Here is a 67598-nt window from a genome sequence, read left to right on the forward strand (position 1 = left end):
TCCATTATACCAGGCAGTCAGCCAACCAATAGCCAACAATGTGCTTCGTCCCAATCCATTCATCCTCCTCGTCATCGATCTCCATCAATCAGAAAAACCATCAGCGACAGCAGAATCTAATCTAGTCGCTGACATCTACCTCTGGGAAGAAAAGAGGAAGGGCGACAAAATATAATAAGATAAAACTGATCTGGTCTGAGCTTTGTTCAAGACTTAACTCAGTCGGTTCGTATGACCGAAACCCTTCCCGAGTCCACACCTCTCCAACCTACTTTCTTTCTTATCCAAAAAAAAAAAACCTTCCTACTTCCTATCTTCCTGGTGAAGATGTCGCTGGCCAACCTTTTTCGTTCGACGTCCTCTCCCGCATCGTTCAGTCCCTGCCAGCAGGTCAGGGATCTCCCGATCGAAACGGATTATTACCTATCCACAGAAGACGGGAACTTGATGACATACATACATACCTCCAGAACGGCCCTCCAGCACTCGCTGTTGAATATGATATGTAGGGCAATCTACCAGGAACACAGAGAGACAGAACTACAACCATACCCAAGTCAGAAACATGGGCAATTAATTGTGCAGAATTCTCCATCATCAGCATCAACAAAAATCGACTTCAGCATGTATGGTTTCATATCACGCTGGCAAACCCCGCTGTCTCTATTAGGTGCTGGGCCAAAGCAAGCAATACTCTCAGGACTTTCTCTGCTCAAATTGATTCTAGGAAAAGCAAGCCCTAGGCTGTGGCTGGCTGCGATGGATGCAAAAGCGGCCGTATGTATATGACAGGCGTTGTCACAAAATGTATTGATTGATTGTCTTTGTTGCGGGAAAGGAGATGAGGTACATACATAATTCTACGTCTCCACGAAAGGTTATGATATCCTGAGATGATAATACCTGATATAGGGGCAAGATACCACTGACAACCAAAACCACAATGACAACCAAATTGGGAAGCATTGGCAATTAATTGGGCAGAAATTCTCCATTCAGCGATCAGATCATCAATAGATCATCAGATTATTATTAGCGGCGATTTGTGATGATGGGGTATTAAAATTAATGGTGTCCGAGTCAGACAGATTCTGGGAAGTTCCAGGAATAAAAAAATGAGAAAAAAAAAAGATCTCTATAGAACTCGTGGCTTCAATTAAAGCATGTAAGTTATCCAGCAAGACAACGAATAATAAATAAATAGGATAGGATCATATTCGAAGGATTTGGTCAGCCAGCTTATTTTCTCATTATTACTTTTGTTTTTTTAGCCTCCGTAACTAACCATCGTCTTTTTTTTTTACAATGTCTTGTCAGTTAAGGAGTTCTAGTTCCTACCTAGGTAGGTATTCCAACATGAACAATATAGAGTATTTATTTACGTATGAATGAACTCTTGATACATACAGCAGTCAATTGCAACGCACAAATTGAAAGGAGGAGTGGCGGGTTGCTCTCTCTATCAGAAGGTCATTATTTCTCTATTTATTTAGTTCCATCATCATGACACAAGGACAGTACATGATGTATGTACTTATTTAACTACATACATCTCGTCACTTGAATTTTGGCGGAGTGGCCTATTCAGTCCGCATTAACGGCGGGCTATATGTACCACTCTGCTAAAATTAAGTCAGTCAGTCACTTCCCGACATACTTCTTCTTCTCTGGGTATTATATCATGTAAACTAGCATTCCCTATATTACTATATACAAGACTAAGTATCTCATCCACCAGCCCACGGCGAACGCTCCTCCGGCAAAACCGCATCCCTCAACTCCCTCAACACCGACCCATCCAGCCCCCAATCGCCGATCCACTGACTCATACGACGCCCCTCCTTGAAATGCTCCGCCAGGTGATCCGCGCGCTGGCTCCAGGTGTGCAGCGCCAAGCCACAGAAGCCGCAGCGACTGCGGACGTCGTTGCGTTCTATCCGGCAGACGGCTTCGAGGGAGGCGGCGATGTCGGGGGGCATGCCATTGCTATTGCCGCTGTTGTTGCTGTTGTTGTTGCTGCTTCTGCAGCGATGAAACTTCTGCAGATGCTGCCAGAGATGGTCTTTACGGCGGAACGTGCGTTCGGAGAGCGGTCTGTCGGCGCAGATCTCGAAGTCGTGAGTTGCCCAGTGGGTAGGGGAGGGGGAGGGATAGCCGCAGAAGTTGCATGGGTGTTGTTTCTTCTCCTTCTGTGAACCCTCCTGGTGAGATTCCGCCTGGTGGGATTCCTCCTGAGACTCGTCTTGAGACGTCTGTCCAATCTGCAACATAACCTCCAAACTCGGCGTGCAAATCCACTCCTGCAGCGACAAGTGCACGCTCTTCTCATGGCGGCACCAGTCGTGTTTCTTCTTGAACGAGTCAAGGCAGAAGGTGCACTGGTAGCGGTGCTCTTCCACTGGGCGTCTTCTCCGTCTGCGACGTCTTTTTCCAAGAATATTACTCTGCTTCCCGCTGAGCAACGGAAACGGCCAGTTCCTGTCTCCGGATTGATAGCTCCAGGCGGAGGAGACGCTGTCTGAGGATTCTTCCGAGTATCTCGTTCCGAGACTGGAGACGGAAGACGTAAAATGGGACGAGGCAGCGTCATCCAGAACCGGGAAGAAATCATCCCCGTCATTCATATTATCGTCAAATGACCGGTTTGCAGTACCAAAACCGGCTTCGTCAAGATTCCTCGCACTGGCAATCGCATCCCTGATCACCGCTTCAGAAACCGGCTCGCTCTCCGGCGGCGATCTCTTCCACCGCTCCATCGGCGTCATCAACGCGAAGCCATCCGTAGTCGGCATCGGCGAACCCGACGGGAAGAACTGGTTCGACACGGAAGACGAATTCAGGGCGTTCTGCTGCTGCTTCTGGCGGCGGCGGGCGTTTGCGAACCAGTTCGACACCTGGCGCTTGGTGAGGCCTGCCTCCTGGGCGAGCGCCTTCTTCTCTTCGTCGGTGGGATACGGGAAGTCTTGATGTTGGTGGAACCAGTTTCGAAGAACCCTGGCTCCTTTTCGCGAGAATGGTCTGGAATTGTCGGATGGTCCGTCATTCATTGCTGCCGTCTGACTGCCTCCATGCACTGCCTCGCAAGAGTTTCTGTTCTCCTCCTGTACAGCATGTACAGGATCACTGCCCATCTCCTCCACCCTCTCCGTAACCCCATGCAGATGCCCATAAACCGGAGTGACAGTCTCAAAGTCAGACGGCTGCCGCTTCTCCCCTCTCGCGAGGCTGCACTCCCTGAAGAGCGCCGCGCAGCTGGAACACGACGTCACAGGGTTCGGATTCACGGGCGTGGTGCGGATGATGAGACACTGCAGCCGGCGCTGGCGGCAGTAGGTGCAGGGGACAGGAGGGCGATAGGCGCCATCGAGCCATTGGGGGACGTTAGCAAAATCCTGCCCACGAAGTTCTGCTTCTCTAGCAGAAGAAACAGCAGCAGGGCTGCTGGTTGCGTTTTGCAAAGCATTTCCTGTTTCAGCACGGGATAATAGCGCTGAAGAAAGCGCATTAATATCCCCAGGCTGGTCATCAGCACAGCAGATCTGGTCCAGATCGATCATATCCGACAAGGAGAAGAAATCCCCTGTAGAGGCAGATCCCTCAGCCTCAGGGTGTTGCTGTTCATTATTCCAGTTCCAGTCCAAGGCTTGGGCTTGGGCTTGGGCTTGATGATCATGGAGAGACGACGACGGCCACTCCATGCCAATGCCATAGTCATAGTCATACATCTGAGAAGAGTCCCCCGCTGACAATCCATGCATATGTATTTTTTCAAAATCTGGACCCAGACCTTGGAAGAAAAAGTCATTATTGTCATCGGCGTCGGCGTCCATGCTGACGAATTAAAGCCTGGCACTCGTACTGTACATATTACATGATATGATATGACATGTGTGAAGGCGGAGGTTAGTAACCGTCAGTCCGTCAGTGACGTTCAAATCAGCTGCTGATTCAAAAGAAAGAAGTCACATAGAAGCCCAGAAGAAATCAATAGTAGAATAAACTTATGTATTCTGTATAACTGCTGTCGTCGTCATACAACGATCAGCCATTGTATTGTGCATGTCGTATGTCGTCTTTCGTCGAGTGGGCGATCGGGCGGGGAGTCCAGAGTCATTTATCGTACCATAGAACAGAGCCAGTCACCTGACTAGCTGGAGCCCTTAAACTATACATACCTCCTATGAATCAACTCAAGTTGAATACATTAAAGAATTACCTTAGTTGCAATGGCAGTATAGTAGTGTAAATCAAAGGGAAAAAAAATCTAATCTAAAAAATTTAAAAAATAAATAAAAATAAAAAAGGTATGTTCTCTCTACCACGGTTTACTGTAGACATTCCGACTACAAAACAATATCGCGACCAATGAATGAATGTATGTCTAGTACATACTCTATTTGTTTTTTTTTTCAGTTTTTATCATGAAACTCAGCTTTCCTAGCATCTTTGATCTGATCTTGGAATAAAATAGAACTGGCTGGAGCCCTTAAACTATACCTAGGTATGTAGATGAATCAACTCAGCTGAAATAATTACCTACCTACTTACGCCAGTGTCAATACACTACGCGTGTAGATCAAAGAAAATAAAACAAAATAATATTTTTTGTTAGTTGCCACAGGTATGTATGGACGTATGTGCTACAAAGTCGTTCGTCCTCTCTACCATGGCTCAGATCTCCGAAAAAAAAAACTAGAATGGAATATCGCAATTAATGTAAGTATGTACATACAGCCGAATCTGCAAAACTGACGTTATTCGACCTCCAGTTTGTATCTATGGAGCTCAACTTTGCTAGCGCCTCTGATCAGCTCTTTGAATTAAAATAAACAGATTGCAACGAGTGAGTTGACAGTTTCTTTTCTCTGACCAGACAGGATGCTATATTTCATATTTATAAGTATGCGTCCACTCTACCGACAAAACTCCCGAATCAACTCAACCAAAACCGCCTCCGTCTGCTTGATGCTCTCCACCTCAACATATTCCTCCTTGGAATGAAGGCCGGCGCCCGCCGGACCGAAGACGATCGCGGGCACTCCCACCTCGCTCAGCAGCGCGGCATCGCACCAGAACGCCAGACTGCTTACAGGAGGGCTACGGCCGAGAATGGGCGTCGCGATGGCCGCGGTCGTCTGCACCAACGGGTGGTCGGCGGGCAATTTCTGTGTTGGGCGGGACAAGGTGATGCGCGGTTCAGCGTAACGGAAAGCGGGCTTGTCCCTGGCAATGTCCGCCAGCAGCGTCTTCATGTCGTGCAGGATCGACTCTTCCGTTTGACAAGGGATCGTGCGGAATTCCACCGTCACCGTACACTTGGCCGGGTACGACGAGGGCTCTTCTCCGCCGCGGATCAGCCCGCAGTGCAGCGAGGCTGGACCCAGGAAATCGTCCGTGGGAAGCGTGCGCTGATAGGCCTCCAAAGCACTCAGGAACCAACCGGCGTGGAGAATCGAGTCGACTCCCAGCTCAGGCTTCGAGCCATGTGCGGCAACGCCGAGGATGTCCACTTCCACCCAGACAAACCCCTTGTGAGCGACGATGAGCTCCAGCATGGTCGGTTCCGGGATCACAGCTGCGTCGGCACGCCAGCCCGCGTCAGTGATATCCTTCGTGCCCAGGGAGGCATCTTCCTCGTCTGCAACTGCTGCGAGGATCACGTCGCCACACAGGGAATCACCACTGGCCTTCGCGGCCGACATTGCGGCCATGGCAGCGGCCAGGCCGCCTTTCATGTCAAGGCTACCTCTCCCCACGACTACTTGACGGCCATCTTTCTCAGCGATCTCACCCGAAAGGGGATCTCGTTCATAACTAGCCAGGCTGACCGTGTCTGAATGGCCATTCAACATCAACGACTTGCCCCCGCCAGTGCCACGGAGAACTCCGACAATAGATGGACGACCGGGATTCGTTTCGACACGGTAGTTCTCAATCCCACGATGCTCGAGCCAAGCAGCTATATAATCCGCAATTTTGGTCTCACCAGCTCCTCCCGCGACTGAGAGCGTAGGATTGGACGAGTCGATTCTGACGAGTGTCTGCGTCAGAGCAACAGGGTCGTCGATAGACACATCAGCAGGGATCGGATATGAGCGAGGCCCTTCAGTGCTGAGCAGAACCACAACAGCGTCCTTGTTCAACGGCACTGTTGTCTGCTGTGTCGATGCCAGGTACCTCAACGCAGCAACGGTGGCACCTCCACAGGGCCCGGCCGCGACAGACTGGGAGGCCAAATATTGTACAGCATAGTGACTTTCGTAGCAAGACACCGTGACGCTGGCATCTACAAGCTTGCGTAGATCGTCCCAGGCGTTGACGGACAGTGTCCCGCAGCACATACCATCCATGATGGTAGAGGATGTTTTGACCGACACTGACTTGCCAGCATTCAAACTCTGGTACAAGCATGCAGCTGTATCCGGCTCTACTGCGACCACCGAAATCGGTCTGCCGCAAGACTTGCAATGCAGAGCCACAGCCTGTGCGAGAGATCCCACCCCGACTGGAGTCACCACGACAGTGCTCTGTAAGCCCAAATCTGCGAGTTGCGCCTCGACCTCGTTCAGCATGGTGGAATAGCCTTCCACGATCAAGGACGGTATCTTCTCGTATCCAGGAAAGGAGGTATCTTGGATTAAGAGGCCTCCCTCGGTAGCATTGGAAGCCTGGGCGGCCTCCTTCACAGCCAGATCGTAGTCTCCATCGACAACATGGACGTGAGCGCCCTCAGCACTGATCTGGCTGCGAGGATTCTCGTCCACCGACTTGGGAACAAAAACGTGCGCATCCAGAGAGAGAATCCTCGCCATGAAAGCAACTGCTCTGCCGTGGTTTCCCTCTGAGGCCGCGAATAAGGTGATATGTGCCGTTTTCGTGCTCTTCGACAGCTCTTCAAGGCTCACCGTCGACGGCAGTCCGAGGCATGATGTCACAGCTTGGAAGACAGCCCATGACGCTCCCAGGATCTTGAAGGAGGGCAGGCCAAACCGGTTGCTTTCATCTTTGATGAGGACCGCCCGGACTCCTAGTTCAGCCGCAAGACTGGGGAGCGAGATCAGCGGTGTTGGGGCGTAATTCGGAAGACTTTTGTGGAATGACTCCAAGCCTGGGACGTGGACACGCGGGCAAGTCTCGGAGGCTGCGGTCGCGTTGAAGTAGATTGGTCTTCGCGAGGACATGTTGGTCACCTAGAGAGTATATAATAAGGCGTCTGGTACTGTAGGAATTGTTGTTAACTTGAGCTATGTTCAGGTTTGACTTCAAGTATTATCAACCGCGCATTGGGATGTATGTACTGCCTTTTTTATCTTGTTCATGTCATAGTACCCACATGCAGAACGGCGAACCCTTCCAAGTCTCTCTTCTAACTAGATCATATTCTATAGATAATTCGCTCAGGTGACCACTCAGTGGGCCATTTTCAGTGGAGAAGTTAGCAGAAATAAGAGGAGTGACTGACTGGTGAGATGAGCTTCTCGGCTGGTGGTGGTGAAGCTTTGGTACAGCCGAGCGCCTTCCCAGAACATGCGCCTTCCACTGACAAGCAAAGCTTCCTACATTGCAAACATCATTTATTCTATTAGGTACAACTGATAGAAGTCTTTTTTTTTTAAGTTAATCTCTTCAAATTTAAGTCCAAAGTAATGTAATAAAAAATAGGTAGAAGGAGTATATACATGTATCTGCAGGAGTACATACATACAGGTATATGTACAGTACAGTACTGATGCAATTCGGTGATAAAACAAATCATCGACTTTCACATTTGAAGTCTCAAAATTGAAGATCCTCAATAATATTCTTAAGTAACCCTAATAAAAATTAGCATAATATACAATAAAAATAGCTATTATCAATAAAATTAAAAAATAAAAATAAAAATAATTAAGTAGATCTTCTATTATTATCATAGTTTAAATAAAAATAAAGAGATAGTAAGTACTATCTAAAAAGATCGAAATTCCAGTTATCTGGTCATAAAATACTATTTAAAAAAATTCAAATAGAACTAGATTGATCAAAAATATATTAGATTTTTATAGATATAGATTTACAAAGATAATAGTAATACAGCTGAGCGCCCTCCCAGAACATACATGCATACGCCTTCCACCGACAAGCGAAGCTCCATCGCCAATGTCGTTGATTTTCATGAAGATATATTGGCTGCTCTCAGTCTTTGCTAGGTAACAACTATTAATAGAAGTGATTTTAAAAGTTAATCTCCTCCAATCTGAGTTCAAAGTACGTAATAAAAAACAGGTGGCGTAGAAAGAGTGTGAATATATATACATCCGCGGAAATAGAGAGAGATATGTAAGTCATTTGGCGACGTTGAATGAAGCGCAAAAAAAAACAAGTGAGGCTGGAGACGGGATTTACTCTCAATCGGATGGATGATCCCCTGCCGTTCAAAAGGATAGAATAAATATTCGAAGAGGAGGGATGGATACGTACTTTTGGTACCTTAGGGTAATTGCAGAAAAAAAAAGGGGGGGGAAGGGGGGGTAGAGAGAGAGTAAGAGTAAATAAAAGAAAGAAAGAAATTACCATTCCAGAAGTTACATATATACCATAGGTATAAATAAAGTTAACAAATAAAGCTATAGAATCCAGTGAATCAATTAATTCTCTAAATATTATTTAGGAGGTTCATCTCGTCTGAACTGACGATCTATCTAACTGGAAAATATTGGAAGAAGCCAACAAAGTAGATAGCTAGGTAGATAGATATACAATAGATGGATCATTTTATATATGGGTGTTTCAGAAAAGCAGGAATATATATAAGATCGAGGCAAGATACATGCACATGTACCCATACGAATATATCATATATATCTCTCTTCATAAGGAGTAAATAATGGAAGCAAGTAGAGAGAACAAGGAAGGCACCAAAAGGTAGCAAACCAACAGACAGGTATTGTCTGAGGTTGCCTATTTTGTCCTGTCCTTGGCAGTCAGGGATATTGATGTCTTACGAGTCTCTTCAGATGCCTGGCAAAGAAATCCAACCTTGTCTTCTTGTCTGTACATACAAACCAAATGAAAGATAAAGAAGTGTATCATCCAAGATTCCGCCTCCAGGTAGCTAGCGTAATTACAACCCAAACCTGCTCACATATACGCCGTTGTAGATCGATCGATGGATTGTCATCCACATCGGCAACTTACGCAGAAGAAGCCGGTCGAGACCATCCCATCAAGAAAGAAGAGAAGAACCAGCATGAAAATGTAACCAAAATAAGACATAAATAAAGGCTAAATACACAGAAATAAAGAAAGATCACCAATCCTTTTCACCAACGAACTACTTCACTTCATGTTCATCTGAAAACGGACTCTGTGATCTTTGTATGGTAGAAGCGTCCCCGGCCGAGCTGGTCTCGAGCAGTCGCGACGAGCCCACACTAGTCCGGTGACGATGGATCGAATTGGACTTGCTGTGAGTGCTCACACGTGCCGACGACACAGCCGTGTTCGGAGCGGGAGACGGGTCGGAAGGAGAGATCTCAGTAGGTGACGGGTCTGCGAAGGGGCCTTCGCCATCAGTGGGAGTAGTTTTAATAACAATGGTTGCGGTCGACTTGCCAGCGTCACTGGTGACACCGCTTCTCCGCCGATTCCGAGATCGAGCGTCATCATCACTGTCCTCGTCGGAATCGCTCTCGAAAGTCGAGTCATTGTTGTCCAACCGACGAGCCCGCGAGTGGGACGCAGGGGATGGCGAGCGGTTACTGCTGCCGCCCCTGGTAGAGTCGCTGCCTTCTTCTTCTTCTTCCGATACGGTGGGCACCTTGGTCTTATTAGCCGGCTTCTTGACGTTCACTGCTCGAGCCACCACCGGGCGGGCGACAATGGAACTGCTGGCCTGCGCTTTGCTGAGTTGAGCTTTCGTGATGGCAGGCACCGCGGGAGCGTTCAACCGCGCCGAAGGGCCATCGTTGGAGGCGCTGGTGGAGGGGCGGACGGAGACCACGGCAGCCTTGGTACGGAGAGCTTGCTGCGCCGGAACCGGACTGACGATCGCGTTGCTGCGGTAGATGGTCGTCGCAACGCTACTGCGCGCCAGACTGGTCGCAATGCTGCGGCGATCGGTTGTCATGTCGGAGAACCGCGAGTCCCGAAGGTCACCAGGCACGAAGAAATGTTGGTCTGGGCTAGCGCCTGGGAGTGGTGGCACCGGAGGAACCAGCGTGCCCGGAGTGTCCGGGCCGGATCGATTCGTCACTCCCGGAATATAGGCGATCTGAATGACATTGGAGGCTCGGGTGAGGACGGTTGAAGCAATCGAAGCCATCGACCTCGTCGACTGGCGCCCTTGACGGAAGTCGCTCTTTTCCTGCTCCGCAATCGCTCTGGCTTCCTCGCGCCTTTTCCGGATGACGAACCACCAGAAGAGTAAGATCAAAATGGCAATAAAAGCGATACCTCCAAGAACGCCTCCGGCAATGGCGCCCGCGTTGCTCCCTGAACCCGAGCTCGGGGTCGGAGTAGGCGCGCTAACCGCCGGTAGACAGGTCGTCGTGGCGCATTGGTTGCAAGAACGGCTGCTCTCGACACAGGTTTCATCTGGGCCGCAGTTACACACCGGCGGGGTGTCGGGACAGGAGATACAACGGCGAAAAAATGAGTGTCCGGAGAACTCTTTCAGAACTTTGACAGGGAGGAAAGGGTCAGTCGAAGTCTAAATAGCAGAATATCCCATATTATCGACATACCATTCGGAGAAGTGGCCATGGCGAAGGTGAACAAATGGAATGGGGGAATCAGAATGGCAATCAACAAAATGTCGGACGTGAAAGAACAATCAAATCAATCAATCAATCAAAGGCGTTCGAGGAGCGTTGGTCGTAAGGGTCGCAATCGAAAAGTGAGTCAAGTCGAGCCGGTCAACGGCACAAAAAGCGAAAGCACACAACGAGCGTAAGAAGGAGACGGATATCGTAGGAGACGTCAAGTCTTCTCTACTCCGCGACTGAGACGGTCAAAATTCAAAAGGCCCCAATGTCATCAATTGGAACCAGGCTGAAACGAATGGATAAGGTCGAACATGAACGTCAATGAAGAATGTAAGCATAAATTCGGTCTGCGAGTTCGAGAATCAGGTGGCAGGGATCATGGTCTGGTCGCCGTCAGCACGATGCCAGGAAGAGAGAATAATCGAGATGGCAACAGGCGGTGGTGGTGATGCTTACCTGAGAGGGGAGGGTGGTGGTTGGGAGACGCAGGGGATGGTGGTCACTGCCAGCGTGCACAGATTCGCGAAAAGACCGACGAAGCGAAGTGAAAAAAGACGCCCCTCACGAGGGTTGGAACAGGAGGAAGACAGGAAGGTTTATTCCGACTAGAAACGAGCGACGGGGGTGAGAAGAGGAGACAGATTGATTATTATTGCTTGCTGATTGCCCAGGGGAGGGAAACAGAGAGGAGACGCAGACCAGAGGGCGCGCGGCTCGGGAAGGAGGGTAATGAGGGTTGTGCCTGCCTCACTAGGAACACAGCCAAGGCGCACTTTCCTTTAATTAATTAAACCCGACCAGTCAAAGCGACGCCCACAAGGATCGCTATCACCACGCACTTTCCTTGCGCATAGACCAGAGACTCGAGAGCATATCGGCAGAACTAGCAACCAAGTGAGACACAGACGAAAATCCGCCATCGATCTGTAGATCGCTGAATGCCCTTTGCTTGCAAACAAGACAGAAGATAAAAAATAACCAGTTTCAGTTGCCTTTCCAGAGTCCAGACCAGCGGATTTCGGGAGTCCGCAGGCGGCTGCAAGGCTTCTCCCGTATGATTGCCACAGGCACCTCTTTCTCCACGGCACTCTTGATGGCAATGGCATAATCAGGTTACATGGGTGCCCCTGGGCCCTGGTGGATGCCACGTCAAGAAGGGCTTCCTTGCCGTTGTGGTGCTGGTTCTGGACCCGTTCCCGCACCATCCTGCGCGCCATCATTCGTCAGGTGAGCGGCTGAGCCCCGCTGCCTCTTAGCGTCGTAGCGTCCCTTGGCGTAAGCTGCTGACTAAGAGAGAAGAGATGCCCCAGGCACCATCTCCCAAGGAATCGAATCAGGGTTCAGCCATAATTACGGAGACATTCCTTGTATTAGGTAGTATTTCACAGCCACGTGACAGTGTGCAAAACGGAAGTTGTTAAGGTTTTTATAATATACAGTGGTGATATGCAAATGGCTTTAAGCGAGTCTCAAATCCCAGAAAGAAAGGATACTGTCAGTTCGGAACAATAAGTCGTTAATAATAGTAGTCGACGCGTACATAACTGTAACTTTCGTTTATTCGTAGAACACATTTTATTTATTCGCCCATGTGGTATCTATTTACCTGCAATGACGCCATATGATGCTAGAATACAAGAGTATAGGTATATAATATAATATAGTACAACGACAAGAAAGCAAGGTACATAGGTATACTTCTACTTTGCCAGAAACGCCTGAAAAGCCTTCTGATCAATGACCACATTCCCAATCGCATTCAGCCGCTTCCGCCCCTCCTTCTGCTTTTCGAGCAGCTTCCGCCGTCGCGTGATGTCGCTGGCGTGCAGCTTGGCCAGTACGTCCTTCCGGTACGGCTTGATGGTCTCTCGCGCGACGATCCGCCGGCCCACCGCCGCCTGGATGACGATCTCGAACATCTGCCGCTCGACGTGCTCCTTGAACTTGGTCACCCACTGCCGGCCCAGGCGGTCGACCTGGCTGTAGTGAACGAGCCGCGACACCGCGTCCACGGGCTTCTTGTTCACCAGCAGCTGCAGCTTCACGATGTTGCTCGGCTTCCACCCGGAGTCTTCGTAGTCCAGACTGGCGTAGCCTTTCGTCGAGCCTTTGAGCTTGCCGAAGAAGTCTTCGACCAGCTGGCCCAGCGGCAGCTCGTACTTCAGAATCACCTGCGTCGGAGTGAAGTATTCCAGGCTGTGCTGGATGCCCCGGTTCGCTTCGCAGAGTTCGATCACCTTGCCCAGGTACTCATCCGGAAACGTAAGCGTGGCCATCACGTACGGTTCCTGGATCTCGGCCACCTTCGCGCGAATGGTTTCCTCGTCGGGGAAGTGGACCGGGTTGGTGATGATGGTCTCTTTCCCATCTTTGTAGATGATCTTGACTGGGACAGTCGGAGGAGTGATGATAATGCTCGCGCCGTGCTCCTGCCGCAGTCGATCCTCGAACACGGAGCAGTGCAACGTGCCCAGGAAGCCCAGTCGGAAACCTGCGCCTAGGGCTTCCGACGATTCCTTCTGCACGGTGACACTCCGGTCGTTCAGCAAGAGCTGGTTGATACTTTCTTCGAGGTGGTCAAAGTGGTCAGCATCGACCGGGTAGGCCGCCACGAAGACCATCGCCTTCGGATCCTCGAAACCGGGAAGGGCTTCCACCATCTTCTCACAGCCAACCTTGGTATATGTGTCGCCAATTTTGGCCTCCTGGCTTCGTTTCATGCCCGGGTTGAAGAAGATATAGCCTACTTGGCCGGCGCGGAGGACGGTCTGCGGCGTCTGTTCAGGATACATGATGCCGACTTCACCGACATAGTATTTCAGACCAGTCGCAAAGGAGACCACATGATCGCCAGCTCGAACCTCTCCGTCAAAAATCCGGACAAGAAGGATCACACCTTTGTATGTCGAATACCACGAATCGACAAGGAGCATGCGAAGGGGTTTGGTATGGTCACCGACGGGTCTAACAGGAAACAGGAAGCGATAAGCAGGTGGAAGTCAAGTCAGAAGGATACTACTCACGCTGGTATCTTCTCGATAACAGTCGGCAGCAATTTGTCGACATTCAATCCCGTTTTGGCGGACACCATCACCGCGTTGTCCGTGTCGATCTCAAACGAATTTTTCATCTGCTCGAGCGCACGCTCCGGTTCTGCAGAGGGGAGATCCACCTTGTTGATGACCGGGATGAGTTCCAACCCCTGGGCGAACGCTAAGTAGAAGTTTGCAACCGTCTGCGCCTGCACGCCCTGGCTCGCATCTACCAGGAGCAGTGCTCCTCCGCAACTCGCGTAACTCCGGGAGACTTCTGCACGGAAGTCGACGTGGCCGGGAGTGTCGACGAGATGGAGGAGATAGTCCTCTCCGTTGTGGTTGTATAGCATGGTGCACGTCTGAGCCTTGACTGTAATTCCGCGCTCGCGCTCGACGTCCAGCTTGTCGAGGACCTGCTTGTTCTCGCCGGGCTGGATGACGCCGGTGAGTTCGAGCAGCCGGTCGGAGAGCGTGCTCTTGCCATGGTCGACGTGGGCGACGATGCAGAAATTGCGAAAACGCTCGATCGGAATGGCCGCAATTCGTTTCTCAAGATCCGACACCGCTTTGGGAGTTTGGGCGTGCCGCGCGACAGAGGTGGTAAACGATCGAATCCTCTCAGACGAAGAGAACGCGGGTTCAAGCAGCCCCGAGGTCGGGCGCCTCGTCGATGTGCTCAGCCATCGGAGCACTCGCAGACATCCTCGCATCGGGATATCGGCATTGAAAGCAGTCAATGCACCAGAGGCGTGGTGATGTTTGGCGAGCTGTGTCCGTAGGCTTTGCGGGCTACTAAAAAATTTGGAGCAACAGGGCCGCGGCGGAGAACGGAGACTTTAATTGCTGGGGCGACTATCGCTGTAAACAATCCCGCAAGTTGCAACCACGTCAAAGCTGCCATTCAACCCAATTTGCCTCAGTACAGAGATATTTTCCTCAGAACGAACTCATCAAAATGCCTACAGAAAAAGACAAGTCGAAAGTTCACAAATTATCCCTGAAAGGTAAACAACACCAGCGATCTGGATGAGATTGGCGGGTTTGCGGAGACTGACGGAAGAGCAGGGTCGGCCAAACTGGTGGCAGAATTCGTAAGGACAGGAACTCATGACTGTGAGACTATATACTGATGGAGAGCAGTTTGAATATTCGATCAATTCCATCCTGTACGTTAGAAGCAATGGTTTTGGAGTGGGCCGTGCTAATTGCCGTACAGCTTCCAGCGCGGTGTTTACCCTGCGGAGGATTTCACAGCGTGAGTGTTGCAAGCTCGCCAGACCAGAAAAGGACCTTACTGACGATGACTGCTAGTGTGAAGAAATATGGCCTCAACATGCTCGGTTCGCTCAGCGCCTCCCGTCGATTGTTCGAGTTTCACTGACGAATCCCAGTCACGGCCGACGACCAAGTCAAAGCCTACATTAAGAAGATCATGTCGCAGCTGAACAAGTGGATGGTTGGAGGAAAGATATCGAAGCTTGTCGTGGTCATTACAAGCAAGGAGACGGGAGAGGTCGTGGAGAGATGGCAATTCGATGTGAGATTGTCTACTCTGGACAACGGATGCAGGCTCATGCTAATCCGTCGACGCAAATCTAGGTCCATATCTTCGGAAAGTCGGCTCAGAACCGACCTTTACGGAAATCCGCGGATAAAGAGAATGCCGGTCCTGGGTATGTTAAAAAGCGAATTGGGACATGGTTTAGCATAGCTGACGGACGACAATCCCAGGGACGTGGTTCCCGCTGCGCCAACGCAGGAGAAGACAGAGAAGGAGATCCAGGAAGAAATCCAGGCGATTTTCCGGCAGATCACGGCGTCCGTGACCTTCCTCCCAGTCCTCGACGGGGACTGCACCTTCAACGTCCTCGTCTATGCAGACGCCGACTCGGAGGTCCCCGTCGAATGGGGCGACAGCGACCCGAAGGAGATCAAGAACGGCGAAAAGGTGCAGTTGAGGAGCTTCAGCACGAACAATCATCGGGTGGACACGCTCGTCAGCTACCGACTTGCTGATTGATTGACGATGACGGCGATGGATGGAAGTATTCTCGCTTTCAAGAATCAAGAGCTTGGCGTTATGGGATGGGACTTGGCTGGAATGGTTAACCTGGCTGTGTTGGTAGTAATGTTCTAGGTCTAGGTCTAGGTCCATTTCGGGTATCTTTATGCAATATATGGATTGAAGGAAGTATATGAACAGGTATCATCCGTATGAACAAGATATCATCAACAGTCCAAACAGGACCTATAAAGTTGAAGAAACGACCACTATCCAACAATTAATCAATCATATTTATTCATTGATTCCACGGTAATTGATCCCTCTCCGGAAACCATCCATTATCATTCCTCCACCCATCCCAACAAACCAGCCTCTCAACCACAGGCTCCAGCCCAACACCCACAAACGCCTTCTTCTCAAGATCTTCCCTCCAACCTCGTCTGCGCCTCTTAGCCGACAATTCAGGCCCAACGCCATAGAGGTCTTTCCTCCAGAGACCAATCCCACTCTTTTCCTCACCTGCGATCAGCGACGCGGACGGGGTGACTTCCTCGGAGGGGTTGATCCCAATCACATTGACAGAAGATGTGGGAAAACCGATGGCAGGGAAATGACACTCCAGGAACCGGCGGCGCTTGAACTCGTGCGTCACGACCGTGATGCGCCGAGGGTAGACGCCTGTCTTTAGACGGAATTGAAGCAGGGAGAAGAGTACGTTCTGGTAGGAGTCTGTGGCGAGGATTTCGGCGAGGGTAAGATTGGTGAGTTTATCTAACATTTTCTTCCTCTCATCTTGAGATTGAGATTGAGATTGCGTCGACGAAGACAGAGAAGAGAGGAAGAATCCATTTTCTTGAGCGAGGTTCTGCGTGTTCGGTTCTTAGTATACATCTGTCTATGGGGAAAAAAATGTATATTCCATGTATGGATATACGATACTTACAAGGTAAGACTCCCCTTCACTCAGGTCCGTCCTGTCCTTTTTCGTTGGGCCTCTGATGTAGTCAATCAATCAGTATCAATCCGTATCAATCAGTTATCAATCAGTCAGACAGTCAGTTATCCAATCCAGACAAGACAGACAGAACAGAAAACAACAACCAGATCAAAAGTCATCCCCGATAACGATATATCAGACAAACAAATACTAAATAAATAACCAAAATAACAAGGGAACAATATAAGACGAAAAAAAAAACTCACCCAGAGAAAACCAACAATGCATTACCACCATCATCATCATCAGCACCATTTGATGAAGACGAAGACAACGTTGCCAGCAACTCCCTAATCCCAGCCTTCACATGCTCCACAAAAGTCGGTGTTTCACCTTTCTGGAAGGGTTCGATGAGCCTGAAAACATAAAAAAAATGATACATTTCATTAGTTCAGTCAACTTGTATATATAATGTCGATTATAGTCTTCTCTCGCTCTTATATATACATACTAGGTAAATGTATGTATGATGACGGCAATGGATGTGATTTAAACGTACGTACCATTCATTTTCATCAAGGCCATGGGTAGGTCCACCAAGGTAGATAGCATGGCAGCAGACGATGATCAGGTGGTCGAACTTCGACCTTGATCTGGTGGACATCGTCGCTAACTTCCAAGGTTACTACCTAGGTAGGTAGGTAGGTAGGTAGGTGCTACAGCTAGCCAGCTAGCTGCTTGGTTGGTTGGTTGGTTGGTTGGCTGAGCCTGACCGGAACCTTGGATAGATGAAATCTTCCTTTTCAATTATATACCGGTAGTAATCCCCGAGATCGAACGCTCATGTGATCCGATCGGGGAACTAGCCGCTGCCGCTTTACTGCCGTCTGGCTCTCCTCTTGGCTATCCTGTGGCTCTCCTCTGCTACCTCTTACTTCCTTAGTGCTCCTTCCTGCTCTTACCTTATTATCTCTTACTGCTCTTTAATTCTGGCTAATTGCCGCCTACTTATAATTACTCCTCTCTATTTTTCCCTACCTCCTATAGTAGTTGGCCTCTCTCCTCTTATATAGTGTAACTAACATCCTGGCCCTTATAATAATGAGCCTATTTTAGGACCTATTCTCTCCAAATTTAAACCTTTAGTATGACTCTATTATAGTTTTTATAGCTACTTATAGAGATTATTATCTTCGACTACTAAGAGGCATAAAATTAGGGGCTGAGTATAGAAGCTAATAGTGAAACAGGGCAAGAATAGAAGGCTGCTTTCTATTAAAGGGAGCAGGCTGAGGGCTCAGAAACTGGCAGAACCTATCCTGCAGTAATACTGCATGATGGCTTTAGATAATAGCCAAAATAGCCAAACATGTAGGTAGGCTCTAAGGGACTCTCCCCCTGGCCCTAAGCATTTAAAGAGTATAAGAAACCACTCTTACTCCTTATAATCTAACATAAGTTGCCTAAAATTAAGGTTCCCCAGGCATAAGGGCACTACTTAGAAAAGAGGCTATCTTATTAGTGATTATTATTATTATTCTTCCTCTTAAGAATTTTGATTTGCAAACCCACTGCCTCTTTCAGCTGCACATGACACTTAAATAGGCATCAGTCATGTGCACTAGTGCAGTGGCTTTATGCTATGTCTAGTCCTGGAACCTGCCAGCAGCAAGCCAGCAGCTTCTTACTCACCCTGCTCACCACAACCGTGCAATCCCCCCGTTTTGTGAGGGAGCCAAAAATGGCCTCCATATACAGTCACCTGCCTGGCCAGCCAGCAACCGGCAGCCATAGCTATAAATCCTGTCTCAGTCTCTCTTCCCCTCCCACAATCAGTCGGCCTCCATCCTAACAGTAGGGTAGCTGGGCGCTGTTTCCTCTCTACTGCTCTGTGCTCGTCTCTTCCTCAAAGGAGCCCGTGATGACTATGATTCCCCTCATCAGCAGCTCTTAACTGTCCGTGATCTTGTTACCTTCCTGTTACCTGCCAAGTAGGCTTAGGAACAATGCCCTGTTATCGACATGATACAGACTAATGCTGCATAAAGAGCAAAACATCCTATTCATTTCTTCTTACAGATCTTAATGATTAATGTAACAGCAGCTCTAAGACAGATCTGATAGAGCCTGACCATCTTCCAGGGGAAAAAAAGGGAGCAGCTTTTAGTCTCATATACCCACATAAAAGCATAACTTAAGTTAGGAGGAAGGTATGAGTCAGAGTACTTATCAGGTTCTCTATAAGGACCCTACAGATAATACTAATAAGAACTTATTAGATATTCCTAAGGATTATGGCTAATTTAACAATACTAAGAAATTATGGTTCTGACTAATAAATCATTAAGGTCAATAAGTCTCTAGAAGCCTCTCTATATATTATTTAGGATAACATGGAATTATTAATTAATACTATATAGTTACTGTTAGATAAAGGCAGCTAAGTCATTAGCAAACCTTAAATAAAGTAATATTAAAGAGGCCCTTTGTTAAGCTTCTCTAAATAATATGCATTAATTCTTGAACTGGTGCTTTAAGCTTAAATATAGGATAAATGGCTGGAAACTAAAAGGCTATAATAAATCTAGTACTCTAAAAGCAGATTAAAAGTATTTCTAAGGCTATTATATAAAAGTAACTAAGAACTTGATAAGTAAGGAAATAAGCACAGAAGTTTGCAAGGTACATCTATACTCTTCTACTCTCTCTTTAGGTATATAAAGGCATAGACTGATGTTTGCTAGTAGGGTATTCAATGCCTGGTCAATAAATATGGCCTTAATACCTAGCCATAAGAGAACAACCCTGTCTACATCAAGGACATAGTGTAACAAACCCAAATCCCATTAGCTAGTAGGTTTATCTAGAAGCTATGAGGCGGTTCAGAACGAAGAGACTAAGCTGGGGGAAAGAAGCTATCTACGAGGTCCAGCGAGATATCTCACGGATTCTGCCAGCAATATGCCTCACCGCCTAGTGCACCGCCTAGTTCGGACCGTCACACATAGTTCCCTTTAATAAGACCATCCTCCAAATATAGGAAAAATGATTTAATTTAGGTTTCTAATGTCTTCTATTATGCTTCTATAATATATTAGGTATATTCTTGATCAACTGAAAGCATGCCATCTTATCCCTTTAATACAAGCATCTCTAGGTAACCCTGTAAAAGCATCCACATAGAGGAGCCCCTATACTGATGATTGAATTCTTGCCCAAGTTTATAAAAGGCTTTTTAGGAATAATAAAGCTATATAAGATTATGAACTGCCTCTGGGCCCCTTTACTAGTCTCTATCATCTTACTGATAATAGAACAGTAATATATTTGCCTTACTAGAGATCTGTTACGAACCAACAAAACAGGAGGCTGTCCAACACAGCAATGCATAATGAAACATGACCCCGCAAGGCAGACAAGGCTAAGGGAAATCAGGTCACGTGACAAGGACGCAAATACTGATAAGATAAGAGACCAAGGACGCAGAAGGACGTCAAGGACGCAGAAGGAAAGAGACCAAGGACGCAGAAGGACGCAAAGACTGATGAAGTGACCATAGTAAGGACGTCAAAATGGACTCGGATGGAGAATTATAAAAGGACGAACACTTTCATGTATCTAGTCTTTCCTTCGATCGCGCTCAATTCAACTTGTTTACCGAGATACTTACTTGGAGGGTCAGTAAGACATCTTACTACTATTGGTATACCTCGGTATAGCTCTAGTAGGCGTTGCCTCTGACCTAGTCGCACTTGTTCTTGTTTATCTTTGGCAGCTAGCCAGTGACCCTGTTGTTATCGATATTGTTATCGTCGCCTGTTCGGCATTGACCTGTTCGGTCTTCGGTCTGTTCGACCACAGTGAAGAACCTGTTCGGTTCGCTTGATCCTTCCCTGACCACCAATCTGAGTATCTGCGACTACGGTTGGACCCAGCGCGTAACAAGATCATCTATGGCATGTCCCTTATCTTTAGTCTATATTTGAAAATTTCAACGAGATTGGTAGCCTCCTCGAGCGTTCCTTCTCATCAAACATTTCCTACGATGGATGGCAAGATAATGGTACCAGATGCAGAAGACTTGTCTATGCGCGCTGATTACTTTAAAGCCGAGTATGCAGAGTTCGTCAAGTCTGTGCATCGCCGAGAAGGAACCGCGAATCGCATCCGGTATATGGATTGTAACGGCATTTTTTACGTTCTATAATTTACAACAATTTTGCTATATCAATAAATGCATGGGTTTATCGTATTCGGTCTACCTGCAGTGCAGGCTTTCAGAAGCTGATAAACTTTCAAAATTCATTGCTCCGGGCTCTATATTTAGCACTTCACTACCATCAGACATGTTAGTTTATCCATTTAGCATAAGAATTTCACGATCATGACTAATAACACTGTTGATATGAAAGCGAAGGGAGAGAGTCGTAGGAAGGAGAGGATGAGAGTCTTGTTGGAGTGGGAATGCTCTCTGCATTACAGCAACTTGGTATTCTCACCACTGGCCAAAGCTGACCAGACACCGTTTGATATTCCAGTTAGGGTGGTATTCTGGAGGTGGTGTACATATAGCCCCTTAGACCTTCGGCTATGGCTGAGAGAATCATGTGACAAGAAACGACCGCTGTCAGTTAGGTACCAATGTGTCGGAGTCACAGGACTTACGACTCAACTTACACTGGAATATTTTATCACATTCTTCAACGTGATAATATATATCAGAAGTTGGACAAAGCCAAGTCATAAATGAGGGGCCTGTCAACCCCACCATGACAGTTTGGTGGCAGAAAAAATATTCTTGCTAACCCGGTGAGGAAACCTTGGGCACCCTTGGGCACCTGAAAAGTTAATTATAAAAGCCAGATTGAAACGATGCTTCATCCTGCAGACAAACCGTTACTGTAATCGAAGGTACCTATCTGTGATTGGACTACTTTCTCCTTTGCCTATAGGCCGCCAAGGCGAGCGCCATCGACGGCATTCTTTGTAAGCCCCCCGTGTTGTCGCTAGTATACAACGTTGTATATAGACTGGGAGACATGCGGCGACCAGCCAGGAAACTTTTGACACGTTTACAGCGTCATGCTGGCTCCAAAGCGCCCTTGCCTCAGGTCAGGTGACATGTGTTTAGACAACCACGCAGAGTATGGGCAAGCAATATTACATTTAATTGGCACAGGTACGGCAGTACTATAACTACGAGTCTTTGGGTGGGGGAAAAAGGGGTAACCTAAAAGCTCAATGATGTCTTGTTCGATAGTATTGCAAGGTTCAATACTTCTCCATTTGGAGATGAGTATCTCGATGACGTCCCTGCTGCTCCGATTGCCGAATTAGATGATATTCTGGGTGAAGATAGCGATGGAAGTGCTGTCTGATTCTTCCGGTAGTTGTCCTACCAGGGCACCCCGGCTTTGCGGTATACGACCATGCCAAGCGAGACTATATATGTGTTAGTGGACCAACTTCCACTTGGTGTCTGTATACTGGCCGGTTTTGGCTCCGGCTTCCAGTCTGCGAGGCGAAGATCTTTGCCTGCCGTTGTCAGAACTGCCAATATGAGAGAGATCTTTCATCTCTTTTGATGTTCTCGCTAGAAACTGACCTGGGGAGATCAATAGGTAAGGTGATTCTGAAGGAAGGAAGGAGGATATCTTTCACTAGAAAACAACGCGACCTCGCCTATTCGAAGCGGGAGCTCTGATTGGCCAGCGAGATCGATCCGCCTCACGTGCATCTTCGTTGACACGCGAATCGAGGTACCTGCCTGAGGGACTAACGAGAGCCCTGCCGGTGGTTCTACCACCACGCCACCTGCGGGCATTACCTCGATCCATATTTTGCAAGACAGGGGAGTTGACGCTAAAAAAAAAGGGTGTCAGTCGACGTGGCTTCCCCTCCCGTGACAGCTCGCTGCTTGAGCCAACATGCTAAGCAGCCGGCGCGTGGGAGATAAATAGTATAATTATTGTACATACAGTAGCAAGTATTAGGACGGATCGCTAGATACAGTATTTACTGTATATATCCTCCCTGCACAACTACAGATACCTAGGGGCCTATTCCTATTACCGATTTTTACCGGCGTGGGATTGAAGCGGATTACTCGGGAGTACTCCGTAGACTCTTCTTCTGGCTCGGCATGCCTATCACTGATCGGCACTGCCTAGGATGTCTAACAATGCAACATGAAGGCGGTCGGTGATGAGGGCTGCAGTCGAGCAAGATTACTGGACGCCTACTATGTAGTGCTGACTGCCGGAAGCGGATCTCCCCGCGACCTAACGGGAACAACGGCTGACTGACACGGGTCACAAGCCAATGGCCGAAAAATGGCCATTACATGACTCAGGTCCAGCCTGGCAATCAGTATTTTGCCATTCATCCAAAAATGACTGCCATGATATTTCTTGCAAGCCTTTGACTTCCTCGCCCTGTAGGCAAATCAATCATGGCTGAAGGGGCTGATACCACGGAGCAGGAACACCTTACTGTTGAGGTTGATGACGTGGTCTGTATAATCTCTACCCCTCTCCCCTAAGGGATATATCTAACAATTCTCCTCTAGTCCACGGTGAATGATTCCGTATATGGAGATGAGCTGTTCGCAATTTCCTCTTGACCCCTTCAAGGTGACGAAGACTGACAGAGATCGAAGTTCTAATTATAGCACTTCTCTGACCTCATCTGTCCTCAATTTTCGAAAGGAGAATGGCAGAACATACCATGGATATCGTGATGGCAGTAAGTCTACCTAAACTCTTGTTACGGAGGCTGCTGACCGGAAAAGGTTACCTCATGCCAAATGATGAGGATGAGGCAGATCGGCTGGATATTCTGCATGAAATGTTTCTGACAATGACCGATCGCAAGCTCTTCCTGGCGCCTATTGGTGATTCCCCACAGCATGTCATCGACCTTGGTACTGGAACTGGGATTTGGGCCCTAGACTTTGGTAAACATTACAGAGCCGTCCTATCTGACTTAGGCATATGCTTACCATCAGCTGGCTTAAAGGTGACCAGTATCCTTCTGCAGAGGTAGGCTATTACTATGCGGATGATTGAGTATGCGCTAAGCTTCGATGTAGGTCATTGGTGTTGACCTGAGCCCTATTCAACCGACTATGTATTTGAATCCCCCTCCCCTATTGTGGACGCAACTACTAAGAAGCTGTATCATTGCCATAGGGTTTCTCCAAATGTGAAATTTCTCGTCGATGACATAGAACAGGAGTGGCTTTATAACAAACCATTTGACTTCATTCATGGCCGATTCCTTACACTTTCTATCAAGGACTACAAGAAGCTCATAAAGCAGGCTTATGAGTTGAGTCATTCACTGCCTTTTTTTTTTGTTTTGACCAGTCCTTACTGACTTGGCTAGCAATACTGTCCCTGGGGGCTGGGTGGAATTTCAAGACTGGGACGAGAAGATTTACTCTCAAGATGGAAGTACCAAGAACACCTCTATCGAACAGTACTTTAACGTTACTGTTGATGAATTTGAGCGTGCAGGAATTGTAACACGTACTGGGCGGCATCTTGAGGGGTGGTTTCGTGAAACAGGCTTTGAGGACATCCATGTCAAGAAGTTTTTGATCCCTATGGGAACCTGGCCCAAAGATGAACGTTTGGTATGTATATTGTTTTCGACAATTTACTTTAAAGAAATGCGGAAACTTACAGTAAACCAGAAAAAAATTGGCATGTGGAATCTGTTACAGGGAGAGACTGGTTTTGAAGCCGGTGCAATGGCTGTCTTGACACGATATGCAGGATGGACAAAGGACGAGGTGACAGTTCTGGTTGCGAAGACAAGAAATGATGCAAGGAATCCAGCAATTCACGGACTGTTTGACTTGTGAGTGGATCTCTTCCTATGTCCGATGTGTTTTCCATTGGTGCAGTGCAAAATCTGACAACATTTCTTAGCTACATTGTATACGGGCGGAAGCCACTGAAACCGCAGTGATGCCATGCAGTATGAGCCACATTCAATGAAAGTTCAGGTCACTAAGGATATGATTTTTGATTTTGTGGATTCCAGCCTGTTATTCTTTTCGACCTGGAGATAACCATGTTTCTCCCCTCCCCTGCAAGGTATATGGACACCGGTGTGTTGTGCAATGTTCTGAGAATATCCAGTATGCTATGTACCTAGTAACACCAGCAATTTCCACAGTTTACTTAAAAAGAATGCTTTTCTTAGACCACAGCCGGTTAGAATAATCCAGACAACAAGGGGACCAATAACAGGAAGATGTCAGTTTCTAGGAAGCCTAGGAATAAAGAGATCTCACCCATGAAGCAGCTGGTTGTCCAAGCCATAGCCGTTACCTCAGCGTCTCAGACGTGCACACGAGACGTGGGACTAGCACCAAATAGGAAAGCAGTGTGCTGACATAAGCCATATGTGGTGCACGTCTGAGTTACCTCAGTTTCCTCAGACTATATTACTTAGATTTGACGTGTCAGACGACATGTGGCTCTGTATTGAATTAAACCAGATCCGGCCAATTCTAGGGACCCACATCAATCTATGGTCTGAGGACCGAATGCACTCCCATAATACTACTTGTCAAATGTTTTTTTTCCAAATCCAGCACAGCTTTGAGGTAAGAGTTCATACTTGAGTTATAGACTAAACTAGCTGTGTAGATTACTATGGAATCATTAGAATCATCAAATCTAGCCCCTATGGCGAGAAATGACGCGCCTGACACGTGTGGAAACCCCATCTCATTATAGACCGATACCAGCAACCCTCCACTGAAAAAAATGATGCACCCTTGACACCAATAACCCAACTACCTACATCTGGTGTTTGGACATGTGAGAGAGGGTAGATATGGTGCTTAGAGAGCTCTAAGAGAAACATCAATAGTCAATCAAGGATTTGCTCTATGATATGGTAATTGCAGAGTCAACAAAGTGCTATAGCGCAACCCTCAAAACGCACATAAAAAAGTCTTATAGAGGCCATTAAACAGGAGGAAATAACAGAGTGGCTATTACACCATTTAGAAGAACTCCAGGATATTGGTAATTCAAATCTGGTCAGCCATCTATGTGCTGAACTCCAATGGATAGGTACACCAGAAGTTGGGCTTGGGGAGTTCACTCCAGAGGCGCAAATCCATGATATAGATATCCCTAGTATGGCAGAGCGCATATAAAAGGCCGCACCTAAGTTGTGTGGCTTACTTATGAGCCTCATGGAACCACATTGTGCCAGCCAGAGGCAGACTATAAAAGAATACCAGGGCTATATAGTGATGATTTATGCTATATTGGCATTTGCTTCTTCTCCAAGGAAATGCAACAACCTCCCTATGCTACTTGGCCTGCATCTACATTCAATGGGAGTTATCTGGCTGGGTTTGGTATTATACCAAACTACCAAACTATAGCTAGGAGGCGTGGCGAGTTGGCTGAGATCAGAGAAGAAACCCCCCCCCCCCCCCCCATTGTATAGAAGGTTAAATATAATACCTTTACTACATGTTATAATGTCAATCACTAACAATATATTAGAGACAAATTAAGGAGGTAATGCAATTAGCCCATGGCAACATTATTCTTTCTTGGGACAACTTCAACTATAGTCAGACAGTATGGCATTAGACACTCCAAGATCTAGTGCAACATGTCTGTGCTACTACTGGCAAGCTTTGCATTGGCCACCATATACCCCCCAGAGGGCTACATAAATCAATGTTCCATCCTGAGATTGCTCTCAATCTGTGTAATATCTACCTAGCACCAGGTAACAGCAATCAATGTCCTCTATCAGTATTAGTACTACTAGATTGCAGAAGCTATCCATTTTATACTCATCAGGAGGCAGTAGAAACACTTTTTACTGACAATGTACCTTCTGCTAGTGGCCCAATGAAGCCGCGCATAAATCTTGTTAGATGGCCTGAGTTCCTAAAAGTTGAATGCCTTGCGCTGCGCAAAACACCATATTATGGCCTCAGTCCTATCCTAGAAAATAAGGGCACAATAAGTGGCACATATAATGTGATCAATAAGGTGTTTAAGGAGCAGCTAGGATATGCTTCTACAAAGTATTTTGACAACCCATTATACCTGGTGTATGGGGACCAGAAGACAATATTGTTGATCCATACTGTCCAGAAAGAACGCCTAGAAGCTACCCTGCCATATAACCAGTATAACTAGATTTTAGCTGTACTAGGTTTGTTCTATTGGCGCACAAATTATATAGATATGCTCTACAATCTATATTCAGGGCACGAGAGCACGGCTGTGGGATCGACGCTGTACCATAATAAAAACTATCTTGGTATAGTACAGGGTAATAAGAGCCCATTCCACCATAAAGAAGAAGTGGCAATATGGGCATTTGATGCAAGGGTCACAGCTCTATTCTACCAATTCCTTCTACCTACTACATCGATTGCTTACAGGGAGTAAGTTGACTCTTATATTAAGACTGCTGGCCGGTCTTCGTTCCTTCACATGATTTAAAAGATATACCTTGCTATCTTTACAGTTAAAGAGCAATGTCAACCTAAACTAAAGGAAAAGGAACCAGAGGCCACCCACTTAGTTGACTATGAATTTTCAGTACACACAAAGTTTCTCCAGCAGATGGAGATATATAAGTCATTTAAATACGCCATTAAACACGCCAATATAGGGATTACACAGCATGTATTTGCCCGATGCTGTCTACTTTTCCATGGCAGTAATAAGTCCAAGTACGCCTTTCTGTCATTATATATGACATGGCTTACCCAGACTAAAGCTGCTGACGAAGCGCTGCAGAATCCTATCTTAGCCAATGGTCTAATCAATCTCCGCGGTACTAAGGGTGGGTAGTTTGAGATGGACAGGTTAAATGAATTCTTTAACCTTTAAATGAAGACTCTGATGGCTACACAGCGCACATCAACCGTTGCTACCATGTTTCACCATACTACTTTAATAGCCAGCTACTGCACCAATTTAAAGGTCACTATTGAAGCAGCATTCAGTAAATATACTAATGGGAGGCATCAGGTCAAAGATGCAAGTGCTGAAGTACGCAATCTAGGGTTTAAGATAGCGAAGTCCTTGTCAAGAAGGAAATACCCACGAGGGCGGCCTTCACCCTTCCACCCTATAGATATTTTATCGCGGGGAGTAGCAATAAGCATTCTTTGCTAATTTCTCCAGCTGATGCTGGGTTAAAAAACAAGAAGCTATTAAGAGGAACGATCGCCCTTGATATATGATCTGAGACTGTTCTTTAGTCCATCTCCTGATATCATCAAGTACTCTTCTGCACCTGGCCATCCAACCATTACCCAGCTCATAATAGAGATAATATTTATCTAATCTACCAAGCTGGTATGTCAGGTTGCAGTTATAGCAACAGCACTCTTTTCAGATCCCCTCTTCCTAAAAGATAGATACGAATAGCAAGGGCCTCTCCCCTTAGGTCAAAGAGTAACAAGAACGACTAAGTCAGAGGCACGCCTACTAAAGCTATACAGAGTATACTAATAGTAGTTCATAGTCTTACTGACCCTCCAAGGAATCAACAAAGTATGAAACTTAAATTAAATGCAATCGAGAGAAAGACTAGATAGTAGATACAAGAGCAAAAGTGTCTATCCTTTTATAATCCTTCCTGTAGTCCCTGATACCCCTTCTCCTATAGTCCCTCCTAGACTCTCCCCTATAGTCCTTCTGTGGACTAGTTTCTATAGTCCCTCGTGGACTTTCTCACATAGTCCCTTCATGGACTATCCTAGTCACATGCCCTGGGACTCTCTGCTGAGTCACGTGATTTCCGTAGCCTTGCTCTCTGTCTTGCGGGGTATCGAGTCTCATCATGCGCTGCTGTGCTGGACAGCCTCCCCATTCTGTTGGTCCGTAACAGGCTAGTCCTATTAAGGAATAGTCATTTTTAAGCGCTCATAGGGCTAGCCGCCTGACTATCAGATCAAAAACTTAAATAAACGTATCCTACTACACGATACTACGCATTTCACAACTTGGAGAAGAGGCCTAAAACTAAGACTATCCTTTAGTCTGATATAGACACCTTTAGTATATATGTAAGTCCTAGAGACTATGCAAGACAAAGCACCCTGACAGAAGCAATACTCTCCCAGGATGTCTGCTGCCATATCGCAAATCACATTGAAGGGACAGAGTGTGCTCACCTTGTCCAGAGAAGTCAAAGCATTTTGGTTTCAACAAAACTTGATGAGTAGGTATGGCAAACCTTCTCGGCCAGGTTGCAAGCCAATAGACAATTCCCACAATATGATCCTCCTTTGGTCTTATATACACACGTCATTCGACTACAAGCGCTTTGCATTCATCCCTAAACCTCAATGTTCTGCGTCTAATGACACAAGTACAGTGGCAACTAGGTCTGCCGCCTACATCACCCACATATTTTATCTCCTGAGCCGCATGAACTCACACCCCTCTATCACAATTTCAGCCTGCAACCTCTTTTAATAATTATCGATATTGTCTCTCAACACTCTGTAACTACTCTACAAGTATAATATTGGCCAGTGTCCTGGGTCTCCAGACGCCTGGATATCTGACGCGAGACTATGGCCCTGAACTCTGTGTCCAAGATCGAGGGGCATGGGTTGCGATTACTGAGGCTGAGCATCTGGGGCTGGGTAGCTGGGTAGAATTACCTAGAACTTTGTGCCTGAGGCACTTGTCCCTGGCCCGCCTTGGGCACAGGACCGCGGTCCGTCGGGTGCTATGCTGCACGAGGGATATCGAGGTTCCATGTAGGCCTTAGACACCTCACCCATAGAGAGGATTTTTTCGACTTCCTATTACATAATCATCAACCTCAATTGGGGCTGAGTATCTTTATGCTGGCCAAGAAGCGTGTTGGCTGGGTCTTTGCGGAGGTACCTCGAATTGAAGATAGAGCGGACATTGATCAGGGGGCCAGTTCCAGGTAGTATGCATTTCCTTCCTTGGCAATAATCTTAGATAGGCCTCCCATTTCGTTGTCGAGCTTCTTACTAGGTCGATCTATCTTCCAATTCTTAGTCGAGACAAGGACAGAATCCCCAACTACAAAATTGATATTGCGGGGACAATGGATTGGCAGAATAGAGTCTTGCGGATGTAGGCAATCCAGGATGTTCTCGAAAGGAAATTTGTAATAGCAATAAATTCAGGAGTGCGCCATACCTTTGGTTTTGTTCTCTCAAAACTGCCAAAATAGTGGTCAGAGTACAAAACTTTAGCTAAAGCCCCTCTTATTAAAAGTAGACCTTATTTTACTGACGGCCTAACCACAACCCCTTACTAGCTTAAACTTCCTTCAGCTGCTCTAGGCTGCTATACTGCCGCTATGTTGCTTCCTTATGCTCGTGTTAGCTCCTGAAGCCTGCCATGATGCTGACGCTGGCTATTTTACTACCACTCTGCCTTAGCTTCTGCAAGCTGTCTCTGGCTGTCTTTTGCTCTTGCTGCACTCAGTCACATGATAAGTTAAAGCAGCCATGCTGCCCAGGCATAACTAAACCGGTTGCGAACTATGTTCAATTTGGGGCACGAGTATAAAAGGTACTCTGATGACGTTGCGTTCCAATCCTAATATTTCTCTTCCGGCCCTTTTTTGAGCCAATTTCTCCTGGCGACAGAATGCATTTCTCACAGGCAGAGCATAGACAGACACTGCTCAAAATTCTTCCACGATAACAAATTCATTGTAGGACACCCAAAATACTGGAAAAAAACTGATGCAGATGTAGAAGACATCACAAGCTTAGTTTTTCTGGACCCTTAGGCCTCTGCCCGTATACAGCATAGCTATAATAATAAGCAAGTCAGTTACTATATAATAAATATACACAAAGTCAGGGGTATCAGCTCACAAATCAAAAAATGCGTGAATCTTGGGATTCCTTGCATCACTTCTTGTCTGCGCGACCAGGACAGTTACCTCGTCTTTGGACCATCCCTCATATCGGGTTAAGACGGCCATTGCAGCAGCTTCAAAGCCCGTCTCTGCCTGGAGGAGATTCCATAGGCCAAGTTTTTTCTAGTTCACTATGTCAGTTTACTTATTTTTTTTTCTTCCCTCCCTAGTTGTCATACTTACTAAACGTTCATCCTTTGGCCAGGTTCCCATAGGGATTATATACTTCTGAACATGGATGTTTTCAAAGCCGGCATCAGGGAACCACCCTTCTAGCTTGGGGCCTGGATCTAATTCATATCCTGTCTTTGTGAATGCACTGCGGGTAACTTCATAGTACTGTTGTATAGAAGTGTCTTTGGTAGAGCCATCTGCACAGCGCAACGTGGTATCCCAGTCATGGATTTCTACCCAGCCTCCAGGGGCAGTATTACTAGTTACATATATCAGTAAGCAGTTGTAAGAAGATTAGTTAGATACTTAACTTATAAGCTTGCTGTATTAGCTTCTTGTAGTCCTTAATAGAAGACATCAGATATCGGGCATGGATATAGTCAAAAGGCTGGTCATAAACCCATTCTGCCTCAATGTCGTCAATAAGGAATTTCACATTTGGAGGAACCCTACAGGAATAATTAAGCATTTTGGCAGTTTATTTTATAATAAGAGGAGGACTTACAAGGATGGCTGAATAGGACTGAGATCAACACCGATGACCTAGGCACATGAAAGTTTAGCAAATGCTACTTCATCACCTGGTAATGGTTATCTACCTACCTCTGCAGAAGGGAACTGTTCACCAAAGTCGATGGCCCAAATTCCGGTTCCAGTGCCAAGGTCAAGGGCCCGCTGAGGTGAATCGCCAATAGGGGCAAGAAGGAGCTTCCGATCCATCATTGTCAATGTCATTTCATGCATCATGTCCAGTCGATTTGCCTCATCCTCATCATTGGGCAAGAGGTAAGCTTTATCTTATTAGCAGGAGCAGTCATTAATTCCTTCAGTATAAAACTTACCACCATCATGGTATCCATGATACGTTCTACCGTTCTCCTTTCGATAATTGAGAACAGACGAGGTCAAAGAGGCGCTGTAACTGGACCTGGTCCAAATCAGTCTTCAGACATCCATAAAGAATGCTGGATGGATTACGAACAGTTCGTCTCCATAGGTCGAATCATTTTCGGTAGCCTAGATCAAGGTTATCCAATGTGTGGGCAAAGCAGGATGGATCATACATACCCTGTCATCAACTTCAATCGCGGGGTTCACCTCAGCCATGATTAGGTTGCTTATGCGCAGATGAAGGATGTCAGCGTAGCACAGGGGTTCTAAGAGGAAGAGCACAAAGTGACTGAGAAGATGATAAGATCACTGGGAGTCCGATGGCACCCAGGAGCTTATATGCAGAGAATGAATGCCTGTCACATTACTGCCATTGGTGTGTTCTCAAAATGATCCAAGTGACAGGTTTGGTGTTAGTAGCACCATGGCACAGAAACGATGGGCAACCTGACTCATTAGGTGGTCTGCATCGTGACTAGACGGCGGCATACTGCGAATCTCCGCTTCCGCTAGTCCTGCACGGACAGGGGCCAGGCCAAGCGATCACCTGTCAGCATTACTGTCACCGCGACAATCCCGGCAAATGTCATCCGCCTCGATTCATATTCCCGCTTTTATACCGATTCCGGAAGGTGTTCATTCTGGGAATACCCGTTGGAATCAGAGAACTTGTCCAATACTCAGAGCATAGCTGGCTTGTATTATACTGTATATATCCAGTAAGGGAAGGAGAAGTGGACACAGGAAACGTTCAACGGGTCTTACGGTTTTTCTTTTTTTTTTTCTCCTCTTCTTCTTCTTTTTTTTTTGGCACCCACCGTTTTTTTTTTTNATCAGAGTTGGTTCACTGTGCCAACTCGCCCTTACCCTGCATTAAAGCGTCTATGCTCTGCCTGTGGATGGAGGTGGGCATCTGGCGCGCTACCAAATGGACATGAATATATAATATTGTTTAGTAAGATAATTCCTGCTATCCAGCCAACTTCTTCATTTATTAATGTTCACTATAGATGTCGGTTATCCAAACGCCTCCCAAACCCGCCAGGAATTGCGGGCTTCTGCCTTTGGCCCTTGTCTTCGACCGAGAGCAATAAGCTTTCTGGCGACTGCTCTCTTATCCCCAGCAGATGTAAGGAAGGATTTTGCAGCCTCAAATACAAGACCGAGCCAGGAGTCGCTGATGCCGTCTATCAATGCCTCGGTCTGTGGGCAGCTCGCGGACGCCGCCTTGATAAGCAAGCCTTCCAGATCAGACAGCAAACCCACCGCACTCGGAGTATGGGACCCTGCTAGACCCCATCCTCGGAGAAAGCAGCCCAAGGTGGTTTGTAAAAGCTCCTCGCGAGATAGCCGACTTCGCTCGTTACTGTCCAGGGATGCTTTCGAGACAACAGGCGTCCCGTAGTACCGGAGATGTCTCAGTGGGAGAGACCAGTGGACACTGTTGGGAGCCTTGACCATTGGGGCTTGTCTCCAGGCCGATCGTGAAGGTGGTGCTATCAGGGAAACTGTCGTCCTGTTGGAGCACCTCCTTCCGAGGAGAAGAAACAACCGACAGATTTGGAAAGAGGTGCCATGCATAGATGGCCAGAAGAAGCTCCCCGCTCTGCACTGCTTGCAATGTCCCCTTGATGAGCGCCTCCATCTGCGTCAAGGCATTCTTCTAGGCGCTCATGACACTTTCATATGTTGTCTGTTCGGTATTGACGGGCACTTGGACTTTGGTCCATTACCAAACGAAGCCTCGTTACTTGTTCACTTTTTGCTTCATCTGCTGCGCGCAACCAAGCACGCGCACTTGCGTCCCACTCGGCCAGCTGCTCACGGGACAGCTCCTGCCCTGCCGCCACTAGAGTTGGCATGTGGCCAGTATTAGTCTCGCTGAAGTCTCTATTAATTTCTTCTTCCCTCATCTCGACAATCTCCGCCCAAATTGCGGTGGCATATGGCGCATCCGACATTTGAGCAAGCATGCAAGCAAGGAGGTGCACGGTAATTGCTCCGCTGCCTAATGTAGCTGCTGCCCACGGGCTAGTGGCATCTGTTCCTGCTTGTTAGGCAAACACACTGTAGCTGCTGCGTCGTTTGAGATGGATCGATGACCGCTTTGCTATCTCAGATGCTCGCCTATCAGGCCAGGAGGTTGTGGCAGCGATAGTTCGAAAAGAGCGCCGAGCTACCGAGCCGTGATGTGAGGCCTGCCGTTCTCAGCCGCCTGGACATTAAGATCCTGGTATAATAAATAAGGTCGATAATGCTAAAGGCATGGTTGATAATGCTGCCTCCTATTAGGATCAAAAAGGGAGAACAGACTATTAATAGCCTCTATGGACCCAATCTCTCAGATATAATCTGTAGCTGATATACTCTTTACCTACAAAATAGCAGTATGATCTCAAAAACTGTGAAGACTCCATTAAGATCAATTATGACCCAGCATACCATGTCTTTTGATCTTTGTGCTTTACGCATCTTGATGTTTTTTTTTCCCTTTCCTTCTTTGTTGATTCTGCTCTTTCTAGATAGAGTGGTTAGATCAAATCAACTTAATATTATCCCTATGATGGGGTCCTAATATAGAATTGACCTTCTAATCTGAATGTGAAGTCATACAGATCGAATCCGGCCTTAAAAAGTAGTCTGAGTTTTTTTTTTTAAAAAAAAAAAAGAGTCGAACTTTTCATAAACGGTTTTGGGAGGAGAGCTTTTTGTTTAATGCTGAATCCATTTTTAACATTTACCGGGAAACTGCTTGAACCACACCTCTCTTGCCGTCAATTGCAGTTTCTGCTCCCGAATTAGCCTCTGATTGTTCTGATGTACCAGCTGGAGGGCACAATCCTTATGAACTTGCCAACATGTGTGCGGGTCAAAAATACACTCGGCTGTCAGGGCAGGTGTTCATGTGTAGCTGTAGCCTGCTTCGTCGCTGCTCCGACATATGGTTTCAGAATATCAGCGCCCACGAGCTCATGGTGATAAGCGCTGTACATTCGAAGAATAAGACACGTAGTAATTAAATAACAGAGCATAATTTGATTGGAGATTTTTCAGTTCTATATAAAAGATGTCATATGTAAAGCTTAAGAGTGGTGGTTCTGAGCTCAAGAACGAACGAGATATAGAATTATTTTCATGAAGAAAAAAAGGTGCTTCTGCTCCCGAAGGGCTAGAAAACCCTTCTATTATCAGAGTTGTCCTTAACCCGGGCGCCGGAGAAATTATAATCACCATATTATTCATGGTGAGCAGAGATGGCTTTCTTGGAGAAAATAAGTGGAAAGATTCGAGTAAAACGTAGTCTCAAAACGCTCATGTGTCGCATTCTGAACTTAGCTCAAGGATCTCCTTCATCCACTTCAGAGACTTGCTTTGGACATCGCAGATCCTGCGTGAGGGAGTCCTTCGGTATACCAGAGTCCGGCAAAGGTCTCGCGTGATTCTCCTCGGTGCTGGACCAATAGCTGTTTCCCAAATTGTGGTTGTTCGATTCGTGCTGAGCATGTACCTGTATTCCGCATTTGGTGGCCATTTCAGGTCTATATGGCGTTGATGGTGCTCAGGCAGGGCTCCTTCTACTTGTAATTCAGAGAATGATCTCGTCGCAAGTATACAACCATGCATACACCACAACAAAACGTCCATCGTCCAAACGCCGGATATCAGATACTTTAGCGTAACCTTTCCCACCATCCTCTACGTGAACCACGGCAATTTCTCCAAGTCGAAGTCGTGTCTCCAATGAAGCTAGCTCTGCCCAAGCTATTTCGGCCCATGGCTTTCCTCCACCTACGGGCAGAGGTCTGAAATCCTTCATTCCGGATTGTTGGACTTGATAGATCATTTCCGCAGATGGTGGAGCGCAGTCATGTTTTTCAGAATGCGCTGTCAGTCTACGTATCATGGTGTCGTCAAGGCTCGCCGAATGGTGATATTGTGATCTGGACGGTGTATCGGGAACCTGTCCTATCCTTGCGAGAATCTCAGGGCCTGGGGTGGCCACCTATATCCAGCCCCGAATTATTATTTGATGTTCCATGCGGAGAAAATGACTATGATAGCCTGTGGAAACCGTAAAGGGCCAGTTCTTACCTCTTCTGAAACTTGCCCCTGTGAGGAAGGCATTTCTTTGCAGGGATTACTGATGTTGTCAACGGCGTTTGGATGAGGCAGTATCCGCTCCTGATGGACGAACTGTCCCAATATGGAGCATAAACTTTTAACCTCTGAAAAGATGATACCCTGCACCCAACGTTTGGCAATCTTCTCAAGCCCCGTTGTGTACTGTTGTTGGATCTCAGGAGGGTATTGGGCTGGTGGTCCATGCTGCGCCATGAAGCGCTGAGCAAAATTTTGCCGCAGGCGCAGCAATCTGTGGGTATAGAGCTGCTAGTAGCTTTTGAAAGTTTGGCGGTAGCTGACTACCATTTGTCTGGGTGGTGGCGATCACCATCTGCTGATGATGCTGCTATTGAGCGGCCATCTGGGGAGTACTTTGATGATTTTGGTTCTGGGTAATCTGTAGCTGTTGCCGCTGCTGCTGAGCCATGTGCATTTGAGCAAGTTGAGCACGCATCAACTGGGCTTGATAGGCTTGCTTTGCAACCTTCTGCATCTGCCGGTGGCCCTGTTGCTGAGATTGCAACATCTGCTAAGCCTGAATAGTTTGCTGGGCATTTGCATCGGCTTGCATTAAGAAAGTTGTTGAGGCTCAAGTTGGCAGTGATCAAGGTGCCCTTACTGCGCCAGCAATTGTTCCTGCCTTTCACTGAAATAGAATTTGCTTCTCGAGCCCGTGGTGTGAGACCCGTGAAGAGATAGACAAGATGCATTCGACTTTGACGCTATTTCTTTATCTTGAATCAACGTTCTGCATGTTGTAGTAGGATCGCTTTGGCGGTCTTCCTCCAGGATATCACTCACGTGAATTGTCGGATATGGCGTTTTCTCCCGAAATCTTTTGACGGCTGCTGGGACTCATTCCACACGAGTGGTTCACATCTTGTGCAAGGGTTACGTGAAATAAATAAGATGCAATCAGAGGTTCATGAAACTCCAAAGGGTCGATTATATGATGCTTTCCATTCCGATCGGTCAGCTGCCATTCCAACCCAGGTGGACGGTCAAGTCGGACGAAGGAGCCTTTGGATTGTACTACGGAAGCGTGCAAAGATGGGCGTGGCTTGCCTTTGCAAAAATGTTTTTCTGGGGGCGACCCCTTCGTTTGTGTTATTGAGCGCAACAAATTTAAGGCACTCCTGTAATGGGCGGCAAAACAACTGAGAGTTTATCAGAAATGTCACCTCACTAACAGAACAGAATTTCCTGTTGAACAAGAAAGTCAAGTCATCATAAATGCGAATCAAACGTCTTGCGTCTTTGAAGAGACCGCAGTATCACTGCCACTGTACGCAGTAAGTTAAGGTCAAATATTCCGGACATGGTATACCCTGCTTTAATCTTGTGAGTCTTACCCCAACGCTAGGGTGGCCAGTATATCATCAACTACCACGTGGAGGCTCGATTGCACCTTAAGAGCTAAATCACCGATTGCAATGCGGTAAAAAGGCTTGGTTGATTTCCGGGAGCAGCGCGGCAACTGTTCATACGTTCAACCCTTAAGCGATCTACACTCAATCTATCCAGAATCTACAAAGGTCTGGTGCATTCAACCCACGACAAGATTAGTGAGTTGGATTTGTAAATATTCTAAGTGGCCGACTCCATAGTCTGTTTATTCAGGCTACTTTAGGTTAGTGCCTTCAACCCGAATCTGTTCATGAGAATAGCGGCGGTAATATTGCGGCCCATATTTCTCCGGGTGTGAGCGAGATGATTCATGCTGGTCACTGGATGCTCTGGTCGCAGCACCGTCTTCCTGATCTCCATCACTTGCACCTCCAGCTCTTCGGCCTCCTTCCATCGTCCCCGATTCCGGTACGTGGATGCTACCCAAGTAATACCAGTAAGTGTTTCTTGATGCTCTTGCCTAAGCCTTTTTCTCCTCTTCTCTACTACCTCTTCAAACAATATCTCCGCTTCGTGATATCTCCCGTCACTATGAAGGCATTTTCCAACCTTGGAAACCAACTGTTCCCGGTCCTGTGTCTCATTCTGGAACGCCTTACTTTGCAGGATCGACTGAGCATGAGGGAGGTATAACCGCTATAACATCCGATTCTCATGATCATCGGTAGGAAAAGTCCTATTTAATTGAGCTCCCATCTCAGCAGTCAATTTACCAAGTGTAGCTTCCTTTCTGAGCCAATTTCCGGTCGCTAAATGCACTAATTGGTGGAGATTGAGAAAGCCATTGCCCGATTCTACTTTGATGAAGGAGTAAGCTCTTAAGAGCCCAAGCGTATCTTGTTGCTTGATCTGTGAACCACTAGGTGGAAGAAGTGACAGTGGGATTTTCTGTGGATTAATATAAGATATCAATGATAGATAGTCCGCGGCCATGTGATGCACTGTTCCTTGACTTGCATTTCTGAGCGCTGCTCTCCGGTTGCTCGACGGTATGGCTTGCTCAGATCTTACAGCACTGTGGTTTCCTTTGCTAGAGACACAAACTATATTGAGGGAAAAGTATTGATAGTATGACTCCCATCTCTCCTTGCGCTTGTTAATGGATCCACTAACATTACCACCCAGCCTCCATCGGCAGGTCTCTTAAGGGACGCGTTCAAGGATTCCCTCTTACTGGGCTATAAACCTACTATTCGGGCCCATAAGTTGGGTTGGGAAAGCAGAAGCAACTATGACGTTGGCCTCTCACCAGCGGATACCTGTTCCATTCCCGATATCTCATACCTAGGTACTCTTTGAATCCACCCGTTCACTACATGGCCATGCTCTCAGCCAATCACACGCCACGATGACATAGCCGAGTCAACATCGGGCATAGCCCGTGACATACCTACTTCCATACCACCTTGTGGAACGGATGTTATCGAGGGATAAATCAAGAGGATTGAGCTATCTAACTAGAAAGGAAATGAACTTCTCTTCCAAGAGTCAAGAATGAATGAATGACGGCTCGAATTCAGCGCTCTTTTACGTCCCCTGCATGCCTACAGTCAAGGAGTAGAATTCAGTCGCATTCTTTCATGGAATGGAACAACAAAATGGCAAAATGAAGCTGTAGATCAACGATTGGATTCGCAATGTATGCTGCAAAAGGCATAGTGTATGCGTAGCAGATTCAGAGGCATATCCCTAGGGTGACACGCCTTCAAATGCTGCTTGTCTACACCACCCGATAAGGACAAAAATCAACAACTTGATATTGGCCAGTTATTGTAGTGACATCATGGTGAAATTGACAATCTTCACATTGAGAGTGATCACTGAGAGTTTCCAGGCACTGGGAGTACCATTGGTTCGAGTATGTGCAAGTTCCGGAGCTGCAGCAGGTAGGTCCACTATAGCTTTCTCCACTGCATTGGCCGTACAATCCAGCGCACTACAACCAGAAAAAAAATTAGTTCAACAATCCATTGACTAGAGCATTTGAGAATGTGAAACTTACGCTGCTACCACTGCCACCACCACTAGGAAACAGTAATGGAAGAGGACCCACTGCTCTCATATCCCTCAGTGGAGACAATCATGTAGTTAAAGTCACCCAAATCCATTCCGAGGCTGGCCCATGCGTCAAAGTGATTTCCAGTGGTGACAGTTCCACTGGAACGTGTGTCTTGGCGGATAGACCAGTACTGGTTGAAGGTCGCAGTGCCTTCAATAGAGGGTTGATCGACCTGTGTGTGCTCATAGATGTCATATGTTGATCCATCACTATAAACACTTCCCTTGTATGTCATGCCGGAGGCGGGGTTATAGTCGCCATAGTTTTCGAGAATATAGTACTCAACAAGAGGGTTGGTAGTCCAACCATAGACAGAGAGATAAGCATTGCCCGAAGGATTAAAGCTACCAGAGTATGTAACACTCCTGGAACACAAACAGGTTTTAGTAAGCTTATTCAGATAAAACTGTTAAAAATGGGATTGCCATTCAGGGCGAATCTTACATGTAACCTCCAGGATTCCAGCCCTTTCCAGCAGTAAAGTCACCACAATTTTCCCAGGTGACACTGTATTCACCACCATCGCCATTAGTGTAGTCGACCGTTCCGCCACCATTAGTCCAGAAGGAGTAGTAGTAGCCACCACTGGTGCCAGTGGAGCTTGAGGTTAGTGTTTGGCGTTTGGAGAGCTCGCTAGGAGCGGCGAAGACTCCCGCGACGGCGGAGAAGCCAAGGGCGAGGGAGGAGAAGGACACCATGATGATGATGACGATGATGATGATGGTGATGATGGTAATGATTGATGACTGTTGAGTGAGTGCTCTCTGCAGCGAGGGAATCGACTTGCTTTTATACTTCTTCTGCCCCGGAAACGACGGCTTGAGATTGTTTCTTCACGGCCATGGTTTTCCCATGGGGTCGTCCTGGGCGCTCTCCAGCAACATGGACGAGGCCCACCGATTTTACCAGTGGCTAATTAGCTCAAATTTAGCAGTTCTCATATAGCCTTTTCTCCGAGCAATCTCTCTGGCACATCATATTCATCCGTGGTCCCTCATCGCGGAGCGAGGCTTCATTGGGCGGGTTTGTCGCCATTGCGATGCAGGGGTTTTGCCAATAGGCTGAAATCAGAAACAGTCGAAATGGAAAACAAGCTAAGGGGAAGAAATCAAACACCTTGACCTACGGGGAAGGTTGTTCAAGGAAACTGAACCCTTTGACGTTTGACCAGGGATCTGGACTTCTGAAGATCTCTCGGGTGGTTAAGGTTGGTTCGCTTCCGTTCCCTTTTAAAAATTTAGGTTTAGCGCCGGGGTGAACAATGTGGATCAGCGCCTCTTCAGCTTTTTCTTCCTGGCTCGTCAGTTGTCTCAGGTACTCCGTACGGAGTATGCTCAATTCTGTGATGGTCGCTTCCAAGTCCGAACAAAGCGCATGATCCCTTTGTCAAGGAGATTTTATGAAACAATTAATTTCGGAAACTTTATCTCTGACTCCTTCCGATTCCCGGCTAATCTGATTTTATGCAAATATCGTTACGATTCTCTCAGCGGCTCGATAATACACAACGGGACGTTGATCCCGTCGTGGAAGCGAGACTCGACTGTAGACCCGCGTTCCTCGCCATGATACCATATTATTATTATTCTCAAGGCCACGTTGTAGTAATGTCTGACTGTCTGCGTGATCGGAGTGCGGGGTGCGGGGTGCGGGTGCCAAGCCACAAAGGGTCGAAGCGCTCCGGGGCCCACCAAGCTTTAATTATTGTATCTCGTGCTGCGTGCAACATGCCAGTCCTTGAAGACCCAAAAGCTGGGAAAACAGAAGGATTGGGCATCTGTGGTGAAGAGATTTACCGAAGCCTCGTAGAACTATGTGCGAATCAGGCATGATGCTTGGCAAAGTCTTTGGGATACACTACATAATATCAATCCACCAAGCCTTGTTGTCCACCCCCGCATCACTATTGCCGGGGCGGCAAAACTGCAATTCAGGTACGAGCAGAATTTTGCCTCTTTCCCTCAAACTACCTATGTAAGTCCTCCAGGTCATCCGACCTGACGATGAGCTTCCCCCCGAATCATCCCCAATTGCCAGCGAGTCAGCAACCGTTGAAGCCACCGCTACTCCGCGTACTCTTATTTTAGTTTTACCACGGTGTCGTCTGCTGCCGTGAGGAAAGTCGGAGTATCAGATTCCCCATCAACCGTTACGATACGGCTCCAGACTCGTGATCCCAGGGAGCCTTGCACTTTGCGGCCCCAGATTCAGAAAAGTTGTGTATACATGCAATGTCTTTGCAATGGAGAGTTTCGTCAGGCAACAAACAGTTCCATCCTAACAGGAATGGAAGACTGACAATGCTCCTCTGATTTGGGGCTCTGGCAGTTGTTCAGAGGCCAGTTAATTGCAACACTGGTCCAAGCTAGATCTCTGAGTCCCAGCAGCCCCGCTGGTGTTCACAATAGCCTCTGGTGTCAAGAGATTGAGTGTTCCTAGAATCCCAGTTTGACCAGTGTGTTTGAGCTGGCCTTCCAGTTGAAGAGGATGGGGTATCATGGGGATGCTGAATCCCAAATTCCCCATGTACATACAACGGTGCGGCATGCCAGGCAACCTCAGGGAGAACCGGATATGAGGGCAGGAATCAGCATCACGATTCATTTTCTCCTGCCGTCCTGCTTGCTTCTCCGGTTCATTCCATTTAGCCACAACTAGATCAGCATGATGTGAGCTATCTATGACTATATTTTCAGACTTGAAACTGCCTGTTAGATTAACTGCAAAGTTCTTCCACACTGTGCCTCCTACTTTCGGATAATATATAGTTTCCAGTTTATCCAGATTAGCAGTTAGGTCGGACATCTTCTGATCAAGGAACAAAAGGCTCACGAAGAGATTTAGACTTGTTTTTACGCTCCCCAAAGTTACTAGCGCAGGTTGAACGTCGTTTTTTTACGGAAATGCCATCGTAGCCTTGCTAAGTATTGCTGAGGAACACTAGAACTGCTGTCGTGGTGTAGTGGCTCGAGCTTTTCGAGTATGTCATTGATCTGCTCATGAGCCATATCGCTCTGAATTTTGATTCTCTGGTCTAAGTTGCAGGCAGTCTTGCGTCATTTGTGCAACTTTTGATTGGATTGACTTTGTCACTTCATTGAAAATGCGGGCAAAGTCTCGACAATTGGACACTTCCTGTCTAAGGGCTTCGACGTCCTCTTTAGCGTAGCGAAGGTTTCGGGAGATCCTGTGGAGGTTACCGCCGCATGCCTCCATGGCACCGAGTATCGACAGTCCGGCTGAAAGTCCGCCAATTACCGCGAGAAATGCCATTGCATTGTGGTGTAGTATCGAGTAAGCATGAAGAAAAAGGATAATTGAAGCAAAAATGGCTGATATTATGTCATAATTTAGTATCCTTTGAAGAATCGTGGATTCATTCTCCTGTTTACACAGATTCAAATGGAATAGACCCATAAGGAATCGGACGGAAATAAAATACTGAAAGTGAGCACCTTCACCTTAGAATGCATTCCCACAGTACGGAGTACTATGTAATATATTCGCTACCCTATATAGGCGAAGTGAAGGCAAAGCGAACATATCTTTACTGTTATAATATTTATTCACTATACTAAGCTCCTATGTAAAGCCCCTCCTGTCAGTTCGGTGCACGCCTGAGCGCCTCCCACCTCAACGCTGATTTTTCATAGTATATAGAATTTCATATCAAATATCGACAAATATTATGATTCTACTAATTGTTTGAACGATGCGCTTTCTACATATATGTCAAGAATCTTTTGTGCTTTTTACAGTCCTTTGCAATGCGGAATGCCTGTTTTTTACTCCTTTGAAGCTTAGTACCTCCTCGGACTTGACTTCGTCCTCCTTGTGAGCTGGACAATGAGAATTTCAGTCGAGAGATAAAAATGTTCAATATATTGGAGAAACACCCTTCGTGTCCTGACATTGTTCAGAGCTTTTAAGCATTCCAGAGGGCAGTCATGTTAGTCATTCTTTTTCCTCCTTGGCTGTCTTCGTTATAGCGGTACCAAGTGAACTCCAATCAGTCAGTGTATGCTCCTCTTTTTCCTCAAGCTTCTGGATGTGCCATTTGACAGTTATTCGCGCTCATTAAACACCCCTCTCAGCTTGGTTGAGGGGGTCACAGCCCACAACCCTATCGCATATCCGAACGAGTTTGATCAGGCTTTACATAAATTGGCCGATAAGACGAAGGCAACTGGATTGGATTTTGACTTGCTTCATGATACTCTCTTGTTCGACCAAGAGCAGGGTGTTGAAGAGGATCCGAAGTTGTCGCACTGCTGATACTGGTTTAAGAGGTAAGTAAGCATTCCGGGCTACACTTCAACATGCCCAGGGTGTGATGATGGTTGTCTAGCAGGTGATCATGGTCAGATGACTCCAGGCCATGACAATTCCTCACTTCCTGATATAGGGGATGCCGCGGGGGGAGTCAAACTAACGATGTCGCTTGGTCTTGTCCGGCACAGCCATCGGGAAATGTGCGCCCTATGTGCCTGCTAGATAGCCATCCTATTAGGCCAGGGAAGCCGGTTAACCATCAAGGTAAGTGCTTCCCACTAAAACTTGGAAGGATCTTTCTCACAACTGGAGCTGATTTGGCAATCTTGGTCGACGATCGCAATAATGACAAAGATAATCCGGTGTCTGATGCTCCTTCATCATCTGCATCACTCACGTCCTGCAACCGGATGTCTACCGCAAGGGACGCTCGTTCCATCTCCCCGGACACTGTCTACAGCGCATCAAGTTTGCCAGAGACATGGAACGGTTTGGATGCAAAACCAACGATCGACTTTGTCCATGGCACTCGGATCTCAGGTGCTCGAGAAGTCGGACGGAAGGACGGAGCGACGATCACAAACCACATGGAAACAAAGAATTCGGCGTTGACCAAGGAGGGTTGGATGCGAAAGACATTGAGGGCGGGGAACGCCATTCCGGAGAGGACAACCACGTCCCACATAAGAGACGAACCGACTCAGCTCATAGGCCCAGAGGCCAGTCAGTCTACGGCGACCCAGAAAATGCCCCTCCATTTTCAGTGGCAATGCCGTGTGTTCAAAACATGACGATAGGTTCTGGTGATTATTTGCGTAAGGATCATGTTCGAGAGGACGATTCCGGCTCAGTGGCCTGGGACGACCCCAATGACAAGGATTATATTGAGGATGTATCATCGGGGTCTTCTGACGTCGAGGAACAACCGCGTCCGCTAAAACGGCAAAAGTATCCCTCTCGAGAGGGAAACCGACAACCTTTCGCAGACAGGGCGAGAGGCTGTGTTGTCTCCAACCCATTCCAACATAGAACAAGAGTGTGGGGATGTGCAAGAGAGCGAGCCAATTCCGATACAGGGCCATCTCACCCTGCGAACCTGGGGGTCAGGCATCTTATACTGTGTGACGTTTTCTCAGTCACTTCTTGTCGCGTCTTCCTCAATGAGGCAGACTCGGAAGCGGAGCGCGCCTCGACACGCTGGAAAATCAACGAAGAAATTCTCCAAAGGCGGCCCGTTTTCACGCGAGGAGGATGAGTTCCTCGTCAAGCTCAAAGAAGAAAGGAAACTAACATGGGAAGAGACTGAAGATCGGTTTTCGGAACGTTTTTCGTATCAATCCACAGCGTCCTTGCAGGTTTATTACAGTACGAAACTGAAGCGGTCTTCTCTGTACCCGTAGTCAGATGAATTTTGGGACAATGTTGGACAAACTGCAGACTGTCAGGCCATGATGCGAGACTTCTCTGAGACTCAAGCATGTATAGAATGCTCTTGTGAAATGGCGGCCGCTGCCTCAGAGCGGAGCCTTGTCCTCATAACAACAAAGAGAAAGAATCAGTGCCAGGGATGGGCATTGGTTTGAACTAGAAGCACATGAGAACCAATCAGATTGAACATGTTGGCGGTCCACCTGACATCTGATACCTGCTTTATTCTTTCACTTGCGCCTGAATGGAGGGAGTTGAACGAGTAAAGGAACCCTTAGCAAGTAACAGCCTCATGAGAAATTCTGATCCATGCAGAATTGACACTGCATAAACACATTCTCAGAAACTGGTCAACAAGGCTGGCGATTAACCAGGAAGGGCCTTAGCGTGATGTGCACCAGCTCACCGGTGAGGAACTCCAAATCAGTCATGGAAACATCGGTCGTAAAAATGTCCTTCTCTCTGAATCTGGACGGGTCAGAATTGGTGAGCGATTTACAGGCATCTTTGGATGGTCAAAGGCTCTCGCTGACAGAGTCCCAGCCAACATTGGGGATAGCATGCTCAACGGTGCCACACTTGCGGAAAAAAGGAGTTTTATTGAGAATATTGCATGATCTTTGTTGTCCACTATGATGCATTCACTCCTGCTTCCATATCTTCTCTTCTGCTGGCTATTCTCATATCAAGTCATAGGCCATAACCAAGCAGCATCCAAGACATGTCTCTATGGCCTCAACCATATGTGCAGTCAGCCTCAAGGCTCCAAAGTCACCAAGAAATTGCACCTTTGTGACTATTATTTTGATAATCTCTGCAATGGCATAACAGCAAGCACGGTGCCCAATAGGAAGGAAGAAGTAGTCGTACCCAATGCGTCAACCCCAACAGTAGCAGCCACCAGGCCGACCAAGCCCTATTCCCGACCCCAAATGCAGCGAAAGTTTCCTTAGCATAGTCCATGTAAACAGAAGATAATTATAGATAATTATAAATAATTATGGATAATTATAGATGATCAGGGATGATTAAGGACAATTAGGGATAATTAGGGACAATTTGGTGATAATTCAAGAGGCTAAATACGGAGTAGTTAGTGTCTGAGATTAGAGCTTTAGGTACGAAGCTCCTTATTTTACTCAAATCACATGATCTATATGAATAATACTTAGAACTCTAACTATTTATCTGAGCAAACTAATCTGCTTTAAGTTCCCTAGTTTCTCAAACTGCTGTAAACCCTACATCTATAAGCTATCTCTGGCTGTCCTTTGCTCCTGTTCCACTCAGTCACATGATAGATTAAAGCAGCCATGCTGCCCGAGCAGGACTAAACCAGTTGCGAACTATGTTCAATTTGGGGCACAACTATATAAGGTATGCTGTTGGGAATGTGAACGATGAATGTACAGTACTATCCCGCGGGTATCAGGAACGATTTTGGGTTCTATATTGTTGAGGACTGCGAATGGTTGATTACATAGGGCAACTTCCGGTATTTATTTATGGCAAACCACATACGCATACTTAAGACGGCGCAAGTAATTTCACAGTTTCGATATCTCGATAGCAGATGCAGTCATCACAATGCATTGGTCTGTTTCTCTGTGAAATATTTACATACATACAGTAAATGCACTGGAGCAGATAAAGTAAAGTAGTCAAGTTCCCCAGATCGCTACTCGACACGAGGCAGATGGAAAGAAGAACAAGACGCAAATGAAAACGAAAATGCAGAAAGAAAGGCAACAAATGCCGACTTCATAAAATGACATCCCGATCAGAAAAACCGGGTATAGAGAAGACAAGACAAGCACAAGCACAACGTAACGTTAATACCAACAAAAAACGAAACGCCATGCCATGCAATGCCATGCTCGACACACACACATCGAGCGATGATGCGCCAGACGAAAAAATAAAAAAAAGATTTCTAGGACAATATGCAAATCCCAATTGGTGACACATAAAAACATGTTTTCCCCCAGATTCAAACGCCATTGCATTGCAGACAGAGGATCTACCCTCCCTTCCTCCAAACAGTACATGCATGAATGAATGACCATGACTATGACCGACCGGTAACCACAACGAAACTGTGTACACAACAGTAGGAGGATTCCGCAGTAAAAGAAAGATTCGAAAATATGTCATCAGAAAAGGAATAGAATTGGGGTATCATGAGAACGACACAAGGCGAGGCGACTGGTCTGTCTAATCGAGGGGATCATGGCGGAAAGTGCAGTCTTCGCCCTTGAGACATTTGCCTTCACGCCAGTACCGACAGGGCACCGAGCCAGCTTTGGGCTGCAGAGGCGTCAGTCTTGTTGTTGTCATCTGAAATACTGGAGTAACCACTTACATGTCTTTTTGCCTTTGGATCCACATACATCCTCGGTCGCTTGCTGTATCGGTCGTCATCACGCCCTCCACCCTCGCGCATTCGCCTGCGGTCTGGATCCTCATACATGTGATTCTGAGGCTGAGGCTGAGGCTGCGGCTGCGGCTGGGACTGCGCTTGTGGCTGGGAAACCTGTGGGTTACTGCCGAGCTGCGATATAATCGCCGCGAGATTGGGCGCAATGACGGGCTGTGATTGTGCGACCGGCTGTGGTTGTGGGATTTGCGGGAGGGCGGCTGGTTGCTGCTGCATCTGCTTCTGAGCGTTGATGACTGCCAGAATTTTCTGAAGATCAAGGGGTTGAGACGCTGGAGGTGGAACCTGTGGCATCTGGAACTGCGCCTGTGGTCCCTGCTGCTGCTGTCGGAACATATTAACGGTTCTTTCGAGATCCGACATCGCGGCTGGCTGAACGGGCTGCGGAGGTGGAGTGGACTGCTGAGGTGTCTTCTGGAGAATCTTGAGGAGATTGGCGATATCAAGTGGCCCGCTCGGCATCGCCGCCTGCGGAGGTGCCGTCGGTTGGGAAGCGGGCGTCGGCTGAGGATTCATCATCGCGAAGTATCGGGCCTCGCGAGTCTAAATGATGATTAGTCTATGAGATATTCAATTAAAAACAACATCAACGCTTACCTTAACGTGGTCGCCTGGTTGACCAAATGCGACTACTTCGGTCACAGGCTCATCTTCAGCAGGCGGTGGTGGCTCTTTAGGAGACGGAGGAATGTCTCCGGGCGATGTGTAGAATACCATCAACGTCGTCGCTTCACGACGTTCTTGCGCCTCCTTCTCGGGACTATCCGGCTGCTGAGTACCACCACGCTTGGCGAAGTTTCTTGTTCGATCGTCGTCTGGCAAGTCGTTGAAGTCGATTTCTGCGAAAAGTCAGAAGCAAGTCAAGGCAATACGAAAGACTTCAGACATACCAGAAGGCACTTCATATTTGTGCAGCTCGACCTCCTTAATACCCATCTCTTCTTCCTCATCCTCCTCATCCAGGTTTTTGTGCATTTTGAGCACACGGCCTTCTCCTTTGATATCTTCACGTCTCAGACCATCATTTGGACCGATCTCTTCTTCAGGATCGTGCGTAAACAGCCGAACTTCAGTAAGAGAATCGTCAGGCTTCCAGCTGACTCGCAGTTTGCGTCTTGCTTCCTTACGAAGCCGTTTTTGACGCTCCTCTTCTGTCTCTGGAGGCCTGTTCTCAGCTGGTTTCGCAGATGAGGCTTCTTCACGCTTGTTAAGATCTGCGAGAATATCCCCAAAAGAGAAAGTAGGCTTCGGCGGCAGTGGCTGTGGGGGAGTTTCCTTTTTCTCGGCAGCAGCACTGTAGTTGTTAGCAAGGATAGAGCAAAGAACAGAGAGTTTGATAACATACGTTGCCTTCTCCTTCGCAGCGGCAGCAGCAGCAGCTCGCGCTGCATTCGAAGTGCCAGGCTTTTTGGACGCAGAGGAGAGACTGCTGAAGAGACTCGTGGGCTTCGGAGCAACGATGTTGGCTTTGGGGCGGGCCGATGCAGGAGCAGTTGTAGATGATGTCGGCTTAGCTTCTACGGTTCCTTCAGGACGCTTGGTGGCGGCAGTGTTGCCGTTGCCAGGTTTCGCCGCAGAAGGACCATTTTTGACCGTCGATGGAGTCACGGTCCGTTTTGCCGCAGGAAGGCCATTGCTTTCACCTTCGCGCGGCCGTTTTGTTCCAGCCAGCGAGTCTGGTCGGGACGTATCACTTGTCGATTCAGAAGAAGCCGGGTCTTTGCTAGGAGGCTCGTCCTTAGCGGATGTTGCCTTGGAACTCTCCTGCTTCCTCTTGGTCGACGCAGCCGCATTGTCAAGAATCTTTTGGGAGAGGTCCTTCACAGTTTGACTACCCTTTTTGATGATTCTCGGCAGAAGCTTCGCGACATTGGTCTTCTGAAGTACTTCCTCATCAATGGTAGTAAATTGAGCGAGCAACTAATGATTTCGCTACGATTAGTTCAATTCTTGTTGCGAAAAAGTTACATGAAGATATTTTACCTTGAGGATATTAACGGTCAACACCCCGTCGTAATCAGATGCCTGGTGTCGATCGAGAAGAAATGAATACAGGGCGGAGACTGCTATTGGGTGTTCTCCCAGTCTGCAGAAAATAAGTCAGTATCTTGATCAAAGAGGTCCATGATTCATATCAAAAGCCGGTGACAACCACCGACTGAATGGACACGATCCTAGCAGATTCATCATTCGCCTCCAACGTGGCTTGTACAAGTCATACAGCGCAGAGTTGGCGACCACCAGGAAACTCCTAGCTGATAACAACCAGTGACTGTCACCCACATATTTACCTGCCAAGGTCCGCAATTCTCCAACACCTAGGATATATACTTCACTTGTATAAAGCCATTGGTGTAGAAGAGAACGTGCCTTTACGGGTAGTGAATTAATTTTTAAAAATGCGCTGGTTATCCACGCCAGGAAGGTTACATGGTAGTAGTTCTCAATTCGCTTCAGACTTCTACAGCCATGACGACGGCGGCGAAGATGATCTGCCAAAACGGTGAGGGAAGCAAACAGGAAAAGGACATACTTCTCAACGATGAGCGGGTGGCCCTTCTCCAGCGTGGTACGGACCACCACATCCATGACGCGCCGTTGCAAGAGGACTTTCTTTTTCAGTTCCGCGGCTTTATCGTTTTCGGATTTATTTTCTGCTTCTTTCATGGCCTGACTTTGGGTCTTCCATTCGTCCCTTACGGATTTGACCACATCTTTGAACGCTACGAGAGCGCTCTTGATTTTTTCAACATTTGGTCGCCTATTACGGGGCGCCCATACAGCTTTCAGGGCGTCATATTCAGCGGCTTCTTCAGGGTTATCGGGACGCGTGGGCGGAAGAGGAGATGGCTCTTCTGGAGCTTCAACCTCCAGCTCTGAGTCATCCGAACTGTCACTATCCGAGTCTGAAGAATCCGATTTGGCGTCTGCTTTCTTCGAAACAGCTTTGTTCGCAGTCTTTTTGGGTTTTGGTTGTGCCTGCTTCGTCGGACTAGCCTTCTTCTTCCGAGGCGCAGCCGCCTTTTCTGGTTTGGCGACTTCGGGAGCTGCGTGTGCTGTTAAATCTAGCCCGAAGAGTAATTTGAGAGGATGGCGTCAAGACTTACCTTCCGGGGCATGTTCTTTGGTGACGGGTATAACCACTTGCGGAACCAGGGTCGGTGCTGAGGAGGCCGGCTGAGTCTGCGGAATTTGCTGCGCAGTAAGCTGGTGAGAAGGAAATTGGTCAGCGGGTGGCAAAGCCTCTACGTTTTCATTATAGACCTGATAGTTCCTATACACGAGAATTAGCAATTATGAAGAAGTGAACATCTCCGGCAAAACTTACTTTGCATTATCGGCGCGTTCGTAAGTAGACGCTGCCGGATTGTAAAACAAAAACTCGTTCTGGGGCTCGACCTGAGATTGCGTGGTCGCGCCCTGAGGTGACGTTAGGAATTGGGGATTGATTGTTTGTTGATACGAGACACTCGGATTAGAGTCCAGGTAATTATTATTAGAGAAATTGACAGGGTTATGCTGATAGGTGTTAGTGTGATCTCCCATACAGTTACTTGGATCGATTGACTTACTGAAACGCCGTCCTGGTATTCTGCTGGCAAGATATATTGATGATTGAGAGGCCGCTGGACATTATTAGGACGAATGGGGACTTGTTGGCTGGGCCCAGGACGTGGAGCAATGTTTCGATGCGGTGCTTGGGAGTATGTCGTCTGATAGTAGGGATTGGGGAGAGAATAGGAAGAGTGGTAGGACAAATTATTCGAAGGATTCATAGAAGGAGAATTGTATGTCATTTGCCCCTGGGGATAGTGAGGCATCTGATACTGGTGCTGCTGAGGAAGAGAGTAGTTCTGCGGCCCAGGCGACATAGTAGGCTGGGCCAAGGCCGAATTTTGGTGCCATGACTGGGGAGGAGCTGAGTAAATGTTTGGATTATGCTCACGTTGTGGTTGGAAATGGTTTTGCTGCGGTTGCTGGTGTTGCTGGTGTTGCTGGTGTTGTTGTTGTTGATGTTGCTGTTGCTGCGTGAAGATTGGATGATCCCAAGTGATGCCCAGCGGTTGCTGCTGCGGCTGCTGCTGCAACTGCGGAGGGTCCGGCCCTGAGGCGTACAACGGATCGATGTGGTTCCAATATTCGGGGGGCAGGGATCCTTGTCCTACTGAGGAATGATGCACGTCCGGCACATTACTCTGCGGTGTTGACTGCTCCATGGCTGAATGTTTTCGTTCTGGTCGATCAACCCCGGATGTATAGAACGACAACAATCGTCACGTGGCAGAGGAGCACGTGTCGGATGCTGAGTCAGAATACTCGTCGCCGCTTTAAGCCAGTCAGCACAGCCCGTTGCTGGAACGCGGGTGGAGCTTATTTGCGGGAATCCACCGACCGCGTCGATCGCGGCAATAGTCAGCCCTGAACCGGCCACTGAAGGCTGCGCAAGGAACGCGTCCGGTGAATGTTGCAACAAAGGCACCCGTGCTGTACAAGAGGACCCGCACAAAAGCGGCAAGAGGTTTTCTTTCACTGGCCGACCGAAGCTTAAGTCTGGTGAAGACACGAGGTGCGTGTTGCCTTAGGCGCCGAGAACGAGAATTTGGGTGGCACGTCTGCCCTTCCCTCCGAGCGGGTCGCGTCCAGCTTCTGAGCGCTCTCCACGGTGTGGTTGTCGCCTTTTAGAGAAGGACCGGGGACACAGTTGATCCAGGAGCTTCAAAAAAATCTCAAATACACCAGCAAGTACAGTAGCAGTAGAAACCCAGTGAATCCAGATCTTCCTTCAACGCCTGTCTCACACTCTCTCTGTGTATTTGCCCACTTGTTTTTGTCCTTTCCACCACCACTGATCTGCCCGTTTTCCTGGGAGGAAGTAACCGTAGAACCGCCGAAGAAACCTCTCACGTTCCGCCGCTCTCCGGCGGCTGAGTGTTCTCTAACTTGCCTTATAGGAGTAGGGAAAGGGCTCTAGTACAAAGAGCCACTCTCTGGCTGCTTTCCTGCAGCATAATCATTCGCTTTACGGAGGGTAGAGACGGTTGGGGGTTGATGGTCGGGGATGGGAGCGAGACGGAGAGAGGAAAGGGAAGGAGAGAGAGGTTGCCTTGGAGGAAGGTTCTGCTGTTGTGTCACTGCGCCTGTTTGGGACTAGCGTGCGCACATGACACCCCAGCCGTTGAGGTGTTTGCTGTGTTTGGCAAGGCTTATGTCAGCAGAGCTTGCCATTGGCCAGAGCTTGTCGGCGCCGATGCTGCCAAGTGGAGGGATCGATGATTCCCCGACGGCGCGGATAGCCATCTGTTGCGAACTTGCGATGACCGTGCTGTATTGCATGGGGGAGGGACGGGCCTGTTCCTGGCTTTGCATCATTGAGTCGGCAGGGTCATGAGACTCTCTTCCTGTGCTAAAGTCGCGTTGATCTCCTGAGAAGATTTTGGACCTGCCCTTCGCCATGGCGTCCCATGCCATGTCGCTGCGGGACCGTCAAGTCGGTAGGTTGTGCACCACAGGCTCCTCGCATTTGCTTCGAATCTTCTTCGAGCGCTGACCGGAATTGCGATAGCTTCCATTCAGAAGATTCTCAACCTGAATCATGATATCCAACCCACTGGCGACTCCCACCACGATGGGACTGCGAACGGCCTCATTTCTCACTCCGCCCCCATATTGAACGAGGATGGCGACCCCATCTGGAAGGTGTTGGTGTTTGATAACATGGGCCGCGATGTCATCAGCAGCGTGCTGCGCGTTAACGACCTTCGCGCGTGGGGAGTTACTATTCATCTGTATGCGACCTGTCCTTACGTAGAAGAGTTGCGGGATGCTGACATGGAGAGTTAGGAACATCAATTCCCAACGATACCCCATTCCCGACGTCCCCGTTGTCTACCTCGTTGAGCCGACCCCTGCCAATATCAAACTCATTACGTCCGACCTTTCTCGGGGACTCTACTCCCCCGCATACGTTAATTTCCTATCCTCGATACCGCGTCCACTGCTGGAAGACTTTGCCTCGCAAATCGCCTCGACGGGCACGGCAGAGCATATCGCTCAGGTCTATGACCAGTACTTGAACTTTATTGTCGCGGAACCAGATCTGTTCAGCTTGGGACTTGGCAATGACTGTTACTGGAAGATCAACAGCGCACATACGAGCGATGAGGATCTGGATGAGGTTGTGGACAAGATCGTGAGCGGGCTGTTCAGTGTCAGCGTAACCATGGGTATGATCCTGTCTCCCCCCTTGCGAAGGCGCTAGCGACTACTCACATGGAATTAGGGGCCATTCCAATCATCAGATGTCCTAAAGGCGGGGCGGCAGAGCTAATTGCGACCAAACTGGACCGCAAACTGCGAGATCATATACTAAATTCCAAAGACAACCTTTTCTCAAGTAACAAGCGGCTGACTCCCGGAGTACCTTCCTCACGACCGGTCATGATCATTGTCGATCGGAATGTCGATCTCGTCCCCATGCTTTCCCACTCGTGGACATACCAGTCCCTCGTGCAGGATGTTCTCAAGATGCGTCTAAATCGCATCACAGTCGAGACACCGGTGGATGAAAATAACCCGGCTAAGGGAACGACGAAGAAGGCGTACGATCTGAACTCGAACGACTTTTTCTGGAAGCGCAACGCTGGCGTCCCCTTCCCCCAGGTGGCGGAAGATATTGACGCAGAACTAACGCGGTATAAGGAGGACGCGAACGAGATCACCAAGAAGACGGGCGCGTCCTCGATCGAAGACCTTCAAAACGATACCAGTGTCTCTGCGCAACACCTGAAGGCCGCCATCACTCTCCTCCCGGAACTGCGCGAGCGCAAGGCCATTCTCGACATGCACATGAACATCGCTACCGCTCTCCTCAAGGGCATCAAGGACCGTCAACTCGACAACTTCTTCCAGCTGGAAGAGAACATTGGCAAACAGTCCAAAACGCAGATCCTGGAACTGATCAACGACCCGAACAAGGGCACGGATCCGACGGACAAACTGCGACTGTTCATCATCTGGTTCCTGACGACAGAGACGGAGTTGTCACGGGCCGAGTTGACGAAGTTCGAAGAAGCCCTGACGCAAGCCGGCAACAAGGATGTCAGCGCGATCGCGTACGTCAAGCGCGTCCGCGAGGTCACGCGCATGACGATGATGACCAGCGCAGCGAGCGGGGCCCCCCAGCAACAATCCTCAGACCTGTTCCGGGGATTTTCGTCTCTGTCAAACCGACTGACGGACCGGATCACGTCAGGCGCGCTAGGGGCCAACTTCGACTCGCTCATCTCGGGCGTGAAGAACTTCCTGCCAGCGAACAAGGACCTGACGCTGACGAAGATCACGGAATCGATCATGGACCCATCTTCAGCATCCAGCTCCGCGATCGCCAAGACGGAGAACTATCTCTATTTCGACCCGCGAAGCGCCAACGCGCGCGGCGCCATGCCACCGACCTCCGCCTCGCGGCATGCCCAGGGCGGCGGAGCGCAGATCCCCGGCGGGCCCGGCAGCGCCGGCCCAGGGACGAGCGCGAGCTTCGGCCAGCGCCGCCAGGCCTTCAACGAGGCTATCGTCTTCACCGTGGGCGGAGGCAGCATGGAAGAATACGGGAACCTGCAGGACTGGGTCCGGCGGACGAGCGGGCAGACGGGCAGCAGCGGAGCTGGCGGACTCGGGGGCGGAGCATCCTCCGGGGGCACCCCCCGACGACGGGTGGTATATGGCAGCACCGAGCTGATGAACGCGTCCGAGTTTTTGATCGATGCGCTGGCCCGATTAGGCAAGGAGAGTTGATTGAGGTAGTTGGGTTGATAGTTAAAATTATCTTTCTTTTTTTTTTCTTTAATTACAACTTTTTTTTCTTTTCTTTGAATGTTCTAGTGTAAGGTACCTAGTCAGTCAGTCAGTCAGTCAAAGACAAGATAGACCAGGAAGGAATCGACCACTATTCATCAGCAAAAAATTGTTTTTCATTATTTTATTTTACAGGACAAGGGAGAGCTACTCAATAATATATAGCCTGGGTATAAGAACAGCCAAAGCCCAGCCCAGGACCTTCCTATTCAACCAACCGTATATAGTTATAGTGCCCTTATGGGTAACTAATACAAATATACACCGGACCAGCCCTTCTCTTTCTCCTTAGAACTAAGAGGAGTCAATTCGGTCGTAGGGAGCTTATCTTGGCTTCATCCATACACTATGGACTACTGGCCCCCAGCACCGCGTTGAGGTGCGAGCTCATCGCTGGGAACAGACAATATATATACTATGAATTGTGAACATTAACATGAGGCTACAACCCGGGACCGGGAATCAAAAAGTTTTTATATCATAAATAAAGCCTTAACGGACGAATGTGTGTGCATCTTCCCGTAGAAAGAACCCATCTAATGTACATCTAGTACTTGTCATGTAACATACCTAAGTCATCAGTCATGATCGACTGACTGCTCGAACGAACTCCTGGTCTGGGAGAGTATGTACTCTGTACTCCTTACCCTTACCCTTCCCTTCATACCCTTAGCTCACCGTGTTCAATCCTAACCAGGTACATACGGTATCTACCTAGACAACCTAGGTAGGGACCTCTTCGACACAGCTTTTTATACCTTCCTCAAGAGGAAAGCAAGAAAGCTGGGAAAGCAAAAAAAAATTGTCGTAAGAAACGAACAAACACCGGAATAACGACGACAACAGACTACTGTCTTCCGGGTCCCTCTGCAGAACCCAGGGAAGAGCGCACAGAGGAGTCGGGCATATTTTTGTTGGACAATGACGATGATGAGCCATCCGCCGTGGTCTCGGCAGGACAGCAGTATGTGCAGGGCAAGGTCTTGAAACCCCAGCCCTTGCAATCGCGACAGATATGCTTTCTGGGAGCAGAAAAGATCAGACACATCATATCATGCTCCTTGCAATATCGTACATGAAACTCAAGTGAGAGAGTTCCAGACGCTGAGAGTACAGTGATATATATGTTGAAGGCGTGAAGAAGATACATGTATCAGCCAGTAACTAACTCACCTCGGAGGATTGCCAGCACACATCGGGCAATTCGAAACCTTACGTCCACCAATGCATTCGTGGTCCACGTTTTGAGAGGAGGGTCCACGAGACATAGTAACTGCAGGAAAAGGCGAAACAAACGTTGCAGTAGAGTAGCAGTATAGAGTTGGTATAGGAGGCAGAAGTTCTTGACTGTTGAGTTAGACAACCGGTTCAGTCAAACACGATGTTCTCTGATGGATATGGTATAATTTTGTACCTTCTGTCTTATTCCTGCTCTGGATGACTCCATGCTGTCTTTATACTTGCCTGCTTGATCTCACGTGCAATGGCAGCTGCTCGTCTGACCTCAGACCAACACCATCGCGTACAGGACTGGGACATGGCATCTTCGTGGTAATGCTTCCGTGTTGCAGATTCTAAATCTAAATACGAGTGATTTAGCCTGTGCCAAGATCATGATATTCAACAACTTCAGCCTGAAAGACCTTGGTTAAGCCGTGTCCTGGCCAACAGCTCCTCGTACATACGCAAATTGGCGCACAATTGATCAGCAGGACATGTCAGGGAAAAGATTCAGCGAGCCTTGAGCCCCGATTCGCTTTTGACTTTCGTCTGGCCAAGTCCAGGCAAGAGATGTATAGCGGGCGGTGAGTCTCTGGACTGCAGGTCAGCCCAGTCTCCGGTCCATGTGGCATCACGGCATCGAGAACAATGTGTCTGTAATCAGCTATTGCAACCAGCCATTCGTCAATTCAAATTAAACAGGTGCAGGTGGTGGAGAAAACAGCCTATTCTTCAAGGCAAACTATGAGAGCGACACAGAGGAATCCCTGTAACTTCCCGTGAGCAACATCGGACAATTAAAGAAAATCGCAATCAACTTCATCAAATGAAGTTATAATCGTACCGAGATAGCTGACATCTGTACGAGTCATGCGATGACTATAGTCCTAGATTTGCCCTCTGGGAGTTCCGAATGGATGGCAGCCACTAAAAATAGGTTCTTCTGAATTGCCAGCTGGACCTGTTGCACAAGCATCCTCCAGCTCTAACATATCATGATGTCTGTTCTCACCGCTTGATTCGGGTTGATCCCAGGAAGCCGACTTTAGCCGTCCCTGGACCGAGCCATATCCTGGTCTGGCACAGCAGATAGATCGGCCTGGGATAGAGCTTGTACCGTTCTCGGTACTGAAGGATTCCGCAGTCCGACAAGAAGAGAGGGTGCCGGTACAAGTGCCTGTACACGTTGAGAGGCTTCTCAGGAGTTGCATCAGCGGCGAAGTTCACGACATCAAACTTTGAGGTTTTTAGTACAAAAACAGGAAAGAGCGACATGCCCGATTCGTCGGGATATCGTCATGAAACTTTAACCTGCAGATGAGGGATGCAAAGGCCTCTAGGGGATCCCAAGTCAAGATCATATCTTCCCATGTGAGCAACAGCACTGAGGGACTGTTGTGGCTACACATGTCACGTCATTTCACAGGCGTCCTGCATAGAACCGATGAGAAAGGGAATTCCAGAATGACATCTGTGGGTAGGGCAGCCGGTTCACTGGACATACTTACTGGGATCGTCCATCTGGCGGTACAAAAAATCACGCTGTCCCCAAGGGCAACAGAGGAGACGAATATGCACGAGGGATGGACTCGAGTAGATTACGAGCATATTCGCCACCTGGTTCTGGTCTCACAAGATGTAGCGTTTGCAATTTCTTTACCTGCATAGCTGAATCGCTGCAGGTATCCGGGAAGCCGGCGAATCGGTATCGGGAGACATTCACTCTACCTCGGTCGGATGGAGCTGAGATCAAATACGAATCTTCCATTTTGCTCGTGATTCCTCGTGATTGTATCCAGGAAGTCGTGCCTACGATTGACAATTCCGAACCCTGCAGCCCATCGCAACGCATCCCATGAGGTAGCGATATGGAAGATCGCGGTAGTAGGTAGGTGAAGACGGCACAAGAAGGATCCGGTCGAGAATGGAATCTCTGACGACGGGCCAGCAGATTCGGCTCGGGAGATGAAAGGACTAGATATCCTTGTTAGAACGCTCATAAGATCCATTATGTATGTACCTTACGTACCTACTAGTCATGCCTTGATTCCCAACGTCCCGAACCAGGCGGTCCGTCGGGAGAAATTGCCCTTCCTGCAGTGATTCGCACGTTGGGTTGCTGGCCAATTATCACATCTCGAGCTGAGGCAACGGTGGGGTCCGTGACCAGAGATGCTTTCATCCATTCAAATTATTACCCGACGATCGATTGATCCTCAGCTCAGACACGGCTGGGTGACGGAACGAGACCGCTATATGCTGTGAGCGCGTTTTTGACATTGCGGTGATCGATGCCCTGATGCTCGCCGAAAGCGCTGAGCGCTCAGATTAGTTATTGCAGATTTGACTGATGCTAGAACCTTGTTAGATGCCAGGAAAGAGCGCACTCAGGGCCCCATGTCCGAACAAGGGCGACATACCGCAGATAATCGACTGGCTCTCCCAGGGAGAGAAAAAGTCCGAACGGGCGCGTGATCCGCTGCCTATGCCGGTAGTGGAGTTCCTGTCGGTCACTCAACACAGGATTGCCTTACGACTTCGATCACAGATATCCCGTGGATATCTTTTCCTCCGCACCAACGGAGATTACTATTGATCAAGACCATCAGGACTACACGTGGCTCGATTCCTCATAGATCTGTGTCATTATAGCAAATCCGTATGCCTAGTACACAGGTCGTCTAAAATCCGATAAGAATACACAAAGAAAGAGGCTGGCCAAGAGAATGTAGAACAAAGGGGATACCAGCAGGTTCAGACTCGAGAAAAAACGGAATAGAAAACCCCGGAATGAAATGAGGAAGGGCAGAAGATTCACATCGGATGGGAGATCTCCGAACACATGTGATCTTATTACATTGCAGTGAGAATTTGAGCTGCCTGACGGTTTCTCCTGCCCCTCAACTACAATAGAAAGCAATAAGTGTAGTTAGTAGAGAACCCTTCCAACGCCATATAAGCTTAAAACCCAGAGGTATCATTGCGCAAATATCTTCGTTGGCAAGAAATAAAGGGAGGTCAGCATGGAGATGAATGGAGAGGGGACAAGGCCGCCTGTACAGAAGTCAAACAGTTCCAGATCACAGATCATTGATCAGTCCCAAGTCAAAACCATAGCATCGTGAGAATCGAACTTGCTGAAGCCTCAAGATATAATCGACTCCCATGGTGATATCGATAAATGAGTAATTCTGATGCGAAAATCGAATCCATCATCACAGGCAAGGAAAGCCAATATTTTGCAAGGAATCTAATGGAAGAAATCAGGCGGAAGAGAAGCCAGAGTCGCGACGGTGGCGATGCCACCAACAACTGCGCCCATGAGAGCAGTGGCAGCATACCGAATGAAGTTACCACCATGTCCTCTCATAACCTTTACACGCTTTCGTCGATGCTCGTCTTTTTTAGTATCAACATTCGTAGCATGAGCGGGTCTAGGCTCAGCCAGAGCGGGGATCTCCGTCAGCTGAGATTCAGGAAGGACATGCTCCTTGATGACTGGTTGTGGTTGAGCGTCTGGAAGAGAATCATCTTCCAACACAGCCGTATCATTGCCGAGACTACTGGTGTTCGTGATGGCCATGTCAGCTTCAAAGTCGGCAGCCTTCCGTTTTAACGGATTAGTCTGCTCGGATAAATGACCCTCCCCTGTGGATTTCTCCACGATGTCGGAGATCGACAGACGCGTTGTGCCCACAGTAGGTCCTAGGCTTGGCTGATCGCTCCTGTCTGCCGGTTGAGATTTAGATCTGACGAAATCAGGCCCTGTTACTTGTCCACGAATGCTCTCAAAAGAAGTTGAAGGGGGCAATTGCATGAATTGGCTGGGGACATTCGCCGGTTTATCACTATAGTGATTCAGATAGCTCTCGGAAGATTGATGATTGCCGAAAGCGAAGGGCTCATGGGCTGTATTGGCATAAGAGCTAAGATTATTAACCAATGTAGCCGGAGCAAATGGAGGAAATGGAGCTTGAGTAGAGTGGTGGAGGCCAGGCCACTCCTCAAACGTCGGTGCGAAGGCGCCATAGGGATAGCTTGGTAGTGGTGCATTTGACGTCTTCGCCATGGCCTTATCGGAAGGACTGGGAACGCGGGGAATGGCGTAGTCCACCGACCAATTATCCTGATACCGGATAGGGTTAGACATCTCGGGCAGGCGAGAATTGTCTTGCTGGAACAGAGCAGGGACCTGAGCGCCCGAAGCTGGAGTCTGAGCCGCCACGGGGGGTTTTGGAGACGATGGAGAAGGTTCAGGGATCTCTTCTTCTTCCTCCTCCTCCTCCTCTTCTTCTTCTTCTTCAAGCGGAGAGTGCTCCTCATTCTCGAGAATAGATTGTCCTTCATCCGAGTCATCAGCCTCAGAATACCCCGCTGAATCGTCGTTGGCGACAGAATATGGAGGTGCAGGACCAAGAGACGAGGTGTTGGAAGCTACAGAGGACGAGTCCGAGTCAGAAAACCCGTCATCAAGCTTAGCAGATATGCCAGAGTCTGAATGCTCTTCGTCACTGAAATCCTCCTGATTGCTGCTCCAATCTTCATCAGAACTCCGGTCCGAATCATCTGCACTGTCCTGGTTGCTATCCGGAATTTCAACATGGACATCATCTTGCAAGTTGGGATAGGCACCAGGTGGAGTGCGGTTGAGGGGTTGACCCAAAACCCGCTTAGGCAAGCGCGCTGGACGGGCTTGAGGGCTTTCACACTCCAGCGGTGGCTCATCACGGTCGAGAAGAATCGGAATCTGCTGGGAACCTTCACGGTGGTCCGCATCGTTCGTTTCGGATTTGTCACCCTTCACAGCAGTCTTGGCAGTTCTCGCCTCCGATGCGTCCGAATGTTTGGTTTCGGGTGATGTGACTGGTGAAGATCGATCCACTGGATAACTAACATCGGACTCAGACTCGCTGTCTGAATCAGAAATGACGACCTGAGGATCAGAGGCCATCTCTGCTGAGACCAAGTCTGGCGCCACCTCGACCACCTCATCATCATCGTCCGGAACGGAGAAGCTGTTTGTTGTCGGCTTTGCGGTCTCTGAGCCCTCCTGGTCGCTGTTTCTAAGTCAGCGATAGGTCAAAGAATGGAAGCTATAAAAGTCACGGCCTAGGGAAGGCTTACCTGTTATTGAACCACTGACACTCACAACGAACTGTGACGGGGCGGAAGGTCTCTGTTAAAGGCACGATTAGCAGATAAAAATAATCGATTTTCGTCCCCGATCAAGGGACAAGGGGTCGGTGCGTACCGGATCCACGAGTGACTTCGTTTCCAAATGTCAATACATCCCCACTGCGTATGGGGACATCCTGATTTGCGAGAATCTTCTTATCGTTCACAGACGTTCCATGCATGGAGTCGGTATCGCGGACATAGACAGTCTGAACAAAAGAGTTAGAACATGATCGAATAGAAGTGTTAGTCACCACGAGAGTGAAAATGCGTCAAGCGTACCTCCTTCTGTAATGAAACGCTGAGCACTGCGTGCTTCCGAGACATGACTCGAGATTCAAACCAGCCATTATTGTGGAGGGGGACCAAATTCTTGGTCTGCGATTTGGATGATCGGCCGATGGGAACTGTATCGTCGTCGGAGGAAAACGTTAACGAGCGAAATGGCAGAGTATCGGGCGAGTAGACCGGATGGAGCATCACGACCACTAGAGACACATTAGCTAGGGCATCCAGAGAGGTGGACGGAGAGACGTACCGTGTTTGCCCGCCATGGTGATGATAAGGTCGAAATTAGAACTTGGCGTGCCTCCAAAATGGCAAGATTAGGGAAGATGTTCTTATAATATGAATCCGTCGACTCGCTGTGATAATGGACGGCGGAAGGTACTGTCACCGGGTCCTGAGATGGTAGCACAAGCCACCTCGCCTAAAGAGGTGAAGCTGGTATCACCGAGACCCTCTACTGGACGATGATCTCTGGACGATGGTTGCCCCCAGAGAGAGGACAATAGTCTCAGTACAAAAGATGACAGAAGTAAGAGAGGTGGGGGAGGGAAGGCAAGATGGATGTTGAGCCTTGAGGGGCACGAGCACCCAAGGCCTGGAAGGCAGATGCGCGAGCAAGCCTGACGGATGAATTGTCTCGACTCCTGGCCTGTAGGGATGCGATCCGCTGGCAGCTGGAAAAGTGGGCGGCCAATGATGGGAGACAGGCTGCGGATATGGCTTCTGGGCTGAGAGGATGACTCGACACGGGCGAGCGGGGTGAATGGATGAGCGCAAGTCACTTGAGCTGCCTGGAGGGATCTTGCTTCCCTTATTACCTCAGTTTCCGCGGATCTGGCTAGGTTCGCGGCCTGGCTACGCCATCAGCGGAAGTATGCCTAAGAGCCTGAATCAAGTCGATAACAGTCTGTTCGGTCCTACAAACTGTGATCGGGAACTACAACGGAACAAAGCGTCCAGTTGTGCAACTACGACCGAAGAACTCATGCTACTTTAGGCAGGCAGGTTGGAGGTACTTAAACAGAGACAGCGGTGACTGTCATAATCACGATCCGTGCCTGCCAGAGATTTAGATTTGGCGATGACTAGAAGGATGGGGGGGGAGAGCAGTCATGATGATGATAACGGAACGGAGGATGACGATGATGTCTGACCAGCGATGCCTGGAGACCCACGCTAGGCCGCTCCGGGCCACCCCGCTGGCCTGTCACCTGACGGCAGCTGATGGCTCTTGCCTGATAAGGACCCGCAGCCTCCGATAAGGGATGGGAAGGATGGGTCCTACCGTTCTAGGAAGGAGCAGGAAAAGCTTCGTGCCTGATCCACGCATCTCGGTAGCCTAGGTACAATTGTTATCGTACATCCAGTCTCGGTTCCCCTCTGCCTACCAAAAGCTACACACAGATCGCGGTGCACGCATGGTTCGGATCTTGCACCCTGCCTCTCCTGGCATCCAAAATACTCAGCGCTCGATGGAAAACCAATACAGCAGCAGCAGCCGCCATGCAGAAGACAAAAAATGTGAAGAAAAAGAAATACCACGAGACGCAAAGACACAACAATATTACGTACAAATGCAGGGAAGAGCCAAGGATAAATCGAACCAGACAGGGAGAGACCGGACATGCAAGTTGTCCACCCGCGAATGGATGGCACGATGGAGAACAGGGAAGAGAAGAGCACCATTGTCTAAAACTCCAAAGAGAGAAGAGAATTTAACCACACACTTTTGTCGCGAATTCGCACAACCCCTTCCTTAAAACCCAGGGGGACCGCCGAAGCTGGCACCCATGCTTTGCAGACGCGCCGCCAGTTGCGGGTATTTCTGCTGAACTTCCAACTGCGTACGCGTGGCCTCGGCGTAGGAGATAGCGTTGATCACCTCGCCTTCCGTCCGGGCCAGTTCGGCTGCTCTCTCGAAGTACTTGAGTGCCTCGGCTACCTTGCCCTGCTGCAGAAGCAGCTGGGCCATCGTACCCACGGCAATGTCGCATTCGGGATCAACTACACTCGGTTAGCTTGCACGCTCATGATGTGATGTAGAGCCACTTACTGATCAGGGCCTTTTGACACAAACTCTCCGCCTCTTGGAAGTCATGCTTCCATTGGAACAAAGCCAGAGCCTTGTTGATCAAAGGCAGCACATTGATGCCCATTGGCTTGCTCTGCTTCTCCATCTCCACGGCCTTGTCGAACTTCTGAATCGCTTCGGCGAAGTTTTGCTGGTCAAGCAGCAGCTCTCCATAGTAGTTGTAGACATCCGGCACATCTTCAAAGTTCTTGACGGAGCGCCTGAACGTCGCCATGGCCGAGGCCACCGAACCCATCTTGTACTGCGTCACTCCAAGTTGGATGTGTGAGTAGATAAAGCTCCGGTCAAGGTCGATTGACTTCTGGTAGTCCTTGGCCGCCTCAGCAAACTCGCCAAGGATGAAGTGCAACTGTGCGCGGTGATAGTAGATGTCAGGGTCATCCTTGTTATGCGTAATTGCCAGTTCGAAGTCATCGGCTGCCGCATCCTTGTTGCCTGCTCCTAGTTAGCACATGCGCCATATCGTCGATTCACGGGTCAAGACTAAAAATGGAACGCACCTAACTCGAGATGCAAGCTAGCACGCTTGATGTAGCTCTGCACCAAGGACGGCTGGAGCTCGACACTCTTGTTGAGATCAGCCAGGGCAGCTTGGGCATCGCCCTGAAGATACGTAAATGTAGCTCGCATGTTCAGAGCCTCAGCCTCGTATTCACCCAAATCACCCAGCTCGAGAGCCCTCTCAAAGGCCCTAGCAGCCTCCTCATAGCCTTCACCAGTCTTCTTGGCCATCGCAAGGTAACCTTTCCGTAACTGTCCCTTGCCGGTCTCCTCATCCAGGTCCTCGATGTCCTCAAGACCGGCTGGCATAGGCTTAGGACGGAAGCTCTGGAGATAGTTAGAGACGAATGTGGCGCTAGGGAGTTTCTTGCCCTTGGCCTCCATGATCGCCTTCCCCTTCTTCTCCGCAACCTTCTTGAGCAGTCTCTCGAGGGCATTCCGGCTAGAGTCGTTGGAGAAACCGTCGATGATGCAGCTGGCAGTGAAATCGAGAAGGGCCTCATTGTACTTGCCAAGATGCTCGTAGGCGATCGCTCGTCGGTTGAGGGCCTTGACGTATTCACTGTCCATGGCGAGCGCGGCAGTGGTGTCCTCGACTACCTTGTCCCATTCTGACAAGACATTGTAACAGGCGGCACGGTTCGAGTAATACACGGGGTCTGGTTTGCAAAGGATGGCTTTACCATACAGCTCAATTGCCCTGTTGTAGTCCTTAGAGCCATAGGCTTTGTTGCCAGCTGCCTTCAGCTTTGCAGCATAGGCTTTCCGCGTCTGCTTCCGGTATTAGCTAGGCCAGACGATCGCCCAGGCGCAGCAACGTACCTCTTCCGACAAAGATGCGACAGTAGTCTCATCAATTTCAGGTAGTTCCTCAGACTCTTCAGCCTTCTTCTTGGACTCTGAAGTCCCCGTCAGAGAAAATTTGTCTTGATTCAAGATGGGAAAAAAAAAAGCTAGATACATACCCTCGGCAGCGGCTTTCTCTTCCTTGGCTTTCTTCTCCTCTTCGGCCTTCTTCTTCTCCTTCCGTCTTTCCTTCTTGCTCTTCCTCTTCTCAGCCGGCGCTGCCTCCTGACTGGGCTTGCTCGATTCTGAAAGATAGTAGACCACACCTGCGCTCGTCACGACCACTGCGACACCGGCAACGGTGTAGACGAGCGCTTTATTCTCCGATACCCATTTCGAGATACGATCCCAGACTGACGTCGACGACGATGAAGAGAGTGACGATGTGTCGACAATCACATTCTGCACGGGCTTCGCTGAAGGCACTCCGTTGGACATGGTGGGCGGGGACGGATTTTCCGGCACCGGCAGCCTTCGTCTGATTATAACAATTATACAATTTCCCTAAACGAAGCAAAGGAAAAGGGAGAAATTAAAGAAAATGGCGAGCAAGGGTGCCAGAAACGGGAATGGAGGGCGAGGCCTGACTCGAGAAGAGCAGCTGGAGGCTATCTAGGTACGGACCTGAAAAGTTATTATTGTTGCGATCGAGGAATCCAGCAGCCGCTTTGGTTCGTCCCGTTGCCCCATTGGTTCGTTGTTCGCTGTCCCCATGGCCGCCCGCACGCATCGTTTTGAGCACAGATGCCGGCTTTTAATAATAGTCACGGTCTCGCTGCACCTCTCTCAACGGAGTTCTTTGCCTTAGCTGTGGAGCTCATTCCTGAGGAGCTTTCTCTCTCAACATACTTGCAGTGAACCTGCTTGAAGATCATCCGAGTCGCGGCTCGTGATCACTTTGCGGACTATGCGTTGTGGGACGCAGCCCAAACCCACAAGCCAGACAGGTCGAATCGACGCACCCTGTTTTTCTTTCATGATCAGCCACCGATATTGTCATTGTTTGCTTTTTACTAATGACAGTCTCTGGGTCTGACATGGCAGGTGCATTCCAAATCATATCTTCCCTCCGCTTCGACCCAGATCTTCCCGATGCCATTGTACGCAAGGCTGGATCCAGCTATCCCGAACCCAGGGACTCGCCCTATTACCTCCTTCGCTATCATCGAGACCGTCTTCTCAATGCTGCGATTCACTTCGAGTGGCAAGAGGCGATTGCATTCCTCCAAAGAGATTTAACCCAATTCGCACAAACTCTCGACACCTTTATTCTTGACAGGACAAAGCCATGGAGACTACGCATTGTCGTGGACAGTAAAGGAAGCTGTACTGTCGCTGTCCATCCCACGACATCATGTCCTCCTGAGTCTCTTTTCATTCCGTCTTCCTTTCAAGTCCATACATCACTCAATCCAAACTTCCCGTGGCGCCTCTACGTGGATTCGCAAACAACCTCTCCTTCAGCTTTCACCACACATAAAACCACGGCCCGAGAGGTTTACGCGGCTGCGCGAGAGCGCGCGGGGATTCAATCTCCGCAAGATCCGCTGGAGGTCCTGTTGGTCAATCCCCAGGGGGAGATTATGGAGGGGAGCATTACAACGCCGTATTTTCGACAACGTCGTGCAGATGTCTCCGGCTCTGGCAGCAAGGAAGAAGATACAAATAACGACAAGTGGGTGACACCACCACTGTCCAGTGGCGGAAACGCCGGCGTAACGCGACGGTATGCTCTCGATCACGGATTTTGCGTAGAGCAAGTCGTCAGAGCAGAGGATCTTGTAGATGGAGAGGAGTGCTGGCTGAGTAACGGGGTGAGAGGATTCATCCCGGCTGTAGTTGTTTTGAAGACATGACCATTCAAAGGGACTTGTGGTCCGTGAGTTGTATCAATTACTGCTTGGAGGAGCAGATAATCATCGAAGGGCAGGGCAGGCACCCTTGCCATGTATCTATAAAAAGAGAAAGAAGAGATTAATAGCCAGCTTCTGGACAGGATAAGACGAGTCCATTGGATGACATATATTGCTTACAAGCTAGGAATTCAGCAACGTTGATGGATATCTTCTCCACTTCCAGCACTACTATGTAAAGGATTATTTGATTCTTTATATCTACGGTGCCACTGGCCGCGACACCGACTCTCACAGTTGGTTTTAATTAAAACACCAGGCACCTGATGACAAAAC

The 67598-nt window shown here is 48.3% G+C and overlaps 20 protein-coding genes across 20 annotated transcripts; 6 read left to right on the forward strand and 14 right to left on the reverse strand.

Annotated features, from left to right (window-relative positions):
• Positions 1-231: 231 nt before the first annotated feature.
• On the forward strand, positions 232-789 carry VTN77DRAFT_8340 (uncharacterized protein; the record flags this gene model as incomplete). The annotated part of the gene is made up of 1 exon (XM_069424828.1): positions 232-789. The coding sequence occupies one exon, from the start codon at positions 232-234 to the stop codon at positions 787-789; it is 558 nt and encodes a 185-aa protein (XP_069274754.1).
• A 938-nt stretch (positions 790-1727) lies between these two features.
• VTN77DRAFT_8341 (uncharacterized protein) lies at positions 1728-3830 on the reverse strand (the record flags this gene model as incomplete). Its single annotated transcript, XM_069424829.1, has 1 exon — positions 1728-3830. The coding sequence occupies one exon, from the start codon at positions 3828-3830 to the stop codon at positions 1728-1730; it is 2103 nt and encodes a 700-aa protein (XP_069274755.1).
• A 1083-nt stretch (positions 3831-4913) lies between these two features.
• Positions 4914-7181, reverse strand: VTN77DRAFT_8342 (uncharacterized protein; the record flags this gene model as incomplete). The annotated part of the gene is made up of 1 exon (XM_069424830.1): positions 4914-7181. The coding sequence occupies one exon, from the start codon at positions 7179-7181 to the stop codon at positions 4914-4916; it is 2268 nt and encodes a 755-aa protein (XP_069274756.1).
• A 2132-nt stretch (positions 7182-9313) lies between these two features.
• VTN77DRAFT_8343 (uncharacterized protein) lies at positions 9314-10743 on the reverse strand (the record flags this gene model as incomplete). Its single annotated transcript, XM_069424831.1, has 2 exons — positions 9314-10659; positions 10725-10743. 2 exons carry the CDS (start codon positions 10741-10743, stop codon positions 9314-9316), a joined length of 1365 nt encoding a protein of 454 aa, XP_069274757.1.
• Positions 10744-11107: 364 nt separating this feature from the next.
• Positions 11108-11965, reverse strand: VTN77DRAFT_8344 (uncharacterized protein; the record flags this gene model as incomplete). Its single annotated transcript, XM_069424832.1, has 3 exons — positions 11108-11128; positions 11202-11247; positions 11817-11965. The coding sequence occupies 3 exons, from the start codon at positions 11963-11965 to the stop codon at positions 11108-11110; spliced, it is 216 nt and encodes a 71-aa protein (XP_069274758.1).
• A 480-nt stretch (positions 11966-12445) lies between these two features.
• Positions 12446-14490, reverse strand: VTN77DRAFT_8345 (uncharacterized protein; the record flags this gene model as incomplete). The annotated part of the gene is made up of 2 exons (XM_069424833.1): positions 12446-13709; positions 13769-14490. The coding sequence occupies 2 exons, from the start codon at positions 14488-14490 to the stop codon at positions 12446-12448; spliced, it is 1986 nt and encodes a 661-aa protein (XP_069274759.1).
• A 245-nt stretch (positions 14491-14735) lies between these two features.
• Positions 14736-15800, forward strand: VTN77DRAFT_8346 (uncharacterized protein; the record flags this gene model as incomplete). Its single annotated transcript, XM_069424834.1, has 8 exons — positions 14736-14784; positions 14846-14871; positions 14921-14946; positions 14997-15035; positions 15092-15120; positions 15172-15317; positions 15380-15453; positions 15512-15800. 8 exons carry the CDS (start codon positions 14736-14738, stop codon positions 15798-15800), a joined length of 678 nt encoding a protein of 225 aa, XP_069274760.1.
• Positions 15801-16080: 280 nt separating this feature from the next.
• VTN77DRAFT_8347 (uncharacterized protein) lies at positions 16081-17386 on the reverse strand (the record flags this gene model as incomplete). The annotated part of the gene is made up of 4 exons (XM_069424835.1): positions 16081-16650; positions 16729-16780; positions 16989-17138; positions 17286-17386. 4 exons carry the CDS (start codon positions 17384-17386, stop codon positions 16081-16083), a joined length of 873 nt encoding a protein of 290 aa, XP_069274761.1.
• A 5787-nt stretch (positions 17387-23173) lies between these two features.
• On the forward strand, positions 23174-24696 carry VTN77DRAFT_8348 (uncharacterized protein; the record flags this gene model as incomplete). Its single annotated transcript, XM_069424836.1, has 10 exons — positions 23174-23233; positions 23291-23325; positions 23381-23466; positions 23513-23677; positions 23740-23762; positions 23813-23850; positions 23913-24050; positions 24109-24358; positions 24419-24585; positions 24657-24696. 10 exons carry the CDS (start codon positions 23174-23176, stop codon positions 24694-24696), a joined length of 1002 nt encoding a protein of 333 aa, XP_069274762.1.
• A 5788-nt stretch (positions 24697-30484) lies between these two features.
• On the reverse strand, positions 30485-31926 carry VTN77DRAFT_8349 (uncharacterized protein; the record flags this gene model as incomplete). Its single annotated transcript, XM_069424837.1, has 9 exons — positions 30485-30536; positions 30602-30768; positions 30829-31078; positions 31131-31268; positions 31325-31362; positions 31423-31610; positions 31662-31747; positions 31802-31836; positions 31888-31926. The coding sequence occupies 9 exons, from the start codon at positions 31924-31926 to the stop codon at positions 30485-30487; spliced, it is 993 nt and encodes a 330-aa protein (XP_069274763.1).
• An 801-nt stretch (positions 31927-32727) lies between these two features.
• Positions 32728-33671, reverse strand: VTN77DRAFT_8350 (uncharacterized protein; the record flags this gene model as incomplete). Its single annotated transcript, XM_069424839.1, has 3 exons — positions 32728-33089; positions 33169-33373; positions 33444-33671. The coding sequence occupies 3 exons, from the start codon at positions 33669-33671 to the stop codon at positions 32728-32730; spliced, it is 795 nt and encodes a 264-aa protein (XP_069274764.1).
• Positions 33672-39263: 5592 nt separating this feature from the next.
• VTN77DRAFT_8351 (uncharacterized protein) lies at positions 39264-39996 on the reverse strand (the record flags this gene model as incomplete). Its single annotated transcript, XM_069424840.1, has 2 exons — positions 39264-39663; positions 39743-39996. The coding sequence occupies 2 exons, from the start codon at positions 39994-39996 to the stop codon at positions 39264-39266; spliced, it is 654 nt and encodes a 217-aa protein (XP_069274765.1).
• Positions 39997-44051: 4055 nt separating this feature from the next.
• On the forward strand, positions 44052-44825 carry VTN77DRAFT_8352 (uncharacterized protein; the record flags this gene model as incomplete). Its single annotated transcript, XM_069424841.1, has 1 exon — positions 44052-44825. The coding sequence occupies one exon, from the start codon at positions 44052-44054 to the stop codon at positions 44823-44825; it is 774 nt and encodes a 257-aa protein (XP_069274766.1).
• Positions 44826-47212: 2387 nt separating this feature from the next.
• Positions 47213-51652, reverse strand: VTN77DRAFT_8353 (uncharacterized protein; the record flags this gene model as incomplete). The annotated part of the gene is made up of 10 exons (XM_069424842.1): positions 47213-47305; positions 47361-47978; positions 48033-48274; positions 48326-48729; positions 48781-49355; positions 49419-49521; positions 49969-50482; positions 50543-50709; positions 50764-50954; positions 51008-51652. The coding sequence occupies 10 exons, from the start codon at positions 51650-51652 to the stop codon at positions 47213-47215; spliced, it is 3552 nt and encodes a 1183-aa protein (XP_069274767.1).
• A 2221-nt stretch (positions 51653-53873) lies between these two features.
• Positions 53874-55226, forward strand: VTN77DRAFT_8354 (uncharacterized protein; the record flags this gene model as incomplete). The annotated part of the gene is made up of 1 exon (XM_069424843.1): positions 53874-55226. The coding sequence occupies one exon, from the start codon at positions 53874-53876 to the stop codon at positions 55224-55226; it is 1353 nt and encodes a 450-aa protein (XP_069274768.1).
• Positions 55227-56133: 907 nt separating this feature from the next.
• VTN77DRAFT_8355 (uncharacterized protein) lies at positions 56134-56554 on the reverse strand (the record flags this gene model as incomplete). The annotated part of the gene is made up of 2 exons (XM_069424844.1): positions 56134-56308; positions 56460-56554. The coding sequence occupies 2 exons, from the start codon at positions 56552-56554 to the stop codon at positions 56134-56136; spliced, it is 270 nt and encodes an 89-aa protein (XP_069274769.1).
• Positions 56555-58231: 1677 nt separating this feature from the next.
• VTN77DRAFT_8356 (uncharacterized protein) lies at positions 58232-58547 on the reverse strand (the record flags this gene model as incomplete). Its single annotated transcript, XM_069424845.1, has 2 exons — positions 58232-58481; positions 58537-58547. 2 exons carry the CDS (start codon positions 58545-58547, stop codon positions 58232-58234), a joined length of 261 nt encoding a protein of 86 aa, XP_069274770.1.
• Positions 58548-59757: 1210 nt separating this feature from the next.
• VTN77DRAFT_8357 (uncharacterized protein) lies at positions 59758-62236 on the reverse strand (the record flags this gene model as incomplete). The annotated part of the gene is made up of 5 exons (XM_069424846.1): positions 59758-61564; positions 61632-61683; positions 61759-61891; positions 61965-62170; positions 62221-62236. 5 exons carry the CDS (start codon positions 62234-62236, stop codon positions 59758-59760), a joined length of 2214 nt encoding a protein of 737 aa, XP_069274771.1.
• A 1490-nt stretch (positions 62237-63726) lies between these two features.
• Positions 63727-65847, reverse strand: VTN77DRAFT_8358 (uncharacterized protein; the record flags this gene model as incomplete). The annotated part of the gene is made up of 5 exons (XM_069424847.1): positions 63727-63974; positions 64024-64497; positions 64563-65334; positions 65386-65462; positions 65529-65847. 5 exons carry the CDS (start codon positions 65845-65847, stop codon positions 63727-63729), a joined length of 1890 nt encoding a protein of 629 aa, XP_069274772.1.
• Positions 65848-66425: 578 nt separating this feature from the next.
• On the forward strand, positions 66426-67265 carry VTN77DRAFT_8359 (uncharacterized protein; the record flags this gene model as incomplete). The annotated part of the gene is made up of 1 exon (XM_069424848.1): positions 66426-67265. One exon carries the CDS (start codon positions 66426-66428, stop codon positions 67263-67265), a length of 840 nt encoding a protein of 279 aa, XP_069274773.1.
• Between the last annotated feature and the right edge of the window lie 333 nt (positions 67266-67598).

Source organism: Rasamsonia byssochlamydoides, assembly GCF_041956645.1.
Source record: "Rasamsonia byssochlamydoides strain NRRL 3658 unplaced genomic scaffold VTN77scaffold_70, whole genome shotgun sequence".
NCBI lineage: Eukaryota > Fungi > Ascomycota > Eurotiomycetes > Eurotiales > Trichocomaceae > Rasamsonia > Rasamsonia byssochlamydoides.